This window comes from Lonchura striata, chromosome 2, assembly GCF_046129695.1.
Source record: "Lonchura striata isolate bLonStr1 chromosome 2, bLonStr1.mat, whole genome shotgun sequence".
Classification (NCBI taxonomy): Eukaryota; Metazoa; Chordata; class Aves; order Passeriformes; family Estrildidae; genus Lonchura; species Lonchura striata.
In genome coordinates this window covers 91,912,763-91,984,851 of record NC_134604.1, presented here as the reverse complement: position 1 = coordinate 91,984,851, position 72,089 = coordinate 91,912,763, and the positions used below count along the sequence as shown (strand labels likewise).

At 39.1% G+C, this 72,089-nt stretch overlaps 1 protein-coding gene across 1 annotated transcript; it reads right to left on the bottom strand.

Moving 5' to 3' along the window:
- Positions 1–20,758: 20,758 nt before the first annotated feature.
- TUBGCP3 (tubulin gamma complex component 3) lies at positions 20,759–69,439 on the bottom strand. Its single transcript, XM_021545531.2, has 22 exons — positions 69,188–69,439; positions 58,364–58,471; positions 56,553–56,620; positions 53,946–54,023; positions 53,146–53,363; positions 49,530–49,702; positions 46,708–46,826; positions 43,494–43,619; positions 39,948–40,016; positions 36,244–36,376; positions 34,786–34,952; positions 33,306–33,416; positions 32,804–32,912; positions 28,818–29,007; positions 27,435–27,570; positions 26,585–26,653; positions 25,689–25,824; positions 24,695–24,783; positions 24,429–24,560; positions 23,854–23,994; positions 23,169–23,285; positions 20,759–21,865 (listed from the first exon to the last, which is right to left on the bottom strand). Exons 1-22 carry the CDS (start codon positions 69,261–69,263, stop codon positions 21,707–21,709), a joined length of 2,724 nt encoding a protein of 907 aa, XP_021401206.1. The 5' UTR covers positions 69,264–69,439; the 3' UTR covers positions 20,759–21,706.
- Between the last annotated feature and the right edge of the window lie 2,650 nt (positions 69,440–72,089).

Genomic DNA, 72,089 nt, shown 5'->3' with positions numbered 1-72,089 from the left:
TTGGGGTCAGGCCCCACTGAGGGACTGCAGGACGTGCTGGCAGGTGCCATTTATGACATTTCCTCAGTAACCTGTGAAAGGAGCCAGTCTGACACAGCCGTCCTCAGCCTAAGAGGAAAGTGGATTGGTAGACACTCATTGGGATCCAGAGCACACAGTCCCTCAAAGAGGAGTGATGCTGTGGATCCCCAGAGCTGAGATGCCACATGCACCTCCCCAGCACCAGTGCACACTGCAGCCCAGGCAGAGGGACAGGCAGGAGCAGGAAGGTGCTCACCCTTCCATGGTGCTTCCATTTGTTCCAATGAACAAATTCTGCCTGTTCACCAGCCTGGGCTGCTTGTTTCCAGCTGCTGGTGCCAGCTCTGCTCTGGTTCCTCAGCAGAACAGAGGGAGAAAGCATCTGTGCTTTCCCTCCAGCTGAGAGCCTCTCAAGGACTCTCATCAGCTCACAGGGGCTGGGATTGCTCCTTAGGCTGGGCAGATAATGGGTAACCAGCTTCATACAGGTCTCTCCCCACTACAGCACCAGTGTAATTAGTCAGTGTTCTGCTGGAGGTAAATATTAATTAACTGAGATGAACCTTCTTTTTACCTTAAGATTTCAATTTAATTTTTATTCCTGAATCTGGGATACATGTCATACAAGAATAACACATTAATGCATTAAAATTGAAAATTAGTGTAGACGATGAAAGGATGAGAGGTATAATTAACTTTCAAATAACATACAAGTAGGCAGTATGATAATATGCATAACAAATAATAATAATAATATCACTGCTTAAGGTGTAACCACCTATTTTAACAATGGACACAATTAAGATGATTTCTCAACATGTTTTTGGGAAGTGTCTGTTCATTGCAGCCTTGCCTGAGCCAGCAATGAATGCTCACATGATCTTAAGTGCCAGCATAACCATGCCCTATTTTATGTCGGGATAAAACCTAAGCACAGTGTCCTCCTTCATCCCACCACCTTCACTTTGATATCCCCTGAGACCACAGCTCAGGAAACCAGTTTGAAAGGAAGCCACAGCTTTTGGATGAATAATCTAGTTTTAGGTTCCTGTCCTACTTTAATCAAAAGCTCAGCCTTACTCCTGTGAAATAATATTTTCAGATATGGTGATCTGTGGCACCTCCTCAAGCCCTCAGTAGAAATAGCGTATGTGGAAGTTCTGGATGAAAACACCATTTGCCCAAGCCACATTGTTGTGTTATTTCTAAGCAGAGCTAGAGCAGGGGTGAAGCCCAGCACACACCCCTGCCCCGGCTGCAGGCTGAGGGGCTGAGCTGGGCTCTGGCCTCGCACGGCTACCAGCACACACAGGAAGCCAGAGCAGATCCCATCACTGGGAAGTTAAGCTGGGTCCTTCGTACAACTTCCTAAAATCTTTCTTGCATCCACTTTAGGAGTCCAGTCGTGGCTGAGGTGACATTTTCTGTATGGACTCTTGGTCCCTGTTGACTTTGGTGAGCTCACGTTTTCATGGTGCTCCATTCAGTGAATAGCAGAGTTAAGCAAAACTGAGAAGGCATGTTCTAAAAAGTGGAAACAACTTGTCAATCTTTGATAAGATGGATTTTAGATAACAAAGAGAGAAACCCTCTAATTCAAAGTTCATGTGAGTTAAGATTAGTAAAACATTAAAATGAACAATATTAAGTGTTTTTATAATTTCCAAGTGCTTCACAGGCATGAATTAATTAGCTGTAATATGAGATAAAATATTGGATATCAAAATGTTCCTGGATTTCATTGGGGCACAGATGCCATTAGAAGACAGACCACAGATAAAATAGCTTTCAACTGACCTCATAGAAGCTTCCAGGGCATTCAAGTGTCACATTTATCCCCATAGGGAAGGGAAGGGAAGGGAAGGGAAGGGAAGGGAAGGGAAGGGAAGGGAAGGGAAGGGAAGGGAAGGGAAGGGAAGGGAGAATGGCTTGAAAGCAACAGCTCTTCTGAAGATCTTAACCAATTTTCAGCATTTATTTTCAAGGAGAAAAATGAAAAAAATATTGCAATTGTTTTAAAAAGTGAAGAGGAATAGATGCAGCTAGTATCTCAGGAAACAATGATTCATTAATTAAATTAGGGATCAGAGTTCTTGAAACAGTATGTGAAGAATGAAAAATTGGTCTGATGGATGACATTAAATGTCAGATAATTAGGATCATTTTTGACAGAACAGAGGTTTAGCAAAGAAACCTAAAGTTTATAAAGAATATTGCAGTACTTTCTGGAAATATCTGCATTTCAGTAGATTTTCTTAGTAAAGCAGATGAGGACAGAAATCTGTCAGCAAAGGCAATTTTGAAATTCATACAAATTAATTTTTGAGATTGTTTTAACCTCACTCCATTAAAACACTTCCCATAACAACATACTGTACTTTATCATGCTTGTGCTTTCTTCTCAAAATATTGCCCTTTCATAAATTGCTAGCAAAAACTCATAGTATTGAAGGTTTCTTTCCACTGTGGTCAGAAAATGACTGTATTTGGCCCAAGGCTCTGTACTGGGGCATCCTGACTTCACCTACTGATCCATATCCCCAGATTTCATGTGATCCAGCCAATTCAATACATTTTATTTATTCTGACCAGAATCCAGATCCAGAATCTGATCTGAAATCACTGTGGTAGGGGAAATATCAAGATCCTGTCCTCCACTGAGAAGTTTTAATTAAAAAAAATTTAGTTCAACCTTGAAGAAGTATTCTACACAAGTCTTGAGATGTAAGCACTGGGATCTATCCAGCAATGCTCTCAGTGCACTTTCACAGACTTCCTTGGGCTCAGCACTCACTTCAGATTGGTGTCCCCCTCAAAAGCATACAGTCCCTTTGGGTGAATTCCTCACTTCACCAAAAGTAACAAGAGTTTTCCCACCTCCTTCAGTGAATTCTCCTTTTCATGTGAAAATTAATTGTAGTGTATATGACTCAATGTCCCTAATTTATCAAGATCTCCCTGAATTTTCCATCAGACTTTTAAAACATCTTACCAAATAATTTTAGATGGAAGTTTCTTTTAGTCTTCAGTGCTGGGTATTAAACAAGTGATCTTTTAAATGGTGAAAAAAGTAAGTTAAATGACTGGTAATCATTAAATACTCTAACCACATGTTGCCATGTTAACCATAGGATGTAACACCACTTTTCTTTGTCATACAATGACAAAGAAAATAAATATCCCATATTTATATATTGTGTAAACAAGTTGCACACTCTTGAGTCCACAGACTGCTTCTTCTGTCACCCATGTAGTGTGGATTTTACCTCCAGCAGCACTACAGCTCTCTCCAAGAAGGCGTTGCTGTTTACGAGTATAAATGGGTAATACAAGAAAGGAAATGAATTTTCTGGCCTCAGAGTAGTTGATGGCAGCACTTAATTATTAAATACTGGAGCCTTTGCTTAATTGCATCCTTCCTTGTGCAAGGCAGTATCTGAAATAAGGGCAGAGGAGATGAGCTTTATCCATGTTGCCTTTATCCATGCTGCTAAGCTTCCATGGGTGCTGCAGCCCATCTCCAAATACTCCCTCAGAAAGGTTATGGGCTCCTGGATCTGTTTCTATACAGATTCACTGATACTTCCCTGTTCTTGGCACCACTCCTGGAACTGGCCTGTCCAAGACTGTCTCCACAAAACCCCAGCTAAGGTAGGTTAGCTCCACAGGCAGATTGCTCTGCTAGCACTTCCACCCATGCAGGGTTAGTCCACCACCAGTCTTCTGTGTTTCACTCTTTGCTAGAAGGATGGAGAGGACCATGTGTTTTCATTTCTATATTATGTGTTCCCACATATTTTTAAAAACTTCATGGAAAGCTGATGAAAGATCAAAGGCACCATCTTGTAGCTTGATGCCTTCCAAAAAACCAAGATGGGATACAAATTAGTTCATATAACTTATTGAGAGCAAAATCCAAAACCCATGATTATTACCTGTCTAATTTGCTCTAGTGACACTTTACAAGCCATCCTACAAGACAAAAGTAGAAGGGACAATAGCATAAACTGCACAAAGACAAGAAATAGAAAGTAAAAAAGCCAACAATATATCACAAACAGCTCAGTAAATAATAGTGCAATTTTCCTAGCTAATAGAATGGTTTAACACCTGAATACACTCACATGCCTGATTAAACACTAACAACGTAAACCCATGAAAGAAGATTATAAGTTGTAATATCTCTTTGCAAATAATAGCATATTAGCCACTGTTGCATACTTCTCCAATTACATCCCTTTCATTCTTTTCATCTGGAAAACAGTTCACATTATAATAGTCAGCATCATTTGTGTTTTAAAACAAGCTATTACATTGTATGTGGTGCATATTGCCAAATTGCAGGTCTCTTTCTCCATATATCTAAGGATACTCTCAAAGTTAATAAAATCAGTAATTGGCAAAGCAAGTTATTTTTAACTTGGCCTTCTATGAAAAAAAAAAAAATGTTTAAACTTCAACAAACAAACTTCTTGTCATACTGGACACTTTTCCCCAGCCTTCTTCCCTTTTCTTATCAGAGGTTGCCAGGAGCACGAATTGTACCTAACAGCAGCATGCCCACATTTACCAAAATTCATCAGCCTGCCCACATCCATACAGCTCTGTTTGGCTGCTACTCAGTTGACTTGAAACAAGTGTGGGTGTCTTTAAAAGAAACGTGGAAGGTGAAAACCTCTGGTTTCAGTCACAGCAAACTCAGTTCACCACCTTCTCTAATCGGTCACTTTCATCCCTTCCTATTTTCCACACACGTCCAGCTATGCAATTCACTGTCTCTTCTTGCTTGGATATTCAAACCACTGTAATTTACTGACCTTCAGGCCTCCCTCCTGCTTGAACTACTTAGAAATCCCTGGTTGGTTTGAAAATTCTCCAAGTCAGACAAGAGAAGAAAGCCCCTAGAGATTCAAATGAGTAAAAAACTTTCCAACCCAATGGCAGAACACCGGAAAAGTCCAACACAGTGCACTGTAGCACTGAAGCTTTTTATTGCTGAAGCTTTTAAAGTATGGGATAAATAAAAATTTCTCAGGAACAATTTGGGTATGATCCATTCTGTTATGCACCAGGTGAGACTCCACCACCTGCTGCATTTGCATGATTCCTTTAGAGCATAAAGCTCTGTGGTAAATAAAGCTGGGGCTGGTAATTTCTGTGCTTCAGAGGGTGTTCAAAACGAGGAGGAAAATCAGCCCAGTATTTTTAAAGCATGAGGTTTGAACAGAGGTGATTCTTACTCAGAAAAGTTAGCCTAGAGCGATGTATCTGTTAAGAAAAACTCAGGACAGTAATCTTTTCAGATAATTACTTTCTCTTTTCTTCCTAATTTTTTTTACTTCAGCTGTTGAGGCATATAAAATGGTGGTGATGATTTATTCACTGTCATAAAGGCAAGACTATATTTTAAGATTTTTCCATTATTTTCTAACCTATCAGGTACTGGCTATTTAGTAAGACAGACCAAGGAAATTTTGGACCAATCTTCATAACGGTTACAGCTAATTCTACATTTCCTACCAAGAAAGTTCAAATTGGTTAAAACTTTTCCTTTTGCTTTTTTGACTCCTAGAAGGTTACAATTTGCATGGTCTTTATAGTTAATCTACCCAAAAATATGGGTTTCAGAATAAGGTATTTTTAAACTGCTCCTATGACTGAGTTATAATTAGAAATTATATGACCACTGTTTCTAGCGATCATCTTTCCTAGACACTCTCTTGGGGGGGATTATCCAAAGTTATTCTGATAGCACCCTACACCTCTCTTACCAAAGAGCTCTTAGTGTGCTAAAAAGCTTCATAGGAGTAAGGTCCATTGGAGATAAAGCCAAGGGAAAAAAAAAAAAAAAGAAAATAAGAATAAGGGTAAATGTTGGCAGATACACAAGTGAATTTAGCACATTTTGGTGGCATGAAAAAAGGAATTGAACCTGGCTCTAGCCCACTTCTACCACCGCAACAGGAATGAGGACAACTGCTGAAGGACACAGATTAGCTAGCGTTCCCCCACTCTTATTTTGCATTCCTTTTTTTCTTGTGCAGAACTGTGGGTCCATCTGTATATATACAGTGTTAGAATTGAAAAGCAAGTAAAACAAATTGAACACAAAAAAACCCAACTGAAAAAGTAGGAGAATCTGGTTAATCTCACACCCAGCACATATCTCAAGAGTAACAACAATAGGTAACTGAGACCTGACACTGCCAGAAAGCTCATCTGCCAAAAACTTGTAGGTGTTCTAGATTAGCAGGTTGGGAGGGTCTCTTATTCCTGTTATTACTGAGGTGGACAGAAAGATGAGACATTTATATCCACAGGATGCAATGAAAATAAAAACTTTGCTCCCTGGTCAGCTAAGAACTGTTTTAAGTTTCACATTTCTCTCAAAGGTTCTGGATGAACTTATGTTGACTGTGACCACACTGGCACTTCTCAGGATAAGCACAGACCATATGCAAATGAACAGACATCTGATTTGCTGCAGCAACTGAGGGCTGCAAAAAGGATGTTTCTGAAATATCAGTGTTGGGCTGGAAGGTTCCTCAAAAAGTCAGTTAGTCCATTTCCCATGAACTGCTGTGACATCAAGATTGGACTTCCAGGTGGAAATTGCTCAGGCATATCCATAGCATATAGGAATGAAGTGACAGCAGCAGGAGTTTCAGACCAAGTGACCTACGCCACTCTAGAGCTCAACTCAGCTGTCATCACTATCAGACCGCATTTTGCCAGACCGGTCTTAGAAAATCAACTTCGCTAAATTATTTTAGGAATTTTGGCTTTGTAATTAGGCTAGAATTTTTTTTATGGCAAATTAAGATTCCTAGCAATTTCCACAGGCCAGGCCAGGATAATCATCTGTCCTCTTAGGTACTGCAAGACCAATTTGATGGAAGTCTTCCTTCTTTACCTCTTTCTTGAAGTCCAGAGTACAAAGTCAATCATAGGATTCCACTGTAAGCTTTACCAGTCTTCCTATGTCCTACATTTGATGTTTCTTCTAAAATACTTCTGAAAGAGGATTGTGTCACTGGTTCAGATGAGGCTATTAACCCTGGGAACCCATGGTGCTGACACTTGGAAAGAAAATTTCTCCATGTTTGTACACCAATTTCTTCTTCTTTCATGCAGAGATATGCACTGTGCATTCAAATATTTTCTTTTTTTTTTTCTTTTTCTTTCTTTTTTTTTTTTTTTTTTTTTTTAGTATCAGGTTGTCTCTTCAGTGTACCAAAATCATTCTGAGTTACAAATCTGTCCTCCAAATGTCAAGGCAGTTGATGTAAAGGAGGCTGAGGGAAGACCTCATCACAGTCTACAGCTTCCTCACAAGGGGAAGCAGAGGGGCAGGCATTGATCTCTTCACTCTGGTGACCAGTGAGGGGAGCCAAGGGAATGATTTGAAGCTGAGTCAGGGGACTTTAGGCTGGATATCAGGAAAAGATTCTTCACCAGAGGGTGGTTGTGCATGGGAATGGGCTCCTCAGGGAAGTGGTCACAGCACCAAGCCTGAGAGACTTCAAGTGTTTGGACAACACTTTCAGGTGAATGGTGTGACTCTTGGGGTGTCCTGAGCTGGCTTTCAACACTCCTTGTGGGTCTCCTACAATTCATGATATTCTGTGATACTACTATTCTACAATTGCATCAATATTGGCTGTGAATAAAATAGTTTAAAAAAACACTTAAAAAAAGGTGTTAACAACTTGAGCACAGGAAAGGCTGCAATGTGTATCTGTCTGTATGAAGCACTTCATTGTCACAACCATTATCAGAAAATTCTAGTGTTTTTTTATTTGGACTAATTAGTCAATGACATAGATAAGATGTGTGTTAACAACCTCCACAGGAAAAAAAAAAAAAAATCACCAGGAGGTTGTTAAATAATAGCAGTGGAAAGGTTAAATTGCTCACTCAGGGTAAGTCTGTACCCTACAGGAAATAATTTCCTACACAGGACTAGTAAAACACTGCTGTCTCAAGCACTGGTATTTAAGACCTGTTCAAAGCATATCGTTGTGGTTGTGGCTCAAATAACTCCTGATGTTGCTACTGAAGCTTTCTTCTACCTAAAAATTAACTTTAAGAAATACACCTTCAAGAAGTACACCTTTTTGTTATTGCCTCTCTGCTGCACTCACCTTCACTTGTGCCAGCATTGCTGGCAGCCTGGATAAGCTCCAAGGCAGATGACTGAAATGATCTGCATTGAAAATAAAAAAATAAATGTAAACACACCATCCCTATGATCTTTGTCAGGACTCTGTGGAGAGAACAACAAGAACACTTGTTCCACCACAAATGTAGAAGAAACACAAAGCTACCAAAGTTTGCACTTGAAGCTGAAGCAGGCACTATCTGCACCTGGTACTGGGGGAATAGAAATGCCAGTGAGAAAAATGCTCCCAGCTGGACCCCTAATCATCTTTGGAAAACAATTATATCGAGGCATGGGATCAGAAGGACCAAATACTAACCAAATTGAAAAGTAGTAGTAATTATTCACCTGGAAGACATATTCTAGAGGCATACTTGGGACCCAACCAGAGCATAAGCCTCTACAGAAAAAAGAAGAAAAAGAAAAGAAAAAGAAAAAGAAAAAGAAAAAAAAGAAAAAGAAAAAGAAAAAGAAAAAGAAAAAGAAAAAGAAAAAGAAAAAGAAAAAGAAAAAGAAAAAGAAAAAGAAAAAGAAAAAGAAAAAGAAAAAGAAAAAGAAAAAGAAAAAGAAAAAGAAAAAGAAAAAGAAAAAGAAAAAGAAAAAGAAAAAGAAAAAAGGGGAAAGAGAAAGAGAAGGTGAGAAAGAGCAACATTATGTCTGGAAAAATTGGTCTATGGAGTTACCCTGGGTATGTGTCACAGGAAGAGTCAAGAAGCAGATCCAGGTTGTGTCTGAACTGAACCTCACAAAGTCAGTTCATTAAAACAGGAAGGCTCCTGGCATGTTGGCAACTTCAGCTTTATTCAACTGAATAAATTATTATTAATATTATTTGGTGTTATGACCTAAAAAAACAACTATACATATATATACTTCATGTTCCATAAATACATGGTATACATCCCTACTCTGGAGGCAGATAACCAGGGAAGACAGCAGGGTAAGAGCAAAACCATAAGTAGCCACTGAGGGTTTGAGCACCACTTCAAGCAGCTCAAATCTCTTGAAATGAATGGGGGCGATTGCACACATGGAGATTGTCTTGCACAGAGGAGCGCTGTGGTCCAGCCTACAAACTCTCCCACCAGCGCTGCTCTCTGCAGCCGTTACACGCAGCGTCAGATCCCCGGTGGCAAAGCAGTTGCACAAGTCTCTACGTCCTTTCTGTTCACTTTTTAATAATGTTTTTCTCTAGGCTCCACGTTCTTGCCGCTGTCCAGCCTCCCGCATGCGTGGCGCGGCTGCAGGGATGCGCTCCGGGCGCGTCCCGCCCGCGGCCGGCGTGGGGACACGGGGCAGCCCACGCCGCGCTGGGCGCACGGGTGTGCTACAGCGTGTGCTCGCTGCCCGCCTCACACCGCGTTCCTGCTGTAATTACGGGGAAGGCGTGGGGTGAAAACAGTGCTCGTGTGATGCAGCTGTATCCGCTCTTAATCCTTCATTAATGCCTCATCAAAAGAGTACTGTACTTTCCGTTTGTTTCGTTTGCCGGAGGTCAGCATACTTGGAAGCTATTGTCATACGGCATTGCAGACTTTTTACATATTTCTCTGGTATTGTTCCAAGCCATTGTATACGCAAATGAGTCAATTGGTATGCAGATTGTCTATCATTAAAACCGTTTCAAAATCAGCTTTGTTGTGGGTTTAGCGAGGAGCCTGCATACCCCTCCTGAATGTAATGCGTGATTCTGCACTGGTGGGGTGAGGTGGTTGTGGAACCTCACATGGGACCAGTCCTCGTTTTCATATTGGCAGAACTTGCAGTGCAATCGTGGGAAAACTTCCCTGGGAGAAAGTTTGCGAACTGCAGCCCTCTGCTCGCCTCACCCTCACTTTGCAAACCACACGGGCTGCGTGTTGTTTTATCGGTGTCTGTGCTTTTCCCTCGCCTCCTTCTTTTATTGGGTTGTATTTTACTTCAGTGTGTGGTCCTAAAAGTCTGCAAAACTTTTCCTAGTCTCCTTGGGAGATGTGTCAGCCCCAGAGCTGGTCCTGCCTTTCCAGCAGGCAGCACATCTCTGCAGCTACCAGCACTGCCTGCACCAGCAGCTGCCTTGCTGCCCATGGCACTGAACCCTCCTCATCAGCCCAACACATCCAAACTTCACACACAGGGAAGAGGCTTCTGCTTTGTTCTTACTATTGAATTTCAGCCTTGGAGTGAGAAACGGTGCTTCAGAAAATAAAGGCCACTTGCCTTTTCTATCACCTTGCCAAAGTTATTTAATGTTTTTCCTCTGTTGTTTTTTAGCAGTTATATCAGGAGGTTTAGAAGAACAGAAAATGTAGATATACAATTCTCACCAGAAGTTGAGGAGAGCTGAGTTAGAGACCATCTGTACAAACCCAGTATATACAAGGCTATGGGACCTCATAAGTTGCTGCTAAAAGGGTTTTAAAAGTTGGTTAACCTCAATGCAAAACTGTTTTCTATCATCTTTTAAAAATCATGCAGGTCACAGTGCCAGACAAGTAGGAAAAGTCTAATTTATGACCATCTACCAAAGATCTGGAAAACTACACACCAGTCAAGCTCACACTTTTCCCCAGAGAAGCTATGTGTTGAGCTGTCATGGAAGATATATCCAAGCAAATTAGGGTCAAGAAGGTGACTAAGACAAACCATATTGGATGGCCTTCTAAGATGAAACAACTTGTTTGATAGATGAGGAGAGAGCTGTGAAGAAAACACTACCTTGATTTTAGCAAGGCATTTGACAGCATCTCCTAAAAAATCCTTGTTGACAAGCTGGAAAGTTTTAGTGAGCATGGAATTACAGCAGTTCTTGACTACTGAAACCTATTGTCAACAAGACATATTTTTCAGTCTTGGTTTCCAAAGACCAAACTTAAAATAATAAGCATGAAGAAATTTTCCATTACTTCCAACTCTTTCTTTATTTCAAAGTCAGATACTCATATCAAGATCTATCAATGGTCTTTTTTTCTATCACATCTGAAAAAATCTGTTAAAATCAATGCCCAGTCCAGACTTATTAAAACATTGGCTCCTGGGTGCAGAGAGACCACCTCCCTCACTTGTCAGCATCTGGGGGAGAGATGCCAATCTTTGACATCACTGTTTGTGGCACAGGTGATTGCTAGAGTGTGCCTGGGGATAGTTTTTTAATGTTCATTTGAAGGCAAACTTTAGTTCAGTCTTGATCTACTGCAACTGTATGGACTTGTGTTACTTATTCCAATCAACTCTGGATTTCAAAACAATTTTTGTTTTCTGAGCAGACTGAATACTACACAGTTGTTTAAAAGGGTACTAACAGAAAAAAATATCTTTTGCACAAGTGATTTTTGGTCTTTCCTTTTGTGTTTTAAAGCATTGTTGCATAAAGGAAAATTATAATTTACATTCTGAAAGCACTCCCACCCTGGTGTCAGGTAAATTTGTGCAGATAAAATATTTCCAAACTAACTTCTCAGCCAAGAAAATGGCAGTAAGATGCACATGGGCATGTGATGCTTGACAGTGGCAGGTGTAAAAAGGAGAAGAAAAAACAAGAGCAATCTATGCTTTCTGTTTCATTCCACCCTGACAGGCTTGAGATGAGAGATCTACCCACTGGTTCTCCAGGCATTTTGAACAGGGGGTAGGTATTCCTTTCTCTTGCCCATTTGCAGTGTCTATCTTCCTATGGTTCAGGGGTAAGAACTGGGCTGCCTAGTCCTAAATAGAGGCAATCACTTAGATCACTTAAGCAAGCAGCAGCAGCACCCAAACACATACAGAAGAAGGTCAATTTATGATTGCCAGTTCCAGTACAACAACCAAGCAACTTTGGGGCCCTGGCACAGTGACAGGAACCTCCTTCCCATCATCACCTCTTGCCCGCTGTGATATCACAACTCATTTTCGGTTTTCAGCTGTATTATCCGAGGTGAGTGGTCACCAGAGACACCATTCAAGTAAATGTGGAATATAGTCACCTCCAAGTCCAATTCACCCCAACTGAAACACTAAAGTTACTAATCTTATTTCTGTTTTCACATTCTTTATGCTTGAAATATTCCTTGCATTTTACTGGGCAGAGTAAGTATTTCACAAGGTAAACCCAGTCAAGTCTACATGCCTGCTAGCAAGGGGTACAATTTGGTGATACCTTTTTTGCTACTGAAATCAAGAAAATGTTGATGTTACAGGATTTCCACCCATTCAGAGACACTAACAAAGTGAAAAAGAAAACTCCTGTCAGTGTCAAGACAGATTACCCAAGATTACACAACAATGTCAAACACTGCGCAGGATTATCAGGATTATCAGCAAAGTGAGGTCTTCCCCCTCTAACATACAGATTGAATGATTCCCTCCTGACCCGAGGAACACAAAGGCTGCAGATATGTATGAAAACATCATATTACAGTCTCTGTGGCAGTCTCTGATTTCATACTGGCTGGGGCAGTGTTGGCTTCAACAGTTACTTCAGTCATGGAGAAAACAGCTAATGCCCTCCCCACCCCACATAATTATTAGATGGTTGATATTAACAAATAAGTGCTTGCAGTTACAAGATTCACCACTGAACTTTGGAGTATGGCATTAGCTGGTAACAATAATGAGATCTTTGATGTAATTTTATTTTAATTGGCCTCTTAACTCATATCAGTGAGTATCATAGAATTAAAAAGGATGGAAAAGACCTCTCAGACCATTAGGTCCAACTGTTGTCCTTTTCTGAAATTTTTCTCTTACAAAGGAAGAATATTAATACTGATAACTGCCTAAAAAATAAAATAATCAAAATCAGAAGAACACAGACAAAACTCAGAAATATAAGCAAAAAGAGGGTGTGATTACCATACAAAATACAAATCTCAGCAATAGCTGCAGTCAACTATCCATGACTTCTAGGAGAGAAGTCCTAGGGCAATGGTATGGATTTCATGATTTCTGAAAAGCAGTCTGATCATGAGGCATCCTACACTAACTCAGCACCAAAAGCAAATGATAAAAATACTGGAATTTCTGTAATTCCACTGTACCCCAAAAATCATAAGCAGTTATCACAAATACCTGTAATCCACAGCTGCTGTTCAGAAATGAAAACTGAAAAGACCCACAATGCCTTCCTCACAACAGTGGATTTGGTCATTTACTGGTCATGACACAAATTTAGTACAGCCAAACACGCACTACAGTCAAACAAACTGTCTAGTGCAGTCAAGCAGACCAGCAGTGTAAGTTGCAGGTTCTATAACCCAGATTATTCTGGGCAAAAATTCTGGACACATTATATTGGATTGGGAGGAGGAGAAAGAATGTCTTTGCCTCAACTACAGAATTTGTGATGTCTTGTCAGCAGATTTTTTTTCAAGGGACTGGCAGCCACTTTTGATACCGCTTTTGATTTTGATTTAAAAGGCTTTCTCTTGAGAGTGATATGTCTTAATTGTCCAGAAAGAAAATGACATCATGGCTGAATCTCTTGCCCTGTGTCCAACCCCCTCCTGGGACTGTCTCACTGCCTGAACATCACCTCTTCTCCACAGTTCCATTCCTCTTACAGCAGCAAGTGCAGTGGAAAGGTCTGTGTCCATCCCAGCTGGGAAAGGCAGGTTACCCTGCAGGATGACCCACTGGGAAGCTCTGCTTACACTGCCAGCAGTGTCTGCATGGCACAGGACAAACCTCTCAGTCTGCACCTGCAGGTTTGAAGCCTCCTCCTCATGAGTCAGAGCAGCTTTGCCTGCACGGCCTGGGAGGTGTCTCTACATCCCAGGGGTTCCAGCAAAGTAAGGGGAAAGAAAGTGCAAAAAAAGTCACAGGTGTGGCTCATTTGAGAACAAATTTAAATAATGAATTTCCCACAACTGTAACTACAGTTAATATTAGTACCAAAGCCTTGTGATGGGTTTGCTTGCTAGAGAGATCTGTAAATCACCTGCACTCTGACCTGGAGCCTTCTCCTTGCTTACCCTGCTCAAAAATTAATGTCTTTCTATTGCAAAAGGCAAAACAATTGTTTAAAAGACAACTGCTTTTTACTAAATTTGAACTTGTGAAACATAATATATGGTTATTTCAATTATCTGACATAATGGCTTTTTTGCAAACAAATCCAGAATCATTCCCTCCTCCAATATCTGGATAGAAATATATAAATATATAGCAGGAAAATAAACAAGAAAAGAAAAATAAAGTAGATCTCGATTACTCAAGATATTTTCTAACATCAGTTTTTGAAAATAAACTATAATTCCTTTTGACACCATTGGGGTTTTAATTTTAGTTCCTAGGATATTTCATAAGCAGTAAGGTCACTCCTGATCTGCTTCTACAGTTCACTTCTGTAAAGTAACCAGACCTACTAAATGTCTACTATTTGTAATACCAACCTTGAAAATGAACACAGAAAAAAATCAAAGTACCTAAGGTTGTTATAAATATAGTACTGTACGGAAAATTATCATAACTAAACTTTTTATATAACTTCTTAACAAGAACATTTGGTCTGAATCCAAAACTCCTGGCTATAACCAAAGTGATTTTAAATAGAACAAGTATGTATTAAAAATTATTTATATTTTCTTCTTAAGAAAGGAAATGGTGCTTTCTATAAACAAAAGAACATGTGATTTGTTTGACACAGATACAAGTTACAGTGGAAAAAGCTCAGAAAGCTTCAAACAAAATTGGTACTTTTAAAAGGATGATTTAACAAGTTGATTGGATGAGGTTCAATCAGCCCATAGAGTCTGGTAGTTCTAGAAACATCAGTGTAAAAAGCCCTGCTTGTTTTGCTTCCTGCTGTTGGGTGTCACACATGGGAGAACACGTTGCCGCAGCAGTGGGGACCTCACCCTGAGCCCACTCAAACCCACCCTTGGGGGGACATGCAGCAGCACCAGGCACCCCCAGCACGGGCATTCTGCCAGCTCCAGCCAGCTCCCAGCCATTTCAAACAAAACCTAACTACAGTCTAATTATTGCTAGAAGCTGTCCTAAAATGTGACCTAAGATTTCCCAGGGAGGGAGATGTGCAACATTTTGACCCAGCCAGCAAATTTCTTACAGATTTAAAGCCCGAGTGCCGAAGGCTGGGGTCACCACAGCCTCCAGAAAAGGTCTACCAGTATTTTTTATTGGGGGAACCGCTTACCTTTTCCATTAGACCTCAACATGAAGAAGTGAGTTCCTTTTGACAATGCAGCTGTTCATTTAGTGAGGCCACAGCTTAGCCAGATAGAAAGTCGAATTCCTATTGATAGAAAGGCTACAATATAAATAAAAGTGCACCTCTGTTACAAGTCATAACCTTGTCTTGAAAAAATATAGCACACATCGTTACTTTGTCTGCACTTTGAAACAGAATTCATAATTCATATAAAAACCAAAGTATCCCGGATTATGAGGCCACAGCTGAAAATGCACCATTTGCAATTCTCCACTGTCCTCTAAAGGCTGCTTCAGGAATTTCAGTCTCTGAGTTTGAAAAGCAAACTCTTTGCGGGTCCAAGAAATGCTAGAGGTTTATGAAGAGCTTCCGCTGGAGCTCTGCAAGCCACTGCAAAAGATTGGTCTGGCAAGGGACACAGAGTCACCACGCCTGTGACATGTGTGACACTGCACTGGCAGCATCACTGGCTCTGGCAAGGTATGGGATCAGCAGGATTTCTCTTCTTCTGCATCCTGATGCAGTTCATTTTGCTGGTGAGGTTTGGAAGACCCTCAGCATGGCCCAGTGCTTGCTACAAGTAGTAATGTCCATCCAAATCAGCTTGACAAAACTGAACCAAAAAATTTGGTCTTGTTTGGTTCCTCCCTACTCTATTAAAAGTGATTTTGAGGAGTTCTTTGTTTATAAAGGAAAAAGGTCAAACATAAATAAGCCTGCAATTATATAATGGTCCAGTTAGAAACCTTCTAGTTCCAGCCACAAACAGTTGTAAACTTCTACACAACTTTTTCATGAGTCACTTACAGTATTGCCTTTTTGCAGTCTTAATCAAGGAAGTGGTAACATTTATTATTTTATTTTGCTTCCTGGCTACCATCCAATTTTTTTTTTTTTTTCTAAATTATATCCTGTTCTGTTTTGATGTCTGTTTTGATCTTTTCATTTGAGGAGCTTTCTTTAGATTTCCTGAACATTTTGTCTGTGAAATATTGGAACCTGTGCATGTGTTCTAGCTCTGGGATAAATCTGGATCTGATTCCGGTTTTGTCTTAAACTTTAGTTGTGTTAATAAAGTGGCAATGACTGGAAATTATGCTTTTCTCATTTTTCAAATACCATTTTCACGCCACATTTTATGTTCTCTTTATGCTTCCTGTTCACCACTAAATGGCGCAATTTCACTTCTCTCCATCTGACGGTTCAATCGCTTGTTTTGTATAGAATTTTAGTTTCTTCCTTTTCTACCCATCATAATATGCTGCATATCTTATTTTTACACATCAGGTTGTTAAAGGAAAGCTCCCAGCTGCCTTTTTAGTTACTGTTGCAAGCCTGTGTGTAATTTCCCTCTGTTTGTTTATGTTCTTCAGCAGGTTGGACAAAAGCAAGAGGTAAAATTCAGCACAAATACCCTCTTTTAAGGAGTGAACGCAGTGCCTTCTTAGAAAGCAAGGAAGAAGACTGTTCTTTACTTCCCACTTGGTAATTTTGGAAAAACTTTAAAGGGTGATGAAGTGGCCTTGAGGAGCTTTGGGAATGTTCCCATTGTAGAAATGAGAGGCATCCTAGATGCCTAACTACCTTGTTCTTGTGGCAGGTAACTCAAATGCAAATAATTCATTTTCATCTTCTGTGTCACTGGAAGAATTCATACACGGGGTAATTGCCTTGTGACAACTTTTTCCTATCATGTGTTTTAATATTCAGACTGATGGTAATAATCACTCCAATTGCATTTTCTATACCCAAATGTTTAGCTAATTTAATTGCTGTTCTGATAACTTCTGAAGGAAAACATTTAACATAATTTGCTCCACAAAGAGCTAAAGTGAATTAACTGTGCAGTGATAGAAATTTCACCTTCTACACTCCTCAGATTTTTCTTGGTATGTTTTTCTTTCTCTACTATTTTCTGAGCGTCTCTTTGGCCGCCATTTGATGCCTTTCAGGACTCCTGCTCTCTTCTCTGCCCTTCTCTCCTTTTGTGAATGAATATCCACCAGTTTGTTTTCTTTAACTCTCCTGACCTCTGTGTTCTCTCTGACCCCAGACCCTTCTGGTCAGCTTTGGCTTTTCACTGCACTTGAGTCTCTATTTCCACTCACACGACTCAGGTTTTAGTCCAATGAAGTCATGAAAGAATGTGCAGTACAGGGTTGTCAGAGTGTATTAGCAAAAAGTTAACTTTGGAACAAAAATAAAGACAACAAATACTTTGCTGCTCTTCTGGTGAAAGAAAGTAAGCACCAAGTTAATCCTTATGAGTGATTTTCACACCTTAAGGATTGCATTGCATTGCAATGCACAATCTAACAAAAATAGTTAAAACATTACATCAGGGAGCCTTTTACTTTAGGGAGTCTGAACGGTTCATACCTTAAAGTCATAGTATTCCTTGTCAACATAAAAATAAAATGTTTTAATTATATTTTAAACTTGTCATTCAGCAAGTCCTCAGAATGATACATGTTAAATCAATCACAGCAGAAACTTTTCACTCTGAACAACTGCAGATTAAGAAAGAGTATTTTACTTGTAATTTTTTATTATTATCATCCTTGGTATTGTAAATAATTTTGTTTTGTTAAACAGGGTAAAGCAGATGATGGTTACAATGCCCTTGTAGAAACCAGATAGAACTATTTCCTCTGACTTATGAAACAGCAGGTTCTTGTACCTGGCCCTGCTCTACTTGCCAATATTTGCACATCTCATGCAGCTCTCCCAACTTTTTCCTCTCCAGTTAGAATCTTACTAGAAGCCAAAGTGGCATTTTAGATTTCAAGTAATCAACAGATGATTTTCAAAATTAATGAGGCACTTTGGAGAACTCCCTGAGCACCCTTATGTGAGTGTGAAATACATTCTGTCATCTCTGAGGCTGCTCATTCAGATGAAAATTGAAATGAGTATAAATGTGCACAGCCACAGCTTGTTTCTAAGGTCAGCGTTAGGAAACATTCATGCAAGATCACAGAAAACTACAAAGTCTAGAAGTTTAAAATAAAGCTTCAGTTTTCTGTCCAAATACCTCCCTTTCCCCCAACCATTTATTACCTTGCAATTCAGTCTGTTTTAAAAGTTACATACGTACTTTAAGTGTCCTCAATACTGAGTCACTGTTGGATGTAGCTTACTGGAAGGTATAGCTTCACACTGACCAAAGATAATTGGCCATTCTTGCTAAGAATGCTATTTTAAAAGGTTGAAAAAGTTCTTGTCTAAAACATGAACACCTTACATATGTGACAGGAGGAAGATAAAATCCTACCACAACTAATTTTAACAAAACAAATCACGTAGATTTAAGCTTTTCAAATAAATAATTTGCTCCTGTGCAAGACTGAGAGACTTTGGCATTTGTTCACTGCCTCTGGCATAAGAGGAGAAAATGCTCAAGGCCTTGACTGAATAGAATCACTTAAATAAAACTGGATTATGATTATATTCTGTCCTTGATCTCCTACCCTAAGCTTATAACTAATTCACTGGAAAAGACATTATATCATGAGCTTATGCATGTCCTTGTGGATGCTTCTAAAATACTAAACTGCATCATACTGTACCCTGGTGCAGCCAGGGTACAGTAGAATGTTAGAATGCACACAGGGAGATGAAACTTTCCAGGGTTGTTTTTTTAACTTTTTTCTTCTTCAGAGGTCATATTGGTCAAGGTATTATTTCCCTTCAGTTAGCAGAACAATATCCCTTGTAGTTTAAAAGAAAAAAAAAATATTTTCCAGCTCTTTTCCCTTTAAAGCATTTATAATATTGGTAGCACCACATGGATAGCCCTTCACTAGTATTGCTATGTTGTATTGTATGACACCCTAAGTTGGGTGATAGTTTTGTTCTTGGTTTCTGCATTCCTACTTTTACTGAAGTTTCTCCAAAATTTCTTTTGACCTTGGCAAACCTGAAAAGAAAGGGGCTGAGTGTGCAGGCTTAGTTAACAATGGCCCTGGGACAGAATACAGTGAGCAGGAGCTGGGCTTGTTTCAGCCTGGAAATACAGACACAGAGCTGTATTTGTATTTTCAGACACTAACTCTAAGGAAAAAAACACTGAAATTACCAGTCAGAAGTGTGTATTAAAAAATAAAGAGCATCCTTGTAGAGCAAATGTGTTACAAGTAATTATTCTTTAACATTAACTGCAGTATGTAACTTCAGTATTAAAAAAATCAGAGGTGAAAATCTCTCACATTTCTCCTCAGAATTGTACCTTAAGGGTGCTGCTGCCACCCACTACAAGGAAAGCCACTTGTGCAGTCACAGCAGCAGGAGCCGGTCACTATGTGCATTTGTGTAGAAGTCAATATTGGCCTTTGGGCACAAATGGAATACAGGATCATTTCTCTCCCACTTGTTAAGAATTGTTGACAGAAGTGACATCACAAGAAAAAACGTGTAAATTGAAGTAAATATACCAGCTGCCAGGTTAGAGGATAAGAGACTGATGTCCACCCACAAAGAAGGATGGCAACAATAGCAGGTCCCCACTGCTCCCCTCAGCCTAGCAGTCAGAGCAACTCCTGCAGCAGTGAAGACTTTTTCCAGATCAACAGGTTGCTGTAGAATCACAGCAAAATTATCATTCCCAGCGTGGCCAGTACTGCAAGATTCCTGGGTACTGCTGCATTCATTTTAGGAGCAAAGAGAGTTTAATCTTCCTCTGGAGCTTGTCCTCTAGTTCCAACACTGGTGCTGCCTCTCTGGCCTCTGACTTGTCTAGTGATGTGATCATGCAACATTGCTCAACCCAATGGCCAAAAGAGTGCTTGTGCAGCTAATTTTTTTTTCTAAGTTTTGGCCAAAACACAATCAATCATTGCTGTTCTTCCAGACTTTTCCACAATATGCTCCCACCACACTGGCAAAAATTGAGTTACACCTGCCTATCAATGATCCATGACTTTATGATGCCAAGCTCAACACTTAACAGGTTTCCCTTGGCTCACAAGAGTCCATCCTTGCTCACAGCTGAAATGCTGCCTGCACACTACATCCAGTGACAGCACCTGCACCAGCAGGGCACAGGGTGAGAAGCCTTCCATGTTTTAACAAAAGCAAGGATTCTGAGACTTGCACAACAGGAATCCTGGTGTCCAGAGAGCAAAACACCTAGTCCAGGGCTGCAAGTCAGCACATGGTCCCCATCAGAACTCACTGCCATAATGGGTTACAGCAGCCTTACCTGCATGGCCTGGCAGGTGCCTCTGACTTCCAAGGGTTCCAGCAGAGTAAGGGCAAAAGGCAAAAAAGGCCACAGAGCTGGTTGATCTGAGGGTAATTGTTAATTAAAGAATTTCACACAACTCTCAGTGCAGATAAGACTAGTACCAAAACCCTGCAATGGGAAGGATTATATAAATCAATGCTTCTAATTGGAAGCTTCTCCTTTCTTAACCTGTGAAAAACTTTCAATTTCAAAAGCAACACACTTGTGTGAAAGATAATTGTGGTTTTATTTTTCTAAGCTCGCACTTGTGGAACATAGTAAATGACCTGATATAATGACAACTTTGCAAAAGAAGAATCCCCCTCTCCCCAACATCTGGACAGCAATATATAAATATTTACAATGAAAAAAATAGGAAAGTGGAGAGAATGAAGTCAACATTAGCCAAGTCAGTTTGTTTCTACATCTCTGATATTGAATATTAAGTATTCAAGCTTAACCAACACTTTCTTTCAGTACTGAGGCTTTAACCTAATTTTTAGATCTTATGTGCAACAGGTACATTCCTGACTCTGCTTTTATAGTTTGCTCCTGTACAGCAACCATAGAATTTCCCCACTAAATTTTTATTCCAGGTTTTTAACTTTGAAAACAACAAAAAAATTAAATATAACTTTATGTCTCCTGATACAAAGTTTCTCACACAGTCAAACACATCACAACACTGAAAATCAGCATAATGAAATGCTGTATAGCTTCTTAACAAGGACAATAGGTCTGGGTCCTGATCTGTTGGCTTTAACAAAAGCTCTCTTCAAATAGAACAAGTACATATAGAAAAAATAACCTTCTTATTTTCTTATTAAAAAAGGAAATGGTACTTTCTATAAACAAAAGAACATGTGATTTCTTTGACACAGATATAAGTTACAGTGGAAAAAGCTCAGAAAGCTTCAAATGAAACTGGCATTTATTTAAAAGGATGATTTAACAAGTTGATTGGATGAGGTTCAATCAGCCCATACAGTCTGAAATTCTAGAAACTTCAGTGTAAAAAACCCTGCTTTTTTTGCTTTCTGCTATCCAGTGTGACACAAGCACAGTGTGAGAACACGTTGCCTGCAGCAATGGAGACACCGAACCCGCAGTCTGGCAGCACTGTGTCACCACTGGTGGCCGTGGGCAGCGAGAGGCGCCCCTGGCTGCGGTGTCACATGTGGGAGCTCCGCCTGCCCCGCGTGCCCAGCGACACTCGCAGCCGCGGCTCCCTGGCCTTGTAGTGCTCGTTGAAGTCCAGCCTGAAGCTCAGGAACCGAAGGCTCTCGTCAGAACTGGTTGTCAACAGGACCAAGAACTGCTGGACGATGCCCTGAAGAGGAAAGAAAAACCCAAGAGACAGTTAAAGCATCCCTGGTGTGTTTTAAACAGATATAAGGTGGTGCACAGATGTGGGAAAAGGCAAGCACAAGGGTTCATATCCAACAGTTATGGTGGTTTCATTCTTTCTGCAAAAACCCAGAACTTCATTTTTATTTTTCAAATATCTGCTATGCATGCTAGAGTCTCCAGTGCAAACAGTCTTTTAAAGTGTGTTCCCCACTCCCTGTGCCCCCCTGGCACATTCCATCTGTCTAAAGGCTCCCAGGCTGCAGAGCAGCTGCCTCTGTGTGCCACTGCCTCAGGAGAGCATTAGGTCACTGCTAGCTTCAAACACACACATTTGATGTGGGTTGTACAGCAGCACAGGGCACCCCAGAACAGCAAAGCTTGTGCCCAGGAGGGCAGTCAGTGCTGCAGACCCAATTAGACTGAGCACTTGGAGCTATTTGAGGGGGGATTTGCACTTGGCAGGTGGGAGGTACACTTCTGCATACCATCTTCCCATTTGGCTCTAGCCATGCCACTGCAGGAGCCCAGCAGGACACAGGAAAGGAGAGGACTTTGCCTGGATGAGAAGACTCATTTGAAGAGCTCATTCCTAATCTCCAGTAAATAATACCATGAACATTCCCATAACTAGAGCACTCCATTACTTCCAAAGGTGACCAAAGCTGGCCAGGGAAATCCTGTTTGGAAATCTATAATAGGGCTCAGAATTAATACAGTCCAAGTGAGCAAAACCTACACTGCCAACTTGTAGCAATCTTGCAGAGCACATAAACCACAATTTATTTATAACCTACTTACAACCTACGTCTGAAGACCTAGGCTCATTTTTCTGGGGAATGGTAGATTTAGCATCAGATATAACAAATAAAGACAAAGCCATAATAAATTACTTACAGAAGATAGCCTGAACATGCTCCCCCAAACATCTTATCCACTGCCACCCCGCAGTGAATTTAAAATTAAGCATCAGGCCCTTAATAAGAAACTTTCTGCAGTCTTTAATAGCAATTACTTGCAAAGATTGTGAAGAAAAAAATGGAATGCAGAAGGAATTATTTTTCGCCCTCAGGACACTTCTCCTTTGTTTAGTGAATATAAATGATCACAAAACCTTTGACTAATAAGCAACGGTGAACACAGGCTTGTAAGTACAGAAGGAAAAAAACAAAGACCTAGCTCCACAAACTGCACACACATGAATACAGAAGTTACATCTACTCAATATTTGAGTAATTTCTACATAAAGCTCAGCATATTTTAGAAAAATATAATCCAAGAGGCACCTGGTAAAAGTGAGTGAGTATTCGCAGCTGTGAGCACATTTTAGGTATGGAGTCTTGAAATTCTTTCATCCTCTTGTTCTCTTCTTCCTCTTCTGATGCAGTTACACCCCACTTGCCCTACACAGAAACCAAACAAGTTAAGAGGTGAAGCATCACATGATTCAAGTTGCTAACTGGGCCACCTTCTGCACAGCTACATCAGATTTATAAAAACCAACCATTGCCATAGGAAGACAAACATAGAGCCTCCAATATGGAAACTATCAGCCCCCCTCGGTGGTTGTACAGAGCATAAAAGAAAAAAGAAATCTAAGCAAGGCAAGTCTCGCACCAACAGTGCATGTCAGTTTTGCAGCAAGGAGGTAGACATGGAGCTATGGCATTTTTTGCAAGAGTTCCATTTACTTCATCTAAAAGAGCCCTAAATTTCTCATCCTCCAAAGTCCACTAGATAAATCAACTCAGATTTTGGGGAAGACAGAAATCAAAAACAACACTTAGGTGTTTCGCTTGAACTCACCAGCAACTTCTCATGACTTTTACATCTGTCCCAACTGCATTTTTCATTTTTACTGTGGCATGGAAAACTGTGTAACATTTTAGATACCTCTACATGGCATCTAAAATCCTTCATATATCAAAAGCCTCAATTTGTTTTCACATTCTAGATATATCCTCACTGTACCTCAAGCTCACGCTGTTTTTTCCTCTCTTCAAATTGCAACCTCAGCTGCAGCTCCTCTAGAGCAGCTCTGTACATTGCATCTTGGGCATTCTGGAGCTCAATGATCTGGTCAAAAACTGCTCGAAGCTGGTTGAGAAGTACCTGTGAGACAGGTAACAAAATAATGAAACAGCTGTACAGCACAGCTCTAGCCTTCTCCAGAAAAGGAGCAAAGAAAAAAGTAAAAGGAAAAAATAAGTAAAAGAAAAAAGTCTTTTACACAGCTGGATAGACTGTTCTGCAAAGCCCTATGTCAGTAGTTCCATGATCACACAGCTTCTCAGGATGAAAAAGAACTGGTCCACACTATAGCAAGTTTTATTATCAACACGTGTCATTTGCTGATAATGGGCAGTACATATCAACACGTGTCATTTGCTGATAATGGGCAGTACGTACTGAACCTACCATTATAAAATCTTTTATCAGAGAAAAAAATTACTTTTCCCTTTACTCACACAATGTTAAAGAAGGTTGTTCCTGACATATATGCCAAGATCATAAAGTTAAAATTACATGCAAAGGAGACGACTTACCCTGGAATCACTATCCAGCAGGCACCGAGCTATGATTGTGTCCAGAAAAACTTCATGAGCTGCAATGATGTGATCCAAGTCCTGTGCTTGTTGGACTTTGTTCCAGAGCTCATCCCATGAACATTCAAGCACCTGCAGCAATGATACAGGATTGGGCTGTTTCGATTTGCTAGATGACAAGCTCTTTGAACTTTAAGAACACAACACATACAGAATATTGCACGTGCTTCATTTTCTAAGTAACTAACTGGGTGAGTAGAGTATACCTCAAATGTAATGTAATACTGCATTTGATGAATGAAATGGACCATTTCTGATGCCAAAACGTGACACTGATGCAATACGCCAGAAAGCTCTGTAAAAAAATTCAAAGAGATGGCATGTTAAAGACTGCAAGGACAAGCACAGCCAACAAATCAGCTTGATAAACTCTTTTCACCATACTGAACACTTCATAACACAGCCACTAATCTTAGAGGGTAGCAGCAGTGACCTTCTGAGGCCAGGTGTCCTCTCCCACCCACCAAAAGTTCTTAATTATAAAATAATACATTTGTAAGTATTACTATGCCATAAAGAAGTGTAACTCTCAATAGTTACTTTTTACTGAAAGACATGTAGATAAGATAGCCATGCAGAAAAAAATTCAAGAGTGAGCCAGTACAGATGCTCACAAATATGGCTATATTCTCTAGCTGAGAAATAGGATCAGTAAGTCCTGGTCCATAAAACATAAACCAGAACCACTAAATCTCAGAGCTTTCCTATTTCTTCTCAAACATCTTTCATCTTCTGTTCTTAGCTAAACAAAAGCAGAGGGAATAAGTGAAGGTAAAACTAGTAAATTCAGAACTGTGCATGCATGAGACTAAATAGTTAACAGACAGCATAAGAAAAAGGGAGACATACGGTACAAACAAGAAGGAATCAAGGAAGATGAATACAAAAGCATGGAAGAGTTACAGTCTCACAACCAGGCCAGCATAAAGATACTTACAGTAATGCAACTTTCCAAGACAGGGATCAAGGATTAAGTAAAACAACAAATAGGAAACTTCTATTTACAATTATATTATTTTACCTTCATCATCCCAACCATCATCTACCATTAAACAGCCAGTCAAGAGGAGCACCAAAGCGCAAAATTAATCTCATCTCATTCATCAGACACCTTTTTCCCCTCTTAACACACAGTTTAAAATAAGATGCAGTCATCTGTATCCATTTTAGAAGCATGTCATCCATCTGGACACCTCTCACCTGGCATACTTTTCAAAAGCTTTGCATTGCACATGTGCCCTTTCCATATATCAGTAAGAATATACTCCATCCTCTTTGCTCTCCAAAGGAAATTAAATACTCTTAGATAGTGGCTCATGCACTCACGTGTAAATACCTACAAAACAAAGAAAATATCGGTACAAATTAAAAGACATGCCACATGTCTTGAAGTACCAAGAACCTCTTCACAGTTTTCATCTTATCTGATCCATGCAGTTTATTGATAAATACTGTAAAAAAAAAGTTTCCAGGAAATCCCAGAGCTTTTGGAAAGATCCGCCCTTGAGGACTGAACAGGGCACAGCTGGAAGTGTAAGAAGGAGTGAACAAAACCAAGCCTAAGCCTGTTTTGAAACTGCACAAGAAAATACCTTCTGCTGGTCAGACTCACAGTTTGTTCTGCTTAAAAAAAAACAGTTCTTTAAAAGTTCTTTGTAAAGGCTAAATACATTTGGATAAACAATTCAACTACCTATCAAATGCCATTTAGACAGCACAAATAAGTTCTCAAAAAATGCATTCTTTAGTTCCTTTCAAATTTTCCCAAATTAGTATCTACAGACTAGTAATCATCAAGGAATAGGAGCACTCAATTTCTTAAGTACTTGCTAAAAAATGTGCATGAAGAAGTGAATTACTGATTTTCAGTAATGATTGTTTTACATGTAGCTTTTAAGCACTCACACTAACTGGTAAGAATTGAGATTTTTGCTTAACTGTTGATACAGTGGGTACATCCTAGATGCAGGAAAAAAAAAAATAAAAAAATCTCCGATTTCACACTCCAGAACAAAAAAAGGTTACTTCAATAAAAAACCTTAGCAATTTAATTCGGAATCCAAAACACATTCAGAGCCAGCAGTGTATGACGTTACCGTTGCTATTGGCCCATCAACATGATAGTCCAAGCTGAAGACATCCCATCCAGTGTCCCCAGGAGATACCTGTATTAAAAAGACATGGTACTGTCAGTGTATAATCGGAGCATCCTAAAGCTGAAGACGAGCATGACTTGCTTACTCTTTCATTCTGAAGGGCCTATGAGCAAACAAGCATCCACATCAACAAATTATACAGGAGTTTCTTGTTGAAAGTAGCAGATTAGGCAAAAATCTATCAAACCATTTGATACAAGGGTGAGACTGATCTCACATAAATACTGATGTTTGCAACATCAGTTTCCCCACTGAGCCTAGTAAGGGAAAATAACAATAAGGATAAATTTCTTTGGCATTTGAAATAGATTTATTTCAGATGCTACAGTTCATCACTGAAGTCTCACCTCAGGGACTGAAGCTTTCAAAATAACTCAAGTTTCTTACCACAGGCCTCTTCCATGAAATGTGCTTTCATTGCTTCTCATTTTTGAACAAGAGGTAAGAAGGAGGCACACACCCCAGCCTGCCCCAATTCTTGTAAGAGTAACCACATTAAGAGCTGTTTGGAGAACCTCAAACCAGCATCAATTTCTATTAGGCCCCAAATACTCAGCCTTGTATTGTCAATGGCTGTAAACCCATATCTTGGAAAAAAATAGGCAATAGGCAGGGAAGGCAAAAAGAAGGTGACTTATTAAATGACCTTTATATTACTCAAAGTAAACTTCAGTGAAAAGGAAGGGAGGAAACGCACTCACATATGCAAATTTTGTTTCATATAGATGTCTGCATATATACACACAAACAAAGGCATTTTTCAGATCAGAGTCACCATGATGCAACAGACCTCCAGAAGGCGAACATCCAATCGCTTGAGAATCTCAGGATTATCAAACTGGGCATTCGTGGCCCTCACCGCCGTTTCCAGGATTCCAGTTAGATTATGCTGATATAAGGTTGTGGCTGGTCGTGCAAGCTCTGGCCTGGTGGTTATGAAACAGTCACAGCATATCACTGAAATACTCTGCAGCAGCAATTCAGTAGTAACTGCAGTACACAGCAAAACCCTTATCTAACCGGCACTCAAAACTATTACTCTTTCAGACTTAATCATGAAGATAATCAGTGAGCAAAATATTGCACAGAGTATGGGCAGAGTATGTCTATTCATATGCAGCTACACTCCTGAATATTAGCATAAGGAGCAACTTAATCCTCATTTAATGCCAGTAATTTGAAGTTACTGGACTGTTAGTTTAGCTAGTCTATAATTTTGAGTTGCATTCAGTTTTTAAATGAGGAAGATTACATCATTAGTACATCAAGCCAATAATTTCACTTCAAATTTGAGAAACTTACTGATAGCCATCTCAGGTCTCAGAAGAGCTGGCAGGAACACAGAAACCCACCCCCTCTATGTAACTTCAAATTTCTAAAGAGTTGCAACATGCAACTCTTGTAATATCTTTCTGTCCCTCAGGATCAGTACTGGAAAACTTCTCACTCCTACCTCAAACGTAATACTAACTCCACAAATGAACCTCACTCAGCTTAATAGTATAAAGTGTGGTCATATACTGTTGATTTTGATATACAAACAAGTTAATGAAAGCTTTATTACAAAGTCTGCCTTCTGGATCAAGCAAAAGCTTTGCAAGCCAATGCTTCTCATTGAAGAAGTTTCATCAGTAGCACCAGCATGTAAAAGTGAACCTGCAAATACTCTTTTAAGAACTGGTTTCAGCAGTTGTGGGTGCACCTGAGTTCTTGAAACAGAAGCCAGTGAGGAACCAAATAGATTTTTTAAATTGCATTGAAGGGTTTTGACACAATGCTTTAGTCCAAACACCTCCAAAATACAGAGGCCTAATAATTCCAGCCAAGCTAATCAGTAGCATCAAGAGCAGAATGTTTTTGCTTAAACTTGCTGACAGGACCAAGAGAAGTGCCAACATCCTTGAGGCTGTCACAGGGCCAACATCTGTATTAGTATAACTTCTCAAGATTTTGTCAAATGGTACTGTATGTACTGCTTATCAAAAAGGAAGAACAAGTTTTAATCCTCAGGGTGAAAGAAATTAAATCCAAAATATAATTTAAAAGATATTACTCAAAAATTTATTTGAACAAGGTACTTAGAGGGTCCTATTCAAAAAGCAAAACAGTTTTTGTGCTGATCTTGTACAGAATCATCAGAAATCCAACATAATTACCCTTCCTATTGTCTTACTTGAGCAAGTCCATTAAATGTCTGATGAAGTCTCCTTGACCAAGTAATAAGTAGCGCCTCATGGCCTGCATGTGTTCCAGCAAATTGTATTTCTTATTGAGGACATCCAGCAGGTATTTGCTAGTTTCAAAATAAGCTGCATCAATTTTCTCTTGAAATGCGTTTTCCAGATCTGTGAACAAATCAGCAGCTAAAAGAAAATAAAAATTAAAATTAAATTAGTTTTCAAAAACTGAAGCAAACAAGCTTTGGAGTTAAAACTCACAAACAGAAAAGCTGCCATTTATTCTGATCCACTGTGTTATACATTTGCCATAGCCAAAGTGAAAGCAAGTCTAAAGCAGCCGACACTTCAACAATAGTACTTTTAATCTGTGCCCAGATTGCACTTGCCAGTAGCAGCTCATATTATGTATATAAAAAGTTGGGGATTTTCAAGCTTGCTGAAATACTGCAGTTTACAAATAAAATAATTAATCGAGTTCTAAAAGCCCAGAATTAGGAAAAACCTTTGATGGGCAGAATCTAAATCAAAAGGCACTTCTAAAGGTGCGGGGAAAAATAAATCAAAGAATCAGACAGTTAAAACACTCAAGAGAAGAGAGTTTCCAAAGATAAGAGAATGACAGGAAAGGGAATATGCTGGAGTTACCTGGGTGACAACCAGCAACCTGACATTTTCTCTCCATCTTTCATGCATGGTAGTTTGGGGACAGAAAGCAGGAAGCAGTAGAAAGTAGCAGGAAGCTTATTTCACCGTTTTCTACAACTACAAGCTCATCAAGAAAGGGACTCCAGTAAAACTGTTATGAGATAGGAAGAACTGTGGCCTCTTCAGGCAACACGGAGCAATACTCCAAATACTGCATTGACAACTACCCTAAGATTCATACCTTCTTCAGCATTAAAGGATATACTCCCACTTTAACTACTCAATTAATAAAATGCTTATGAATAGAAGAAATAAGCAGTGGCTCTAACAAAGAAGTCACTCTTTAAGAAGGGAAGCCTAAATGTCTGGTTCACTGACATTCCTGGAAGTTTCCAAACTATCATTCAGTAACCAGTGAAACTCTCCATAAGACACAAAAAGTGCAAGAGATGTCAAAAGAGAAAACACTTTTATAATGCACTGCTGTGTTTAAAAACCCTAGACTAGAGAAATAGTACTTAGTCAAGTAGCACATATTGACCTTAAGGATTTGAGAATTAATACAGCCTGCCTTTCCTCAAGATGCTGTAAGCCTTACAGGTAAAATAAGAGCGGGAACAAGACAAGCCAGAAAGAGTTACTAGCTGATCTCCTCAGCCCCTAGACACAGAGGCTGGGCCTAGCACTGGCTCAAGGCACAAGCAAAACCAGCAGGCAACTCCCTGACTTGTCTATGGCCAGCCCACTGTGTCAGGCATGTTGGTCCAGTCTCCACTCAGGCAGGGGTGTGTGTGTCTAAGCAGCAGCTCTCAGACACACAGACCAGTCTCAACTTCCTACTATCTCAAGCAGAAAAAGCAGCCTTTCCACGCTCCTTGGTACTGATTCTCTTGCCTTGAAGGAAATGACCTGGCCACAGCCCTTCACCTCCAACTGGTAAGTCAAGTGGACACCTGTAGCTGTAATGCACCACCTCTGCATACACACACAGCCCCCAGCACAGGCAAAACACAGCATTCCTGTCTGACAGGCAAAACTGCTAAAAAGGTTGTTTACATCAACAAACACAAGGCCTAAGCAAACGTTTTGAAAACTGTGCAAAATGATCTCAGAACAATGAAAAGCCAGAGGTGGCTAAAGAAAGACTAACAGCAGACTAAAAGCACTGACAGGCAGGTCCATGAGCTGCTACTGAATATAGTGTCATTCCTGATCCAGAAGTCCCCAAACTACAGACAACTACATGTTGGAGCTGAGGCCACTTTATCGGCCCTTTCTACTGTTCCTCTCTCCCAGGTGCTACAATTCCCTGCCGGGCAAGATGACCAACTTGTACACAGTTACATCAGACTTCTTGTTGTCATGTTTAGACAGTTTTCCACACCACAATTATTTCAGCATCAAAAGGAAACCGGGGAAAGATTATAGTTAAGGTTCTAATGCAAATGAAAGAAATAAATAATACAGCCAAACCCATGAAATGCTCAGATTTAAAATGAGAAAAAGCATCCAAAACTCAGGCTGGCATCCTAGCTTTCCATGATCTTAATAATAAGTAATTATCTAAAGGGACTTTCAGGATACTGTTAGATGGCACAAACAATCACAAAAGGAAGCATTTCCAACATCCCTGACATACAATGTTCTTTCAGGATGAAATGGGTAAAATGCCTTAAACACAAATGCAGCTTCCTGCAGAATGACAGCAATGCAATACCATGAGGTATTTAGGCTGACAACTGTATGCTCAGCATGCCTTCACCACACTGCAGATAGAGAAACATATTTCTAAAACTACACTTCTAACTCCAACAGTTATTCTCAGCACTTAAGATAATGTAGGTGTGCTTTGAAGCCTCTCATCCCTCATATAATAGAAAAGATGTATTTGTGGTGATCTTCCATTCAATCAAGGAGCGAGAGAAACAAGTGCAAATTTAAAGAAATATTGGAAAAGCATTGCCATAAATGCTGTATAAAGTAGTGACGGTAGTGCAGTCGAAGAATGTTTTTTTCTTTTTTACAGGAGTAGCTGGCAAGATGATTGTTCAAATGCATTTACAGCCCTTATTCACTTAACCCTGACCCCTTTCTGCACTTTAAGCTTATCTCTGACTAAGCAAGCACTGAACACTGTACAAAATTCACATTATTAGAAGACATACTCTTCCAGATATTTATCACTAGAACATTTTTCATGGAGGTACTCATGCTAGAAGTCTACACTATTAAGAGTTAATATTAAAACTAATCCAAGGTTATTTGGAGGTGAAAAAAACCCCAACAAATCTAAACCAAACAACCTCATATACCCAAGCTTTAAAGTTGTATGTAAGCAATATTATGTTATAAAATGTTAAAAAGTATGTTTTCTGAAAACAAGAATTTGACAGAAAAATATTTAGATTAGCATCAGAAAACTTATTCCAGTGAGCTATATCTCAACAGTTAAGACTTTATATCCTTGGTATATTAAACAAGTTATCAAAAGAAGTTACAGTAGCAAAATACAACTTCCACCAGAAGGCAGCAATCTGTTCTTTCTCTGAGGTAGCAGCATCCTACATATTCTTTGCTTAGTATTTTGACATAAAGTCTCCTTGGTTTAGATGTTTATTATTTGCTACCTTTCATCAGAACAATGTTGAATTCATTGCAACAAATATGCCACCAAAGAATAACCACAAATGGTATAGAAGTTCCCATTCATTAAAACTGAGATCTATTCTAAATAAAACAAAATCATCTGAAGGAATTTAACAGTTAAGTTTTGGTTCCATGTTCATCAACTGGCAATCCCATTTGTAAGTAATCTTCAAAAAGAATTTCACTAACCTTCCACATACTTCATTTTGACATATTGATATAGCACACTGACAGAACGGCTAGAAAGGCTTCTGTTCTTACTGCTTATTCTATTACTTACAAGTGATCACTTTTATTTTTCAACCACAAAATTAACTCAGTATAATGGAATTGTATGATGGAGTGTATTTGATGAGAAGTCAAACATACTAAATTCTTATTGCAGCACTCAAGAATATCCCTGCTCCCACCCCAGCCGAAGCAGCTAAAGGCAAACTTTTTTGAATGGTTTCATTCTAAATTAAGTACATTAACAATCATCCAGCAAACCTATCAAATTGAGAAAATTATACACATGCATCAACATACATCTTTTGTAAAAAACAAGTATCCATTAAATTATCTATACTTTAGGACAGATGGGATTTTTGTACTCCTTTCCATCCTACCATCCAGCTTACAGTCTAAACCACATATAGTAGGGAAGGTCAGTTCAAAAGGGAGATACTGAACAATATTAATACTGTACCATCTTTTGAAGACTCCGTAGATTTTGCAACAGCAATCATCTTTGTGGATGGAGTTTGATCATGACAAACTTGATGCAAGAAATTTATGGATTTTCCTATTAAAAGAACCTGAACAAAACCAGGATTTTTTAAAAAGTGATTTGTTTATAAGAAAAAAAAAAAACAAACAAGGCAGCCATCCACAACCACCAAGACAACATGACATTTTGTCATCTTTCTGTGCTCTTAGTTTCACAACCCCTACCACAGCAATCCAGAATAGCAATGCTAACATGAAAAGTTTTTAAACACAAACTTCTTTTCCTCCTACCTGAGATATCCTCAAAGTTTAACATTTAGAGAATAGAAGGGAAAACAGTCCTACAGCCTTCATCAGTAAACAATTCTAAAATTCCAGAGAAGATTATTTTTTGTTAAATTTTGCCTTTATTTTCTCAATAGAAATCTAAATAGTAGCACAGGGCAAAAAAATAATCAGAAGATGAACTTTTAGATTCATACCTTTTTTGATTGCTCCATTGTAATAAAAGATGGGATCATTGATTTCCTCAAAGTGTATTTGTCATGCCACAACCGATCAGTTTTAACTGTAGGATCTGAAGCTACAAAAAACTGAAGATTGAAATAAATATTTAAATAAAAAGATTAATGTAATCTCTAACCTATAGTTTCACCTATTATTCCTCCTATTTTACAGATGCAGAGAAAAAAAAAAAAAGCACAACCCCCAAAAAAATTTGCAATTGATACGGTGATCAAATGTTACAGTCTCTCAACTCCTCATAAGAGAATCCCCTCATTTGTAAAATACTAAAACTACTTTATTAGTTTTGTTAAAGTGAAGTTTGGATGGATTATATCCTCCTTATATATTTTTAAACAATATACCCATTTTCTGGACACAAACTTTTTTCACTGACTCCAAACACCATTTTTCCCAAGAATGGCTGATTGCCTTTATTCAAAACTGTCTACCATATTAAAATTTTAGTTATCAGGACAACATCCAACAATAATTTCCAATATTAAGAAGACTCTTTCCAGTGCACATGCAGAGGTTAGAGCTAACAAACTACATAAAATCCAAAAAAGACAGAACCTCATATCTGGGGAGCAACTGGGAAAAAAAAGTGTATTTTACACTCCTAAAAAAAATTCATATACATTTTACACAGTTCTGACCTTAAAGATCAGCTGTCACTGTCACTCAAATTTTGACCAAAAGAAGGACATTCCAAGAAAACAGATAGCATATCTGACTCTCGAGTAAAATTACTCAGATTTGTCTCAGAAGCATTCAACTAATTTTTAAAAAATTATTCTTTGGCTTGTAACAAAAAAAAAAAAAAATCTAATCACTTTAAAAAGATTGTACTGATATGAGAAAGGAGAGCATTGAGAATTTAGAAAAACATACAAAATATTTCCAAGAAGAAAAAGGACAATTACTGGAACATGATGTTACAGAAGTTACAACAAATAACTTTTCTATTTTGGAACAAATAACTTTTCTATTCTGGAACTATAAACCTCTTCTAACCAGTTTGACAGACTGAACTCATTTATTGAAGATAACAGTATGCAGACAGAAAAATATTCTGAGCTTCATTCCAAATACAAGGCTTGCATTCTGAAGTTACAAAGAACTCAGCATATATTTCTGTTGTCACAGTAAACAAGAAAAGATATAGAGGAATTTTTTTGTCTTCAGAAACAAGGACATACTGTCAGTACACCATTCTGACTCCACTAACCAGACCTAGCATATGAGTAGTTGAAGACAATACATTGCAACATGCAGATACCAAATCAATGAAGAATTCATGAAGAGAGTGGTATTTCAGGTTGTCATTGTATGTATTGCTTACTCATGTTACACATTTTCATCTCACTCTACTTTTCAAATTCTCCTCTAAGTTTTCCATAGATTATCACACCACAATGCAAAAAGATGAAGTATTTACTGTAGCATATACGTTACCTCATGGTATGTATCCTCCAGCTCTCCATCATAAATCCAGCGATAAAGGAAGTTCAGTACAGGATGGGATACTAGGCCAAGAATGTGCTGAACCAGAGATCTCATGTAGGGATCTCCTGTTTTCGTATAGGCATGAACTGCTGAGGCTAGTTCACCACCTTTTCTCCCTGTATGAAGAAAGGGAGAGGAACAGAAACATTTGAAGGAAAACTGAATGCCCCCCATTTAATTTTAGCAGCCATTAATGTGTCAACATTGAGCTTGCTAAACAGCAATTCTAAAATGTAGCAAAAGTTTTTTTTTTTTGCTAACAGGGAATTCCTAGGTTTTAAGGCATTAATTATTAATCTCACTAAAGCATTAAGCAGAGTTCTCTGTCTACTTTATGGCAGCTTAGAGGAATGCAAAATTTGAGGCATCAGATCACACACAGAAGTTGATATTACACTTCCAGAGAAGCATTAAAGGAGCCTTAGAATGTTTTCCTTCTCTCCTGGTACTTGACACTCTCAGATATTCTGTGTGCATACAGGAACACAAACACAGTTTTCATGTTTCTTGGTTATAGTTGCCCTCATAACCCCATTAGGGAATATCTCCTGTCTTCTTGAAATTGAAAAGTAAGAGGCTGTCAAAAAAAAATGCTGAAAAATATACCAAATATTTGGTTTTGCTGCTATGCTCCACAGCCTACTGCCTCCTTGCAGCAGAGGCCATGCAACTCAAAATTTTCATGAATGTCTTAAAAGTAAAGCCCATTAAAAAAAAATTTGCTACCAATTCCAGTAATTAAGACAAAGCAAGGATTGTAGGCTTTTGGCTACAGATGCTTTTTCTAAAAAGAAAACCCAAAGGGCTACAATCTCATAAATCTGAAGTACCATCAGAGAGAAGCATCAGTTGCTGGTCAGCTTAGCCAGCTACTGGGCAAATTTCTGATAAATTCCAACATGACTCTCCTCAGCATCTTCTTGTGGATTGCTACCAAAATCACAATATTTGCAGATTTGCAAAGTTTTGTTGTTTCACATGAGTCTGAAGTCAAGTTACTAATGCCTCCTCTATGTCATCATATATAGAGAACTTGCATAATACTCATACATAGTGAAGAAACTAATTCAACCATTTCATAACATATTAGTAGAGCCTTTTCAGTGTACCATTCTCTGAAAAATTATTTAAGTAACTGAAAATAACATAAAAAGTGCATGCTTAAAACTGAATTTTTGAGCACATTCTAGTTTTAAAAAGTAACAAGTCTGAATGTATCAACACAGCACTATAATTTGTCATGCCATTTTAAAGTAAAAGAGGGAGAATTTGAACTACCTACTTGAAATTTTCTAAGAGAAAAATAGTCTAAACAAGCACTAATATTATTGACACCCATCTCTAGCATGCACAACAGCCCAAAGTTATATAACATCCCCAGAAATATTAAACTAATGTGCAACAGACCTTGACAGTGATCAACAAGTGCTGCAAGGGTCTTTAACCTTATTTTGGGGTCATATGTCCAGACTAGAAGACGACGAAGTGTTAAACTGCTCTCAAGTCCCAAATTGACACCCTGATCATCTTCCAGTTGTAACTGATGAAGTTAGAAACACAAAGACATGTCAAAGAACTGAGGCAGAACTCAGGCTTCATAATTTGTTCCAAAGTCAGATTTTTAATAATACTCTTGAAATACCCAGTGTTACGTATTCTCTCATCAAATCACTGGGCCAAAACCTGAGAGTCAATTTTTAGTAGAAACAAACTTGAGCACAGGTAAAAGAACAGAGACAAGCATAAGCAATGAGGTAGACAAAGCACAAAGACCAAGAAAGTTAAAGACAGCAAGGTAATAGTCCTGAAAAGAGAGAAGAGCAAAGGAAAAGAGAAGAGATCCTGAAAGACAGACTCAAGAAAGAGTAAAGAAAAACATCTAAGGGATAGGCAGACTGCGGGAGGTAAACTTTTTATTACTGCACTTGCAGTTTATTTTAGTTCAATATGTGATAAATTCTGTTCAATGCCTTCCTCCAGAAGCCATCAGAACTTAAATTAACCTTATAGTAAGACTAAGGAATTGCTACATTGAAAAAAAAACACCAAACTTCAAAAGCTACAGTAAAAAAACTCTATCATAATGTGACTATCATGAATCTTCCAACACCATGGAAAATAAAAGCTAAGTATTTGATCCAAGGTGCAAATGTAAATCTTATACAAGTCGGATGGAATAAGCAGGATGAGAACACAAGAATACAGAAGCAAGTTCCTGGAGCAGTTCAAGTAGGCAGTCTCAAAGAAAATATTCTGTTTCTGGTATATTACAAGCAAATCACTCTGTGCTTTCTCATCTAGCACCTTCTTTTAGCCAAATGCAACATGTTAATTTAAGGCTAGTGTCATCCACAGTAAGTTCAGCCTTAGAGCCAGTTAAATTAATTTGCTTCCAAATGCTCCTGGGTCCATGTCTGGGATTTTTCTTTGGTGTTTTTGGAAATCAGCAATGATAAGAGAGATACATGAGCCACTCTTTGACTTTAGGGAAGACATGGTACATCTTCATCATGGAACTGCATTTTAACTGGGCTGACATTGTGAAAACAGCCTGCAAGAAAAAGACCAGAGATGCTTATGGAATAGGAGACAGTATGCTCAGGATTACACACTCTAGTGCAGAAACATGCTCAGAAGAATCACTGAACACATAATAAAATGTTACAAAGAGAGTACAGAATGCTTTGACAAGATTCTTGTTGTTCTATGCCTATACTGCTCTCTAGAACTGCAGTTAACAGCTGGCCGCCTGTACAATTTCCTGAACAGCACATACACTCAATTTCAAGTTAATTTTCTGTTTTCAAGAAGCTAAAAGGTACAGGTTTTTTGCCCATTCCGCAGTGTGACCTTCAAGCCCTTCCACCTTTCAAGACACAAAAGAATCTCTCCTCCACTGCTCGATCTCCGTCCTTTCTTTCATGTCTTTGGGAAAGAAAGCTGCCAGGAGCTTCTGAAAATCCAAATGTAACATGACTCTGGGAACCCTTTCAGTTAGGTACTGAGGGACCTAGATTCCCCAGAAACTCCAGTCTCTGCTGCAGCAAAGCAATGCCAAGATTGCATTGACTTTTCCCTATGAAAATGCATTTAATCAACATGCTTAATGCACTCATGAACTCTAACACTGAAGATTAATCTGGCAAGGAGTGTGAAGAGCAACAATAAGAACACCAATAAAACTAAGACTGAGAAAAATGTGTGCCCAGCTACTGAATGATGCTACATGAGGGGTGACAAAAATTGGAAAATGCTGAGGTACTTAATGCCTTTTTTGCCTTGGTATTTCAGTGAGATTTGTTGCTGGGATACCACACATCAAGATAAGAAGAGAAGTCTGGAACAAGGAAGACCGAGTTCAGAAGGATCAGGCTAGGGTACACCAAACAAATGGGACATGCTTAAGTCTATGGGACCTGATGGGATACACCAACAAGTGTTGAGGGGAGCTGGCCAATGTCACTGCAAGGCCACTCTCCATTATTTCTGCTACACAGCAATTAGAGGCGGTTTTTGACAACCCTGAGAAAGCAAATGTCGTGCCTTTCTTCAGGAGAAGCCATAAAACTACACACCAGTGAGACTCCATTCCTTGGGATAGCAACTAACACTGGAAAACCATTTCCAAGCTTATGGAGGACAAAAAGCTTTCTCAGGAAAAAAAGACCAGGGGAAGTAGAAGGAAATAGGAATATTTGTGATGATGGAGTCTGTCTTCCTAAGAAAGTGTTAAGCATCCTGAGACCCTGTTTGCCAGGAGCAGCTGGACATCTGCCTGCTGAAGGAAAGAAGTGAATGAATTCCCTACTTCGCTTTGCTTGCACGCACAGCTTTTGCTTCCCCTTCTAAACTCACTAAGTTGATTGACTTGCCTTTTTGTCTTCCTTCTATTTTCTCCCTGTTCCTTAAGAGACAGGGGGGAGCAAGAGGCCGGATGGGTGCCTGGCTGCTGCCCAGGGTCAACCACCACAAAGGCAAATGCAGTTTGAAAATAAATAACCCCAGAACTTTTGCTTTCTCCATACAGGCTTTCACTCCCACCCTGCAACATCCCTCCTTTTGCAAGGTTTGATGGGGCAGGAAAGGTAGACAAAACTGCATCTTAAAGTAGTCACTTATTTTCATGGTCAAGAAGTTTTAGAAGTTAGAGAAGAAAAATCAAAGCATCAACAAACCAAGAGAGAAAACACATTTTGGACAGAGCAAGAAGTAATTACAAAAGGAATAACTGGATAATAGCTAGGAAAAACAAGCAAAAAATATATATAACAATATTCCAAAAGTCAAGAACATTCAAGAACTGCAAGTTGATTTGAATGATTTGAAAACATTAACAGATGATTTGAAAACATTAACAAAAGCCTATGACAAACTATAAAGATTTTATTGAAGTTAGAATTTTAAGAGGCAGTATAATTTAGCTTTAGGTCAATTCTCAGAATAATTTTTTCACCATTACAAGTAATGAGCCCTTTGAAAACTCCTTTTAAAAAAAGGCAAGTAGAAGAATGCTTATTTTATTTTAGAGACAGCATCTAGATGCACATATCTACAAACATTTGTGGAAAAATAGCAAGATTATCAGCACTGACTTGGTCTATATGTTACAGGAAAACAGTAAAACATTGAAACATCTGCAGAACAAATGTCTTTACTGTCAGAAAACAAAGGGACAAGAAAAATGTACAAACCGCCCCACACAGAAAGAAGTTGTAACTGTTATTACTAGCTGCTAAATCATGCACTGCTGGAAATATGAACTGGTTTTTTCTCCACTCAAGGATGTGTGACATTGTTTGGGATTTGAACGACAAAGATTTTATGCAAGGTGAAACTGACAAAAAGGATGCAAAACAGGGACAAACTTAGAAATACACATTGTATTCTTTGCTTATGTAACACATCAAATACCAGTGAATTCTTAAGAGAAAAATATTCAAAGGCACATACATTTAAAGAGCAAGAAATGTACAGAGAATTGTGTTCACTGTCAACAGAAATTGCTGTACATCCTTTACATTCCACCAGAATAGGTAGGTATTATCTTTCTAGGAGATATTTAGATAACATAGAACAAAATAGTGATGCTGAATATGCACCACTTAACTTACCTGAGAATGTAAAACAGACAGAAGTCGGTAGTATTCTTTAAGTTCCTGATGTAAGGCTGCACAAAAACTCTGTAAGAGAAAGAGAAGAAAAAAAAAAGAAAAAAAAAGGAAAAGTAATCAGGAGAAATCTTTCTGATTTAATTCTATCACCACACTTCCAACCTAGTCAGAAATTTCCTGAAGGGAATCTTTCTACAAGTTTCAGTATAAAAGCCAATTCTCGGAGAAATGGCCAAAGTGTAAGTACTTCCCTAGGAGCTCCACATACCTTTTCCAGGAATTTATACACATTACTAAGTGACCTTGATTCTTGCTACCTTAACTCTATCAACATATTAAACTATGACAAATGTAACTCCTCAAGTAGATATATCATCTCAGTAATGGCAACAATAATTAGCACAGGGATGTACAAATTAAAACATGACCCATTTGAAGATTTTTTTAAATAATCATGTAAGATGCAGTATGCAGTGAAGTAACAGAGTTCAAATTTCAGGAAGGCCTCTAACAAAAGAACACAAAAGTCAGGCATTATATTTACAGTATATTATATTTACAGTATAGACTGTATGACATGAACAAGAAAACAATGCTCAAAAAAATCTCCCACTAAGTGCTGCCAGATCAAGTACTCTAAAATTTTGACCTTTTATCAATTCACAGTTATATATGACTCTTCACTCGACATGGAAGAAATGAACAACATGAAGTCTATCTTCAGAAATCTGTAAAATGTGCAGAAGTTAATTCAGGATGTAACTAAAGCAAAAACTCTCCTTTGCAAAACAGTTCTAAGCACAGCTACTTTAGGTTGTTTAAAAACCAAGATAAATTTTAGAAACAATTCCTGAAACAATACTGGTTTAGTCATAAATATTTTCCACAGTTTATGGTTTGGAGGAGGCCTTGCTTTACTTATGTAATGGTCTTAACCTAACATACACACTAAAAAAATGCCTGCAACACATTTTTCAAAACAGAACTAAAAATATGGCTCATTAATTTGGGAATAAGTGAAAAAAACTTTAAAACCCCCCAAAAGGTGCCCTAAGTTTTTTATTTGTTTGGTTTCTTGGGAGAATACTCTCAGGCACACACAAAAATTCTTCAGAACTTTCTAACCAATTCTTAGCTAATGAATTTGATGTCTATTTTGATGAATTTTTTAAATGGGAAATTTCCCAGGAGTTTCCCTTCAAGACCTTTAAAAATTACAGTCAAAAGAATTTGGAAAAAGGAAAACATCATAGAAAGAACTCAAGAACTTAAAATATTTATTCACTAGAGTATGTAAAACGCAGAAATAATTTCTAGAAGCACAAAGAAAATAAATCTTCTTTCCTGCTAAGCAGCTAAGAAGCCTAGAAAAAAAGAGTCATTAATCTTACCATTGTATCTTTTTTAAGGAGAGGAGGTTCCTTTCTTTAACTCAATATTGTAAATTACAAAGAAATTTGACATTCATTTTATTCCAGAGGGTACTGAAGGGCAAAAAGAAATCCTTTTATGTGTAACTCCACTTTTCATTTCTTCTCACTTGCTTCTCCAGGGAATTTTTGAACCTATTAAAGTGACACTTGCCAAGGTAGAGGGCAGAGCAGAGCCTCTAAGAAAACAATCCAAAGGCACTTTTCTGCTCAAAAAGAATAGTAATCACTGACTTTAATGATTTAGTAGCCAAAAGGATTTAGACTCCAACTGATCACAAATTTTTCAGAGAAGCTTTACAAATTAAAATTTACATCCAGTACCAATTCCCGTATCACAAACCAGAGACATTTGCCTCCCAAACTGTTACAGAAAAACTGGACATTACCCTAGAATTCTGATTTGGTCTGCTGCAAAAGAGAATTGAGGAAGAAAACAGAATGCTTCAAGAGAAAAAAATTAAAATGCTCATTAACTCAATTGGATCTAAATGGGCAAAATACCAAAGTACAAGCTAAAAATATAGTTAACTGCTAATTATTCTTATTTTCTGAGGATAAAGTAAAACTTAGAATTAATCAGCAAAGGTAGGAAAATATAAAGTGTAATACATTGTTATGTCTACTTCTAATGCCAATACCTGACATTTCGTGTGGTAAAACCAGTCACCAGAAACATAATAAAAGAGGTGACAGACACCTTATTCTACACCTGGTTTAAACAGGAGTTTACACAATCGTATTTTCAGAACATTAAGTGAAAGATGTTTTATATCAATATATACTGTCGTGCTAAATCCCTTAATGCAGTGTGCAGCACCTGAAATTCTCCGCTATAAAAGCTATGCCGAGCATGAAGGCATACTCTTTGTGCCCAGATACTAACAGTACGAGCAGAATATAAATTTGTATTTGTACACTTATGTCTTAGAAATATATACAAGTGCTTGCCTCAAGCAAAATGAGCAGCATTAGCTATGCAGATTCAGGTAACTTAACTGCACAGCCTTCTGCACAGGATATGAAACCTGCATACAGAAGCCAAGATACTGCACATTTAAATTCACTGAAGAATTAAAGTTCTCCCCTTTCTCTCCCTTTAAACTTGAAGATTAAAGCCAGAGTCTGTAAAAATAATCACAAGCAGAAAGCTGCTAAAGAATAAAACTTCACCCAGATATAAGGGGGAGAGTCCAAAGAAAATGCATACACACTAGCACTGCCATATAAAACATGGAAATCACCACTGGATCAGTAAAAAAATAATTATATGTAACTAGAAGGGTAACTTAGAATAATAGACAGAATGGAACAGAATAAAACATTAGAAAAGTAGGAAGCACTACAGTGTCTCTACTGACCTCTTAAGAAAAATTAGATTGAAGGGAGAAGCACTTCAATTTCTTGGCAGATTAGGAAGGATGTTATGGCTAGAGGCAAGGATAACATTTCTGTCGACTCAGAAGGGATAATATCCAGTTTTACAGAGGGAGCAAGTGAGAGGAAACAGGAATGTCTTAGCAGTAAATGTGGTTTTGGGTATTACAGCAGCATTGAAGTTACTGTAGACTATAAATCATGATGATGAAACCTATGAAAACAAAAATTAATATTCTTTTGATGCTGTATTCAAAAGAAAGGGCAGAAGATAATGGACTACTTGCATTTTATGTAAGCTAGTGTAGTATGAACACATGATCATCAATAATAGCTAACAAAAATGTCTCCTACACAGGTCACTAACAACTGAATTTGTGATTAATTACCTCAGGGATGACATCATCCTATTTAAGAAATATTTTTGTTTATGACATACATGAATAATTTTTAAGTATTAGGTTTTTTTTTAAAATTGAGATTAAGAAAAGGAATTTATGAGCGTTTCCAGCTACAAATTACAGGGGCAAATCCCTAAGACCAGAAAGGACAAATGCCTTTTCCTTGCCTTCTAACTATGACCCATATCAAATGCAGCATCCACAAAAGGAGTAAATCAAATGATGAATGATTCAAACTCCAAAGTTTATGCATCATTCTAGCATTGCATTTATTCAGTAGTTTCTTAGCCAAATAAGAACAAATATTGTAGTTAGACTGTTTTATCTAGCTGACTCACCTGTCCCACTAGTCCAAATGCACGATCCAAACTCCTCTGGTCTGTATATTTTCTTATTTTGTTATGTAGCCACCCCAACTCTGCAAGTCTACTTGTAGTATCTCGGAGGGACTTGGATAAGCTTACCTATAAAGTTAACAGAAACAATTCTGCAATTAAGTCAAATCTGCCTTATACCACCAATACTGGTTCCTTTCTTTTTAAAAAGCCAGTTTCAGAAACAGTTAATTTTACATTCTACAGTACAGATACTACAAAAGAGTAGGTAACCAAGTAATTAGCATTATATTTATACACACGTGCTTGAAAAGGCAGCAGCAACAAACTATTAGCAACTTTGAGACCTTCTCTTTTGGAAATCTTAATGTAACAGTATTCATATGCTCTTTTTACATTAGGAAATTACGGAAATAACAAAATAGTCTTCAGAAAAAATGAAGAAATCTGCATTTTCATGTTGCAATATCGGACTCTATGCTATCCTGACAATCAGCAAGGCTGAAAATATGAGAGTTGTAGCAGAGGTGTTAATTACTGAAACTAATGAAAAAGCTTTGACAAAATAATTAGTAATTGCTACATGTGAAACCTTCAATAGAAAACAAATTACCCAATGCCTGACTAGGCATCAGGAACACAAACTTGTGGAACCCAATTTCCAAGATTAAATCCAGATTTTATAAGTTATTTAATCATATGTCCTGAACTCTTCTAGTCTGTTTCTGATTTTCTTCTAGTATCTCACTCACCTTGCAAGCCTGCCTTAGTCCCAATACCCTATTTAGCTACCACTACTGTTTTTATATGAATCAGCACATTTGTTGCTCTAAATTATCAACAGATAAGACACTTCCTACTTGAGATTTTCTTCTCCCACATTTCACCATATTATTCAGGAGCACTACCATCAAGCATTCAAAACGTCATTGAATAAAAAACCCCAAACAATCTGACTGATAACAGACCACAAGACAGAGACTGACTTCCGCCTACAGCAACTGGGCTTATCCCACCTCTACAAGAAATTTTAACTTTGACAGCCAGCTGGAACAGTCGAAACCAAAGCAAAGAATTGTTCCAAGAAGTTAAGCTGCCAAAGAAGTAGAAATCAATTCCCTTCATTAAACCTTTTAGTTAACAGTACAGGCATTCTCCAAGATAACAATTAGTGTCAGAGTGTGTTATCCACGCCAGTGTGGGCTTGAAACAGGCTGCAGCATTTGGTTGTAAGACCACAGTTCAGTCCCTAGCCCTCTTGCTTACCCACAGAGGTACAGCTTTAACTTCTTGAACAACTTCTGTAGGGTAAATTCCAGCACAAACAAGTATAATTGGACACAGAAACCCTGCCCACAGCTAAAACCAAAGAGATGACATAAGGACTATTTAAAATTCTGCAAGTACAGAGTACTTGGCAAACATCGAGCACAACACACATCTGCTGGAATTAAATGAGGAACATGCAAAATTGGCTTGATGTTACTACATTTGTATGTCTTAGATCAAATCAGAAGCTGCTATCTTATGCAGTGCTGAATGTGACCACCAGACCTAATATTAACACTAAGATTAGGAAACATTTCAGCAAGAATAGCACCTTAGAAATGTGTTTATTTCTGGAAAAAAAACCCAACCGCCCAGGCTGTGTACAATGAGATGGTCATCTGAGGGAGAACTACATGCTTTGACTATTTTGCCTAATGTGCAGTCAATACAGGTAGAGGAGGTATAATCTTGGTCCTCCTTGTCAGAAGTTCCAGCTGCAGCTCTAGTGGGTCAGACAATCCCATCTTCACCGGGTCCGGTAACTCAGACCAAGTGCAAGTAAGGAAGAATGGAAGATAACCGACTTCACAAAAATAACCAAAGACAGTTCTCAGGCAAAGATTATTCAGCTGGCTTGTGGTCAGTAATTAAATTCCCTGAATTACAAATTCCAAGTAAAACAGCTTCTGACCTCAAACCAGCCTATTGGATATGAAAGCTATACAGAAAACTAATGAAACCCATTGCCAATTTTGTAGTCACTAAGTTTTCTTCACATTCCTCTCAAAAAATATATTACGCTACCCTTCTTTTTCCATATATAAACTCATATATGGAATATAATTTACTCGGTGAAGGTGCTGAGGAATTACAAACTTTGCATCATCTACAGGTGGATGTTTATTAGCAATCTGTCAATTAATAAGATTTAACAGGATTTAAGTGTTTCCATTTATCCCTCCATTAAACAGTTGTAAATGTCATTGTAAAGTAATGGTGAACAACTACAACATTTCACTTTTTGCTACTATTATGAAGCAAAAAAAGGAAACGAGCTCAGGTATCAACATTAAGACCTGTCTTCCATGCTCTTGGCACAAGAAAAGTCCCAAAAGTAATTTCCCCACCATTTAAAGACTATGTAATATTGTCATAGTCAAGTTTTTAATATAAGTAATAGTTGAAAGTGTTGTCTTTCCATCTGAACAAGAATATGAAACCAGTTAGCAGAAACTGGACTCTGAAGCTGTACTGTCTAAATGCTGAATGTGAAGATGCTAAAGCAACTTGCACCAGTTTTTGTTCTTTGGTCAGCTGACCCAATCACACAATCACCCAATCACCACCTTAAAGCGAAGTCTCTCAGGCATCTCTTCTATTCTTTTGTCCCCCATTTGATGTCTTCATTCCAATTCACATCTAACCTTTCTTCAGTTCTACCACCAGTCCTTTCTTTTCTAGGTCATCTGCATCTAGTCACTTCTAACTGTAACCAAGCCCATAACATCAAGTGGCTAGCATCCATTCCATATCTCAAGCTATTTAATTTAATAATAATGCAATAAAATGCCTACATCTGTTTTATGTTAATTCTTATATACTGGAGAGGATAAATGTTGACAGAAGTCTTCAAAGCCATAATTTACAAGTCCTTCTACTTGATTAAAAGTTGGGAGGCTATTCACATCTTGTGAAATGCTACATTTTGGTTCTTACATCTAATCTACCCAAGTGATTTTCAACTACTACTGTTGAAACTACTCTGCTGTATTAACATAAGAACCCCCAAAAACAAAACAAACAAAACCAGCACAAAATAAAACAAAACAGCTGGTAGAAGGAATACAGACATGTAATAATGTTTTAACTTTTTTAAACATTTCTCATGGCTATTTTTCCTCTATATACTTCTCTGCTCACATATGAAATACAAGCCAGCATACAGTACCTTTCCCTCCACTTTATAGCAATTTTCAGAATTGCACATTTTGATGTTTTTGCCATCTATTCCCTGGAAGACATATAAAACATCTCTTACAAGATTTGCTTCCGTTATTTCAACAGAACCTAGAAAAGAAAAAAAAAAAACAAAAAAAAAGTGTTTAGACTTGATGAGACAGTAGATTTTGATTACAACTTTGAAGAGCTATTTAGATGCATAGCCAAAAAAACCCCAAAACTATAAAACCTATGCTGTGATTGTAACTGCTAAAGAACTATTTTAGGTCCCCTTAGTCTGACAGGAAAGCCCAAGGTAGCATTAAAGGCAGGCAAAGGCAACCTGTGGTTCTCTCAGAGCAGTCAGCTTGTATGGCACAGGGCATGTCTTATTTTAACTGTCACGGTGGCCAGTTCCTAAACTTGTTATCTCTTCTGATGCACCAATGCAAGTTTTAAGGCAAGCACCACAGTAACTTTATCTTCTTTAAACAAACAGTTGAAGTTGTTAAATAGACTTACAGAATAACCTCTTCTACATTCACCTAGAAAAAGAACAGTTAATCCAAAAGGAAGAACTGCTTGTTTCATAAAGGCTTTCAATTACATATGCCACTGCTCAGTGAGAAAACTGATCAAACGAGACTACATAACAGCTATGGAGCTAGAAAATATTTAAGTGTAAAGTTTGCTTCTGGTTCTTACATCTAGTCAGAGGTTAGACTGTGTTAGAGATGTAAGGTATTTATAAATTTAAAGGGAAGATAAGATCAAAAAAGGCATTGTGTAGGCCATTGAAACTATCCCCATCTTTTCTGGGCAAACCATCACCATTTGCTTTTGTAAATTCATTTACGATTTCATGAATTAAACATTTTTAACAACCACTAACCAGAAATTGAGATGCTACAACATGATTCTCTCAATTCAGACAGTACTCTTACTCTTGTCAGTTTGCCTCCCCAACAATCCACTTTCCCAGAAAAAAAAAAAAAAAAAAAAAAAAATTCTACTCTTATTTCAGTATAAGTAGTCTTCACTTTAAGATACCATTTAAAATTCAGTCTCCTCCCCATAACAATAAGATGTGCATGACTGTAGGTTGTCCTTCTTAGTGAAATGTAGTGAAGTAGTGAGTCAAGTGCACATTTCTTTAATTGATAAATAATACAAGTATTAACATCAGCCATACAATGTGCCTTTTTATCTGTGTATGGATGTAATAGTAAGAAAACTTCAAAATAAAAGCAAGCAACTTTAGAAGAAAAAAATTAGAGGAATTTAATATTCATAGAAATGTATCATCTTGACAATAGATTTCTATATTCTGAATGCGCAGTCCTACTTCTATTTCTACACCAGCAAGTGACTACATTTAAGACAACTGTCAGTCCTTATATCCATCCCACATAGGAACCAAAGTCACAGCTGCTGGCTGACTCAACAGTACAAGTATTGCTTTTTATAGAAATCAGTATAATAAATTAAGAGGTAGTGCTAGATTTTGTTTTTCTATTTCTTTTTCCTATGCTTTTTGCTACTAATTTTTCTACTTTTTTTCTTTTTTTCTATTTCTGTATATATTAAATTTACCATATATATAAAACACATATTCACATTACATAGATACACACAGACATCTTGCATATAACAATCTTGTTAATTAGGTTCTAAATGCCAACTATTGCCCTCAGATACACCAGTACAACTCTGATCTATAAGCCACTGTTTTGTACACTGCTACTCAAAGATGCAGAGGCTGGCAGACAGGCTATATTTTAGTTCCTTAATAGCCACACTTACTTGTATGGAAGTAAAAAACAAACCACCACAAACAAAAGTCTGCATCTCTTATCTTCCTTTGTCAGAGAGTAACGGTGCTATGGTATGACAACATCTACCATGAGCTCACTTATTCAGAACTTACTTCCTTTTACAGTAAGAGCTGCCTCAGAGATCACCTGTTAAAGAATTCCTTTTTAGTTGCACTTGTGTAAATTCAGACTAGATCTAGACATCAGCTTCAAGTTTATAGGCACTTAATCATGGACATAAATCAGCAATATTAGGAATTTAGGAAGAAATTCTTTACTGTGAGGGCAGATGAGGCACTGCAAAGGTTGCCCAGAGAAGCTGTAATATTAGTATTTGTAAATACACATCGTGGAAGTGGTCAAGGATAGACTGGATGGCTCTCTGAGCAACCTGGTCTAGTGAAGGTGTCCCTGACCACAGCAGGAGAGTTGGAACAAGATGATCTTTAACTCAAACCATTCTGTGATTTCATGAGTCTATATTTATATATTTTTTATTTTATTGACAATATTTTATGTCACTTGTTCTAAATATAACCACTGTAAACAGTATGCTAATCTAAAGAAAAACAGGTTTAAGAGCTCTGTATTCCAGTTCACATTTCCAAGTTCTGAAAGACACAGAACCACAAACAGATGAGTATTTCAAAAAGTTATGTTTACTCAGCTCTCTTTCTGACTCTAAAAACAGTAGCATCTTCTGATCATTGCTCACATGTCACAATCACTTAGCTATGACAAACACTGGAATGAACTCAGTCTTTTAAGAGGACCAGATCACAATCCAACTAACCAGTGCAAAAAAACCCTGATAACCAGCAAAAGAGACTGTGGTCAAATACACTAGTCTTGCCTATTTGCTTCTATTAAGTACATATATCCTTCTATTAAGCACATTCCAGAAAAACACTCTTCAAAAAATCAACATGCCATGATTCCAAAATAATTTAAAAGATAATGGAAGATATAGATAACAACCATAAAAAACATTATCTTCAACAAATATATCTTTGCTCACCACTTGTATCCCCTTCTCGCCTAGACCTTGGCACACCACGAGAGACAGCATTTGGAAAGCCTTTTGAGGTAGTGCTTTGTAAGGAAGGCTGGCCTGCAGTTAAAGTCCATGCAAGACGTGAACCTAGCTGCTGACGGAGGCAATCTCCAACACCCGGAGCTTGATAGGATTGTCTAAAAGGATAAAAGGAAGAAGCACCTTTAAAAACTTTCATTCTATACTCATCACATGGTGCGGAGTGATGCAAATTTTGAAAGATGCCCCAAGATTTTTGTAGATGTTTTGTTGGAGGGAAGGAGGTAGTGGTGGTTTAATTAAGAAACCTTAGAAAAAGGTAGAGAACACAAAAGCAATTAATTTTCCTGCAAGCCTACACTTGCAAAAAAACCCCCAACCTGTAGAAAAGGGAAGTGTAAGTTTGACATACATGATTTCATATCAAAGATTAACTTTGATGAAACGTGCAACTATACTGAAATAGGTTAAAAGTGAAGGTGCTATAAAAACAATAAACATAATAATAGAAAAAACTAAACATTTAAGTTTTGTTATTAGCTGAAGTGTAACTACACATGTCAAAGAACTACAGGTAAATAGAGAAAGAGACGAAAGTTCACTTTCCAGCTACTCTACTCTTTCACATAGTTTGTATCAAGTGCCTGAAGATGTAACCAAGGAAGGACTATCCAGGAAAGTTCCAATTTCACTTCCTTTCAAACTTGCCAACTCTTTTCATGAAGAAAGTCTTAGCCGTGAGAAAAATGTCACATTGGCCAAGCTCCAGTTATCTAGGACCTCCCTGGTTAGCCAGGAGTGATTAAATGATGGACCTCATCTTGGTGAGCTCTTCCACCAGCTCCCTCACCACTCTAGGACAAATCCCACCCAGTCGCACACATCTGTGAGCATCGAAGTGGGTCAACAGGTCAGTAACTTCTCCCTCCTAAATTACAGTGGATCCATTCTGCTCCCTGTCTACATCTACCAGCTCAGGAGGCCACCTATCCTGAGAACAACCAGTCTCAGTGCTGAAGACTGAGCTCTGCTGTGTTTAGCATTAGTAAGGCCTGAGAGCACAACACTGAATTTTGGCTGTTCAGAGAAATGTAAGTCTAGAAAAAAGAAAAACAGGTACAAAGAGAAGTTCAGGAGGAATGAAGCTCACAAAACACTTTAATTTGGGTAGCTCAGCTCACAGACTACAGGACTAAAGAGCACAGTGAAATTGCAATAAAATGGAACAGTATGAGCAGGTCAGCACAAGAAAATGTCAGAAAGAGGGTAGGTTCTGCCAGTATTTTTAAACAAGCAGATAAAATAACCTCACTGACATATCTTTCTATATTGTATCAGGATTATATAATGATTGAGGCTAGAAGTGACCTCTGGATAACACTTCATACAAGCCTTTTGATCAAAGCAGATCAATAGAGAAGGTTAGCTGGTACATTGCTCAAGTCATATTTTTAATATTTTCAAGCATAGAGCCTACACAACCTCTCTGGACAACCCATTTCAGTGTTTCACAATATGCCCCCACCCTCAAACACACATCCCCATCTTATTGCTAGAAGTTTTTTTTTTTCCCCTTTTGATTAACTGTGATTCACAACTCATATTTTGCCAGTTACCACTTGTTCTTTCCCTGACCCAAAGCAGTCTAGCTCAGTCTTCTTATGCCCCTTGTCATACCATTACACAGGTAAGATCCCATGACTTTTCTTCTCCAGGCTGAACAACTCCAGGTCTCTCACTCAGCTTCCCCTCATGTGCCAGATGCTTCAACCCCTCAATGGTTTTGGGCTTCTTTCTCCAGACTCCTCCTTCCAGCCTACCTATATATTTTCTTTATACTAGAACTGGACCAGTGTTTCAGATGTGCTCTCATCGGTACTGAGCAGTGAGTTTTATTTGCCTCACCCTCCTGGTGATGTCCTTCTTAACACAACCCTGGAGGTTCTCAGCCTTCTTCACCATACATTGCACATTCATGTTCAACTTGGTGTCTACCAGGAATCCCAGGACATTTTTAGCAAAGCTGCTTTTCAATCACTCAGCATACAGTATGTACTGGTGCATGGATTTATTCCTTCCCAGGAACAGGACTTGGAACTTCAGCAGGCTCCTGTAAGCCTGTTTCTGGAGCCCAGTGAGCTCTCTCTGAGAAGCAGGTTAATGACCTCCTTTAACAACCACTCCTCCCAGCTTTGTATCATCTGCAAAGTTGCCAAAGATTCACTCTGCCATCAGATGGGATGAAGGATGCAGCTTCTGGTTAAACCATTAGGGACTTTTTGCAACTGATTATAATCTTTTTGAGTCTAGCGGGTTCAGTTCACCTCATCTAGTCCATATTTTATTAAGTCTGTTAATAAGGTTGTCACAGGTAGATAACATTAAAAGTCTTAATAAGCAACAATTACTGCTTTCCCCTTGTTCATCAAGTCAGTCATCTCATCACAGAAGGCTGTAAGACTGGTCAAGTATGCCTTTCTGAAACCTGTGCTGACTACTCCTAGTCCCCCCGCTTCTTGTCCATCACACGTCTGGACATGCTTTCCAGAGCAACAAAGACTTTCCCAAGGGTCTCAGTGTCCTGAGCTGACTTTACCAACACAAAGACAAAGCAAGCACAAAGCACCTCAACTTTTTCTGTATCCGTCACCTAAGTCCATGTCCCTTGAACAAGAGGCCATGTTTTCTCTAGCCTTCCTTTACTGCTTATGTAGTTGCAGAAATATCTGCTGTTTCCCTTCAAGGACCTTGAAAGATGAAGCTCTAGGTCAGTTTAGGATTTCACTGCAGTCACTCTGGATGCTCCTTTGCACCTGGCCCTGCTTTCATCTTTTGCACACTTTTTTTATATCTAAGTTTTGTCAGAAACAACTTGCTTCTCCATGCAGGTCCCCTGTCACTTTTAATTCCTCCTTGCTCATTTCTTATTTAAGCTTGCAGGAGGTGATCCTTGAGTATCAACCAGCATTCTAGTCCAGCATTGAACCAGATGATCATTGTAGCTCTCTTCAAACAAAATTATCCTATTCTGTTCTTTCCTTAATCACTCTTTCCTCCAGGGGAGCTTCTCAAGAGATCTTTCTAAGAAGATCCCAGAAGAGTCCCAAGTCTCCTACCCTGAAGTCCAGAGATTAAATACTGCTTTTTACCATGCTTCCACTTCCAGAATCCTGAACTACATCATCTTATCACTACTGCAGTACTTGTAGTTGTAAAGCCTATTAATAACAATAAAATCCAGTTTTGTCAGGACTAATTAATTCCATAATATGAATTTAATAACTCATGTCAAATACACTCAACTAAAAAAATATGTCTTCAACTCAAAAGAAAAAGCTTTGGTCCTTTCTGAAAGTGCATCTTGTGATTTTGTGTTTGTTTCACAACTCTTGGGGGTGGGAAGGATAATCAGGAGACAAGAAGATAGTGATTAAAAATGGACACATTTGGACAGCCATTTATGACTTCATATGGTCATATGCCAGCACAAACTCTGTTTCTCTGCACCTAAAGTGGAATTCCCAATGGCATACAAAAGCAGAGGGTGGAGGAAAGAAAAAAGACAAGTCTTCTCCAAACCCATTTGTAAGTTGAAATTTACCCTGGAATGAGTGACTGTGGAGTAGGAGTCGGCCCATTTAGGGCATACAGGCTGATGCTGCTTATCCCACTGCTCCCCATGCTGCAGGAACTCTGGGCAGACTGAGCACTGCGGTCTTGGTAATTCAATGGAAGGGTCTGAGGCCTGGCATAGTAATAAGGGGTTGAGTGAGCATCCCGTGGCAATGCTTGAGCAAAAAGTGTGGCATAACTTGACACCTGAAAAGAAAAGGATTTTAAAAGAGAGAAATAATTAAAAAAAAAAAGTGGAAATTGCTTTAAGCCACATCTTCAGTTAATAGGAGTGTAATATCAAGAACACAAGAAATATCTGAAGACCATATTTATGCAGAGAAAAATTTCTTGATGCAATTATCATGACAAAAAAGTGCCTTACAGTGAGCAGCAGTATTTTAGCAAGACAATTTCTTTTTACCTGCAAATTGTCATTAGGAATAGCTGCAAAAAGCATTTTGGTGTCAGCAGTACTGCAACTGCATTCTGCTTTCCCTACTCCATTTAAAATTCATTATCACATGAGCAGACATCACACTACCAAGCAGACTTAACTTCAGTTGCACGTGTGGGAAGCTCATATCTTTACATTTATGTAGTATAAGAAAACTACACCAAATATTACAGATACTTAACAAGAGTTTTCTTCCTTTCAGCCTCACACACAGACATTATGAAAATAACCTTGAGCTATTGGTTAAGTCTGGATAAGGATTCCTGAAGACATCTAAAATAAGTGAAACACATTTATTATTTCTCAGAAGCAACAAAAGACTCCTCACCTACCTTGTTAGACTGTTTTCGTGGATCTTCACTAAGGCTAAGCAGGAGGTAGAGTACTGACCATTTGTTTTTCAGAATGCCCTTCAAAGAAAGATGAAAACAAAAACATAAATAAGTTCAACTCTTGATAAGAACAAAATTCTTCTTAATTATCCAACTTCCTAATACATATGCATACAAATAAACTTGCCAGAGAAATAAGACTAACTCAGAGACACATTCCTGAATAAACTGGGAATGTGCAGTGCAGCCTCTGTATTATTAATTTTATTTTTTTTCCACTGTGTTCAAATTATGAATTCTCACCTGCTCTGAGATCAGCAAGCAGGCTCAATTTAAAATTCATAGCTACTAAGAATGAGGTTTATATAGAGTTGAACTGTTACAAGCATTCCCACACACTCTCACCACTTAAAACATCTCAGATGCAGCTATTAATTTAACCCAAATGTGAAAAAGGAAAACTCTTTGTGAAGTTTGAAGCAAGGAACTGTCTTTTCTCCTTTTTCCCCTCCACTCTCCTTTACAGGGACGCTCGAAAATGAGTGTTTTGATTTCTATTTCTTTAAAGACAATTTAACAGAGCTACCAAAATTTTAATCACTTAAGATAGAGGCACTTAATAGGAAACCTGAGGAATACACAATATAGTCTTTAGCAAACAGACACACACAGACTTTTAGAATAAGACTGTCTGCAGTTTAAGATCTCGGCAGGAAGCTGTACAATGTCAGCTGAAGCCCAAGCTGCAGAGTACTTTAAAAGGAAAGCAAGTACTACAATGATTTCTTTTAAATATGCATGTTCCTAGATATGTTACTCCATAGTTCTGTGACACTAACACTTGCACCTGAATTTACCAGGGGCATAGAACCTTACAATGGACATTAAGCTAAGTCAAAGAAACTTATACAAATTCCCAGACAGTGTTGATCAGCCTATGATCTGCAATACCAAGCAATGTCGAATATAAAGCAAATTTGAGTCCTATCAAGATTCAACACAGACTCCATCCCTGATGGAGTCTGTGAAGCGACATAATTTACCAAAGCTCTACATTTTTATATAGAAGGACACATTCTATATTATGTAGAGCACAATTTTATTATCTTCTGCTTTGATCTCAAGAACAGGCAAAAAGTAGAGGTACTGCATATGCTGCAAGTAACTAATACAGCAACTGATAAACAAGTGGTGAAGAAGGAGCAGCAGCTGCTTCTTCTACTGGCCAGGATAGAATAAATTCAAGTGCTCCAAGAAGCATGGTTTGCTCAACTGGCAGGCTGCCACAAAAAAAACCACTGACCCCCTTTCCTGTTTGGAGTAATAGATGAAACAAAGTTAAAACAAATTCACACATGCTTTTTTTCCCCCTCCCAATTGCTTTCAAGAGAAAGCTCAGAAGAGCCTCATTGATTCAGAAAACATATATCCTTTTAAGCCCTTCCCTGTGCTCATAGGAAAAAGAAATGATTGTACACCATTAGTAATAAACCTAACAGCAGATTGAATAATAATTGGTTGTGTGAATTTTAAAGAAGTCATTATACTATTTCACATACACAAGATACTAGCAGAGAAAAAAAAAATGTTAGAAGAATCTTAAATGTTTGAGGAAGCAATAAAATACCAGGAGATAGCTTGCATTACATTCAGAAGAATAAGCAAATATATAACACAGGCAAGGCATTTTGTTCCGAAGATTAGTCATCATGCTCTGCATCACTTTGCTTGCCAAATGGCAATGCAGTACATAAGCTACAGACATGTGTTACACAAAGTCTGTATTAAGAGCTGTCTGCAAATCAGTGTTCTGCTGCACAAACCAGTGCAATTAATACACAAACCCACAGGATACTGAAACCAGGACAACTTTCTCAGTAACAAGCTCCAAACACTAACAAAGTAAAGGGTAAGTCAGGGATGGAAGAGGGAAGGAGGAGAACCAAGTTCTAACTAGTCATACTCCCCACGGAATACTGTTTTTGTAATCTTAATGTTAGCATTATACTGTTAAACTCAGGTTTTCCACACACTAACATCTTTTGTCAGAATATTGGCATGCAGTGCTCTTTGATTAACACTGGTGTTAGAGCCATCCAAGTCAGCAAACTTTTAAATTTCAACATTAAAAGACCTGGAGCACTTAAAAATTCAGATGCATGAGAGTATTACATTAGTAAAATCAATACACTGCAAGGCATTTCTGTAAAATAAATGAGAAAATTCATCAGTTTTACATATAAAAGAATCTACTTTTATAGAGTTCCTTTCTTCATATGAAGTATCTCTTCATATAACTTGACTCAAATAGTAAAAACATAGCTAGGGTTGAGAGGCATCTCTAGAAGTTGTCTGGTCCAAAGCCCCTGTTTAAAGCCAGGTCATCTACAGCAGGTTGCCCATGACAGTGTCCAGTCAGGTTCTGATTTGTCCCTAAGGGTAAAGACTCCACAACTTTCCTAGGCAAGCTGTTTGAATATTTAACCAACCTCCCAGAAAAAATATTGTTCATGACCTGAGCACTCTCCAAAACAACTCTAACATCAGAAGGATGCTTACTTATGAGTGCTTTCAGTTTATTTACTCTTTACACATTTATTAAACTACCTGTGAACCGAGTTTTCTGTAGAGTTCTGAAAACAAAGCAGCATCTGCTTCCCTTCTTTGTCGCACAACTATAAAAAAAAGATTAAAAATTAGAAAGAAGTGAAGAAGTGTAACAGTCATGTCTTAGCATATACTTGTGGTAAATTATAAAATGCAACCAAGAAAGCTTCATGATGCTGGACTGTTTCATTTTATTTACTTAAACACTGTTTTCATCTTATCTGCATTCCAGCCCTGAGAACTCTTGCAATGCAAGTGATTCAATTTAACTACCTGCTTTTCTTAATTCAATCAAAATATACATTTTTTTGTCCTGGTAAAGTCTAGTCTAGTCATTCAGTATATTTAGGGACCCAAGGGACTGAAAACACAAGTAAAGCAGATAATCATTAAAGAAGGTATAAAAACTACATATAATTACTCCAAGACTAGAGTGTAATTGTTTCTATTTTTTGCAATAAAATCAAGGAAAAAAGTAGTAATGCCATTAGCTGCAAGTCAGGCAGAATTCCACAGTCACACAACTTTCATGTATTACAAAAGTAACAGTCACAAATCAATGCCAGTTACAGAAGTACCTTCTCAGAGGAGACACAGCTTCCAACTAAGATTTCTTAAAAAGCTATGTTGCATCAGAAAGAGCCACGTTAAAAGAAAATCAAGGCAATAAAGACATCTGAAGAAACTTCAGTGTTAAGAAAAATAGCTATTAAGTATTAGAAATTTTAATTAGCATCAAATGTCCCTGGTAAGTACACTTCGCCAAGCAAGTCATTATTTGTGTAGTATCTCCAAAATAAATGTAAAGTTGTAAGGACATATATCCAGATGAAGTTGGGGAGGAAGATGAGGGAGACAGTGCTGTGCTGTCTACAAAGTAGCCAAAGCATGGTAGAAAGTATATATTGTAGATTTCAGCGTTTTGGAGTTGTAGCTAGAGGAATTCTAATGGGCTTATTTGTCTATCAGCAAATCACAGAAGCTCTGCATTAGCAAAAAATACACATGGACCTTAAACCAGTTATAACCACTAATGTCAGTTATCCTAATTCAATCTCTGAATATTCAAAGCTCAAATATGAAGATTTAATATCATTAGCACAATTCAAATAATTGTTTCTGGACATGCTACTGTGCAGCAGATTTGATGAAAGCAATATTTGGCTTTTCAAGAAGAATTCATCGCATCCCCTTTGGATACACACAGTGCAACACTTGACTCAGAGCAGCAGAGAGCACAATGGAATGGAAATGCAATATCCCTTACAAAGTCATGGTCTGCGATTTTGTTTTTAAGAACGTGGTTGCAGAAAACTTGTGGAGAAACTGAAGGCGAGTCAGGTAAGTCACAAACCATTCCATCAATTCCCAGGATAGTAATTTAGCAAGTTTCACGCAGGTGCTCATGAAGTTAATTGTGCCAATGTGCAATATTCCTGAAGTACACATCTCAAAAATATGAGTCTTTTACTCTTCTAAGAAGAACTATGAATTCATAATTTCCAAGTACTATTAAGGTGAATGGAGTGCAGTATTAATTACTCTTTGCCTTCATAGTGGCTAAGACACAAAGCAGCAAAGAAAGTGTAAGCTGAGTATTCAGAAAAATCTGAGCAGTGAATACAAATAGCCACTCAGGAATATTTACCAGGAAATTAATGGCATTTACATCATGAGATTTTCAGGAAGAAAACATTAATAATAGATTAGATAACAATCCGTGAAGTACAGTTGTCCCCTTTTTGGAGAAATAACCTGATTAACTTCAAAAAGAATTTTGTGTTTTTAAGAAAGGAACAAAATGCACTTACGTTCTTTCTTGATTTTCTCCGCTACAAGAAATTCATCACGCTCAACAGTGGGAGCAAAATTGCTTCCAATAACTCTCACTGCATACTGAAACTGTTGGGCTACATCAGCTGAAAGAAAAAGAAAACTCTTTCAATTAAGTAGAGTGTTACAGTTCTATTAAAAATAATTTTAAAAAAAGACATGAGATTACATTGCTATGTCTGAAACAGCAAAAATGTACCTGACTTAGACCTGATAACGCACTGCAATTCTTAGGCACACTTCTAACCAGAGGGCAGTAAAGTCCAGTTTATCCAGTTTAGCGTAGTATTAATGTGATATTTCAAACACAACTCACCTGTACACACTGCACAAATAACTGCACCAAAATTTGTGAATAAGCCCTTCCTATTCTGAGCTGAAACAGACACTTAGGTCTACTCAGTTAGTAGAGAGCTTAACCACTTAACTGGCTCTTCCCCTCCCCTCTGCATGGACAGAAATACTGTGGGACCTGCCACACAGTCACACAGTTCACCTCACACACCACAGCAACACACTCATGTTCCCTACCTACACATGGATCTTCACTCAGATACCCACAACAGTGGTTTTACCAGTTTGCATCTTGGGTTTAGATTTGGTTTTGTTTAAAACAGTTTGAATGGTTTCACCCTTTGGTTCAAAGCCAGCTCAGAGACATCAGCATCACATCCCAATACATAATGTGCATACTAACACAGAGGTCACAAATCAATGATCTCCTTCCACTGTTTCTTCCTAATGCAATATTCTGGTTTTAATCTTGTTGAACAGCACTGTTTTAGTGCAAGTATCTTGCTTTTCAGGAAAACTAACAGTCTGGTAACACCATGATAGGGCCAGGTTAGTATTAATGCTTCTCTAGCACAGTCATATCCCCATTTATTGACGTGAAAATCAAACAATAAGCCTACAGACATGTCAAGTGCCCTTATAAAAGGTCGGGCATATTTTTATTCCTTATTTAGAAACAACTGCTATAGCACAAGGAAAAAGGTACATAAGAAAATATCCAAGTGTGCTTGACACATATTTGAATCTTTTTACTTTGGGAAAGAAACCCATCTAAGTAATTCTGCATATTGTCTGTATATAACAATTATGTGTGCAAATGCATCACATCCTTTTGTGTTTTATTTAGCCACTTGAGCAGTCAGCTCTCAGGGAAAACCGCCAAGTAATGCAGCAAAGAGTGCTGGTCAGGACAAGTATGTACAAAAGGAACAGAAAACTGAAATAAGGTAAAGGACCATAAGAAGAAGACACATTTTAAGTGTTTATCATCTCTTAAAATAACTAATATTTGCAACTGGAAAAAAAATTGTCTTGGAGATACTAGGAGTTGAATATTGATTAAATATATTAAAATCTTCAAAAATTTATGGAAAGAAGTTTGAAATGTGAAAATCACAATGTGATAGATTGTGTTTGAATGCCCTACATTCTTCTTGAATGTCCATTTTATACTATCTTGTACTATAAATATCATCCACAGGTCCAACTCCACCAGAATACAGCTGTAGAACAGCAAGCATTAACCAATTCACACAATCAGGAAAACAAATATTGCTCAGACAAAATCACTAACATTTAATACTGGCCTACAGAAGGAGCAAGAGTATTGTATTGTCAGAGAAGAAAATGCTACTATCACTGTAAGGTAATAAATCTCTATGACAAATGCCTCCTCTACTGTTAGACTAAGCAACCTTTTAACTGCAAAATGGTTTTAAAATATCAATATAAACATTTAATTGTCCAGCTACCTATGAATTAGGTGTGAAGAGCCCAGTATGAAGAAGCTTTTCTGTGTAATTCTTAAGTTTAATGCATGTCATAACAGAACTCAAGATTTCAAAAAGTATTCTGCATGGTCAATTAAATTAAAGTCAAATACTGGCACAAAGTTATCCCAAACAGTACATGTTCCATTAATTCCTCAACTGCGTACTTGGCAGCAGATAGGAAAGGGACAAGCTTTTCCTGTAATGGGGAAGTTTTAAGGAAGATCTATTCCCTCCTGTAACAGCCTTCGATTTCAACATCAACCATAATAAGACTAAAGCACTGTTAAAGCACTGAAATTGAGTATAGCCTTTTCCATATGCCCTAACAAGGCATCTGAGAAAGATCTCTGGTTTAAAGACTACAATTCCATCCAACAAATCCTGCTTTTTAAATCTACTGCACTACTGAAAACAAGGAAAAAGTTATCTGCTCTTTATACATTGCTTATTTGCACCAGCAATTCAACTGCTCTGTAGCAAGACTGGTTTTCTATTTTATTTAATTCAGATTTTTATTATTTACTCATATCAAATCCAGCTTCTCTTTTACAAACAAAATTCCCTGCTGTGGCTGTTTCTTCAGCAGATTATTTCTCATTAATTCATAAAATAACTTCAGTACCTGAACTGATTAAACATAACTACAGATGTGTCAGTACAATGCAAATTCACACAGTTTTTAACTAACATCTAATTGCTTCCCTCCTCAAAGAATCATCATTATGACAGCAGACATACTTAAAATATACAGCCATCTATCTATTTGAACATCCTTCATCAGAAAATGATTACAGCATGACTCTGTTACATAACAGCAAGCTCAATATATCTGATGCAACTGTCTGAAACCAAAAGGGGTAAAACAACAGTGATCATGACTTGATTTCCAGAGGTCTGATCAGAGCAGAGAATGCAGACAGAGACAGCCACTTCTCCTCAGACTATATCCCTTAAGTAATACACACACAATTAATGACACTGATAGGCAGCCACACAGATGAACAGAGAACTGGCACTTGTGAATCACAAGGAAAAAAATGAAATTTTAAAACTGTCTCCTTTGAACAAAGCAACCCATCAATCCTTCAAAGATCTATACTCCACACAGCTATTCAAATTTTCCTACACACAATACAGTATTAGAATTGAACTACTTCGAAAGCCACATAACAGCACTTTAAAGCTGAAGAAAACACAAGCACATGAAAAAAATACAAAGAAGCAATGCATAGAAAGACTCTGGTTGTAAAGACAGCAAGGAGAAATAGGACTGAAGATAAAATTTAAAGGAAAAGTTCAAGATACAAAGAGATAATTAGCCAATTATTACTTGTAAAAAGGCAGTATTTCAGAGGATGTGCTGAAATTCAGCAAGACTTTTGCTATAAAGAAGCTTCTGACATTACCTATAATTTTAGGGAAGTGAACTGAAATTCACTTTATACACTTAATACTTTTTTTAAATAATATTGGTTATTGGTCAATTAAGTTTCCAAAAGAGGGCAGCGGGAAGTCCTGAAAAACCTAAGTAGTAATTGAAACTGTTTTTCCAAATCATTGTGAGAAAATAATTTCCTGAAAATAAGACATTTAGTTATTTAAATACATCTATAAACAATTTCTAAACTATGGGACCATGCTAAAGAAAGTTTAGCTAAACTAGTTTCTTTCATTCTTGAAAGACTTCAAAGATTAGCAAACCCTCCATTCAGCTGTTCATCATCCCAGACAACCATTTTCTTTAAACACAAACACAAAATTATTGTAAAACATTACACTTTAAACTCTTGCTGTAGATATGGTGCTGACCAGGGAAAAAATATTGCTGTAAACTACTTCAGATACAGATGCTGCCAAAAACACATATTGAAGGGAAAAAAACCCAAGCAATAAACTTCTTTCCTATAACAAAGTGTTTGCAAAATGCCTCACGTGCTGTTGTTGTCTAATTAAGATGGGAAGGAAAGCTGTAAAACTTTTCACCTTCTCATATATACCATGAGTACATATGATGTTTGCCAAGACGGTAATGCTGCTGTATCTCCTCTGTTTTACTCATATCAAATGTTCTACATTACTATGAAGTATTATCTGGGGAAAAAGGCAACTGCATGAATATGGCATATAATGGTGAACTAGAAGAATAATCTCAAATTCCATTAGCACTACTACTTTGGTCTTGAGGAGAATCTATATGCACTGTGAGCAAAACTGCTTGTTCCTATAAAAAACACTGAGTTTGAAATATGCAATTCTAGGCCCAGCCTGGTTATGACATGCCAAGTGCTGCACTGGGTTGAGGCAATCCCAGACACAACTGCAGACTGGCAGAACCTATTGAGAGCAGCCCTGCAGAGAAGGACTTGGGAGTTCTCATGGATGAAAAGCTGGACATGAGGCAGCAATGTGTGCTTGCAGCCCAGAAGTCTGATATGCATCTTGGGTTGCATCAAAAGAAAGGTGGCCAGGAGGTCAAGGGAGGCAATTCTCTCCTTTACTGTGGCCTCATGAGACCCCACCTGCAGTGCTGCATCCAGCTCCAGGGTGCCCAGCACAAAAAGACTTGGACCTGTTAAGAGCAGGTCCACATGAGGCCACAAAGATGGTCAAAGGACTGGAGCACTTCTGTGAAGCCAGGCTGAGAGAGCTGGGGTTGTTCAGCCTGGAGAAAGCTCTGTGCAGAGACCGTATTGTGGCTTTCCAGTACTTAAAGGGGGTTATAAAAAAGAAAGCAACTTCTTACATAGGCAGATAGTAATAGAACAAGGAAGAGAAATGATTAAAAAAAAAAAGGAGACGTTTAGACACCATGCTAGGTAGAATTTCTTTACAGTGAGGATAGTGAGACACTACAGCAGATTGCCAAGAGAAGTTGTGGATATCCTATCCTGGAAGTGCTCAAGGCCATGCTGGATGGGTTTTGAGCAATATGGTATAGTGGAAGGTGTCCTATCCCATGGCAGCAGGGTTGGAACTAGATGACCTTTAGGGTACCTTCCAAGTGAAGTCTTTCTGTGAAGTATTTGATGTAAAATTAATTTTTTTCACAGTCTTCTAATTTAGACAACTATCTTAAACTTCTGCTGATGAAAGCTTTTAGTTGAAGCATTTTAAATTTATTGTTAATTAACTGTTTTTAGTCTCCAGACCCTTTTCCCACAAAGGAAAATAAATCACCATAAGCACAAAATAAAGCCCAAGCCACACACACTCCCATATCTTTCCTTACTTAAAAGTTGTCTACAAACTTTGATGCACAGCACAGGAAACATGACTATTTTTTAATTCTGTTAATATGGCTGGCTCTTGTTGCCTTGCTAGTAAACAGATTTATTAGAGTACTGCCCCCCTGGACTATCAACAACTCTCATAATCTTTTCAGAACTTTCTCTCACTGTGAATTTTTGCCTCTTCTGTCAACTCCCATCTGCTCTGTTATTAATATAGGTAAAACTCCCTCCTTACCACCTTTAGAATGAACTCTACGCTTTTCCCCCAACACGTAATTTTAACATCTACTCCAATAATCCAGAGTTTAAAATACTGCAATCAAACAGCAATAACAAAACTTCCACTGACACTCTGGAGATTAAATTGAGGCCACAGTATGGACTTCAGGTAGCAAACTGCTCCCCAAAGACTAAAATACTACTTTACTTTCTAGAGCATGCACAACTCCAACAGTACTTCGGCACACAAAAATCTTCTTAGCTTTCAAACTCAAATAGATTTAGCTTGAATATTTACAGCAATTCCATTTGTTTCCATTGTAGGCACTAAGAGTTCTTAGAGTTTTAAGATTACCAAGAGGTTTGTGAAAGACAGCTAAGAACAAGAAGTTCTTTGCCAGAAGGACTAAAATCACTGTCTGAAAAGAGGCGTGCAAGCCTGTATAACTGCTGAAGCAATTCAGCAGCTCTGTAGCAAGACTGGTTTTCTATTTTATTTAATTCAGATTTTCATTATTTGCTCATATCAAGTCCAGCTTCTCTTTTACAAACAAAATTCCCTGCTGTGGCTGTTTCTTCATCAGATAATTTCCCATGAATTCGTAAAATAACTTCAGTACCTAAAGTGATTAAGCATAACTAAATACAGATATGTATTTACATATATGTAAATCTATATTTACATACATTACAGATATGTATAAACACAGGGGAGGAAAATAAAATTATAGAAATTACTGCACAGGTAAGCAAGCTCCCTGCAAGGTCAGGTGTAAGTGTAAAAGTGAGTGGAGAGCCTGGAAAAACACAGAAGATAATATAAAGCCAGTGCAGTAATTCTTAAGACACTATGAGAACATGAGGAAGAGAGAGGTCAGCAGCAGGGGCAGAGACCCCAGACTAATAACAGTGGGTGACTGCAGACACACAGTACCATGCAAAGCTTTACACCCCTCTGTGAGGACTGGCTAGAGCACAGCAACAAAAGGTCTTCAAACACTAGTTTTAGGGAAAGAAAATTTCAGGTAGATAATTTAAAAGAAAAACAAACAACTAAACAGTTCTTCCACATAACTCAGTAGACCTTGTAATGAACTTCTCAGAGCCAGAGCTGTTTGCAAAAAAATGAATCCCAGTAACTAGGCCTTTGCAGCTGACTGGTTCTGGAAATGAAGCAAGCCCTCTACTTAGGGGATGATCCCAAAAGGGGGAAGAGAGAGAAGATGGCTCCACCACTAAGAGCCTGAAGTTACAGTCCATCAAACCACAAATTCACTTCAACATAAATCTTTAACTAGCAGAGAAGGTGGAAGCCTTCTAAGGCCATCAAAGGCAAAAGCAAAAAATTCCTTGATGAGGGTTTATGGAAGGGTTCAGGCAGGGGATTGCACAAAGTAGACTTGGAAGGAGAATAATACCACCTTAGCCTTAAGTGAACAATTATCACACAGACATTATATAAAGAGAACCCTTCATCTGCTCCTCTGGCTGTAGCTTCCTCACAAACATATCAATATACAAGTGCTGAGAAGGAACAAAGGGAGAACAAAAATTCTCAAGTAGAAACTCAGGGAATGCACAGACAGGAACAACCATTAAATCACCAAACATTAATTCCTTTCTTATTTACCAATTAAATTTCACTCAATTTCATCAGTACCTTGTACTTCACATTCACAGCAAGTTAACTACACAAATGATTTAAGATGGATGGTTTCAGCTTCTTGTTTTGAATTGTTAGGAAAGATCTATCTCTGCTAAATTTAAAGATCTCTTAACTGTCTAAGGTTTTTGCCCCTGAACTCTGTAGGAGTACTTGAACAGCATAAATTACTTTCCAAAGACTACACTGGTAACACTTGTAAAGTTTGCTTCAAAAAAGAGGATGTGTCTATAGAAAACAGCCTAACTTGACCAGGAGCAAAGAAGCTGCACACAGACCACTAACCACACACTAATACCTTACTTTGAACTCATCCTGTGCTAAAAGGAACAAGAATCACAAGCCTAAAAAACAGCGAGATGCTGAACAGCTTGTGGGTTCCTTACCGCCTTCAGATACTGCATCTTCCTCAACACAGAGGATGCTAGTGCTAACAGAATTACTTCATTGTCTTTTATGTATTCCTTGGACATAGATTATCAGGAGGTGGGAAAAAAACCACCACACACACCTTTCATGACTAAGACTTTCACAGAATTTTTAATTTATCAGTCTCTATGCATTTGAAGTCCACAACTGAGCTAACATACATACTACAGTTGACTGCTTCAAGGAAAATCCTATCTCAGAAGGGTGAGGTTTCAGCACTAGCATCCTTCTTAACACAGGAATGAAGAGCATGGTAAGAACAGGCTTCCCATCTGTCACATGCATTAAAACATGGGTGATAAATGTGGCAGACAACCCACTTTTTTTCAGCTGTCACTTCAAAGAAGTCCTCATATAATCCTCAAGTGCGCAGACGAGCAGGCTACAGGTTGAACACTGAAAGCTCCTGTGATTTTGGCCGAAATTTCCACTTTCATTAGTCAAACACAGAAAGGATTGTAGCTACAGTACCAGAATCCCAACACACATAAACAGGTTCAACATTTTAAAAAACATAAATACCCAATTCTCTTGCATGTTTTTGTACATACTGCATGTAAATAAAATTATTATTCCAGTCAGGAGATACAGAGAGGTATCAACACTATGACTTCAAAAAAAAAACTAGATCCTAAGTTGTTAAAAGTGAGCCATCTCACCTGAATACTCATACTTCAGTTGATACTCAGAAGTTTCTACTTCTGCTCTCATGCTCTGTTTAACTTTTTAAAGTATCACAGACCTAGATAACACTAAGAAACAAGCTTAGATTGAGTTTAGATTAGACTCCAAATCTAAGAAAAGAGTAATGAAGAAAACAGGACTAGACATTATAGAAATAATGGCCTTGAAAAGACATCCACTAAAGCAATATAATCTATTTTCCTTTTTTTTTTTTTTAATTTGTTTTTGGAAATAGACCTAGTAATTAGCACAATAATTTGAGATTTCTGGTAGCAAATGTTTGAAATACTCTTAAACAAGAACATATATTAATTGTATCAGAAAAAAGTTTCTGAAAAATGTTAAAGGCAAGAAAGAGCTTTAAAAAAAAAAGCTAGAAGAGCACCTTAGAACTGTAGTCTGATGTAAAGTATCCTTTAAAATACAGTTAAAACACCTGCTAAAAGAAAGATGTGGTTACAGAAGAACACAAGAGGCATTAAACCATTAAGAAACTACTGCTGATTTGGTGGACATGGAAAACTAGAAATTTGCCACATTCTGATAAAATCTTATAACAGGAATTCCTGATACAGAAATACTATAGATTCTGGGGAAAAAAATACTGTCTTGCAGAAGACTTAAAAATGCAATGGAGAAGGAAAAGATTTTGAAAAACAAAACATAGCAATCAACAGCTATTGATATTAGAATTATTCACGTTGAAAAAGACCCTTAATATCGTAGAGTTACACAGAGTGTTTTCTGTGAAGGAGTCCCCTACTCAACAGGTCAGTGAAGACAAAGTTTCCAATTTCCTACCAACTTTACCAAGGTTCTCAGATGAATCACAAGATGGTTTGGACTGGATGGGACTTTCAAAGACCATCTAGTCCACTTTCCCTGACATGGGTAGGGACATCTTTCACTTGATCAGGTTGCTCAAAGCCCCATTCAATCTGGCCTTGAACATTTCCAAGGATGGGATTCACAAAGCCTCTGGGCAACCTGTTCCAGTGCCTCACAACCCCAACTGTAAAAACTTTATTCTCTGTGTCCAATCTAAACATACCCTATAACTGTTTAAAGCCATTGCCCCTTGTTCTGTCACTTTAGGCCTTGGTTAAACATGTCTTTCTTATAAGCCCTCTCTAAGCACCGCAAGGCCACAGTGACATCTCTGAGCAGAGCCTTCTCCAGGATCAACAGCCCGAACTCTCTCAGATCTGCTTTGTAGGAGAGGTTCTCCATTCCTCTCACCACTTCCATGGCACTCCTCTGGACCTGCTCTAATACATCTACATCCTTTCAGAACTGGGGGCCCCAGAGCTGAATACAGTACTGCAGATGGGGTTTCACAAAAGCAGAGCAGTGAGGGGAGGATCACTGCTCTCTACCTGCTGTCCATGCTTCTTTTTAAGGAGCTCAGAATATGCTGACCAGGATACACATTACTGCCTCATGTCCAATTTTTCATCCACTCCCCACATCCTTCCCTGCAGGACTGCCCTCAATCCACTTATTCCCCATTCTCAACAGATATTGGGGATTGCCTCAACTCACGGGCATAAGCTTGAGGTTTACACAGGTGTGCTCCTCAAGGCTGTCAAGGTCTTTCTGCATGGCACTACCTTCCCTCAGCACATCACCTGCACTGCTCAGCTTGGTGTCATGTGCAAACCTTCCAAAGGCACTCTCAAGCCCACTGTCTATGTTATTAATAAGATATTGATCATGATTAATCCCAATACAGACCTCTGAGGGACACCACTTGCTACTGATCTTCATTCCGACATTGACACAGTGACTACAACTCCTTGGATGTGGCCATGCTACCAGTTTCAGTTCCTCATTCACTAAACAGTTCATCCATTAAGCCTATAGCTCTCCAACTGAGAGATAACGACGGGGTGTGAGACCATGCCATGCTGTCTGCAACAGATGGGAACAAAGTCTGAGAAACAGACAATATATGTATCTGCATCTTGTTACACACTTTCTAGAGTCCTAAACTAGCAATAATCCACATGTAGGCCATGTTCAAGTAATTTATTACAACAGGTAATGCTCAAAAGTCTTAGTTACTGTCCTGGAAATATCTAAAGGGATTTTTCAGAAGAAAGGGGCATGGAGAGAGAAAAGAATAAGAGACCTGATGGACACTACTAATAAGGGAGAAAGCCATCTCTCATACAAGAAAAAAGATGCAATAAAAGCTTCTGCATGAGTTTATCTAGCGAGCCACGCTGATAAACAGAGCAATTTAAAAAGAAGACTCCGCAGATGCACGCCTTCCTTTCCACCCCTCCGACTGCTTACTAAAAACAGTCTTCGCCTTAACTGCAAGGGAGAAACTTAGGCAAACAGACAAGAGATTCATTGCCCTGCGGGAGACTCACAGCAGCATCAAGACACGAGGACCTGTAGCGGACCTGGCGCACGTCTATGGCTCCTCTCGAGCAGGCACCGGCGGGAGGCGGAGGTTCCTCAACCCGAACACGGAGCCCCCTTTCGCCCAAACCCCCGGCACGGGTGCCCCGCTCCCCGAGGAGGACAGCGCCTTCAGCAGCCGGCCAAAGGCTCCGGGGGAGCCGGAGGAGGGCACGGAGCCGTCTCCAGCCGCCTCCCGCCGCAGGGCTCCGGCTCGCAGGGCCGCTGCCGTGCCCGGCCCCTCGGCATTTCCCGGGCTGTCACCCCCGGGCCGGGAGGTGACGCTCCCTGCCGAGGGGCCCGGCACCTCTCCAGCCCTGCCGGGGCAGCCCCCGCGGGCTCCGAGCGCTGCCGCCGGGCGATGGCGGGGGACGCCGTTACCTTCGCTCTTGCCCAGGATGCGGCAGCAGAGGCTCTGCAGCAGAACGTTGGGGGATTTTTGGTCCGGAGTCGCCATCGCCGCGCGGGATGCAGGAGCGGCGGCAGGGCCGGAGCAGGGCGGGTTGGCGGAGGGAAGGAGGGGCCGGGACGCGCGGCGGCAGCGCAGGGACCGGGCGGCACCTCCCGCTCCCGCCTAGGGCGCCATTTTCACGGGACCCGCCGAAAGCCGCAGCCGCGGCCGCACGCCCACAATGCCCCGCGCGGCGGTTCCGGGGCGGGCCCGCGCCGCCTCCGCGCCTGGGCGCCGGCCCGGGTGCCGGCAGCCGCCCGCCCTCACAGCGCGCGGTCTGCGGCGCGGTCTGCGGCGGGGCCGGCGTGCCGGCGTGCCCGAGTGCCGGCGTGCCCGAGTGCCGGCGTGCCGGAGTGCCGGAGTGCCGGCGTGCCGGAGTGCCCGAGTGCCGGAGTGCCCGAGTGCCGGCGTGCCCGAGTGCCGGCGTGCCCGAGTGCCGGAGTGCCGGAGTGCCCCAGTGCCGGCGTGCCCGAGTGCCGGCGTGCCCGAGTGCCGGCGTGCCGGAGTGCCCGAGTGCCGGAGTGCCCGAGTGCCGGAGTGCCCGAGTGCCGGAGTGCCCGAGTGCCCGAGTGCCGGAGTGCCCGAGTGCCGGAGTGCCCGAGTGCCCGAGTGCCGGAGTGCCGGAGTGCCCGAGTGCCGGCGTGCCCGAGTGCCGGAGTGCCCGAGTGCCCGAGTGCCGGAGTGCCCGAGTGCCCGAGTGCCGGAGTGCCCGAGTGCCGGCGTGCCCGAGTGCCCGAGTGCCGGAGTGCCCGAGTGCCGGAGTGCCCGAGTGCCCGAGTGCCGGAGTGCCCGAGTGCCGGAGTGCCCGAGTGCCCGAGTGCCCGAGTGCCGGAGTGCCGGAGTGCCGGCGTGCCCGAGTGCCGGAGTGCCCGAGTGCCGGAGTGCCCGAGTGCCCGAGTGCCGGAGTGCCCGAGTGCCGGAGTGCCCGAGTGCCGGCCTTCTCCGGCCACCGCGGGCAGGAGCGAAAAGCCTTGATGGTGGGCTGCCAGAGGCCTTCGGATGTGGGGTTGCGGAACGTAGACACGGATGCAGAGTAGTCCTCTTGCCAAAAGAGGTTCTTTAACCCGGTGTGCTAGAGGCTAATACACACAGAGTCGAGGTATTTGATTTATTTACAGTTCTGCACTGAAAGGGGTCCTGGGTAGCAAATTCGCAAAGCCCAACCATCAAAAGCTTTTTTTACTATCATCCTAACTATCAAAATATTTTACTATTTATCCATTTTAGTAAACAAAGGAATTAATGTTTCTTGGCTACAAGTTACGTAGTTCTGTTCTTAATTAGTATTCTATATTCTATATTCATGGTTCCATTGCTTCTCATCCTTATTAGTCCACATTTTCAGTCTTCTTTTGAGAGTCGGTGGCTGTGAGTCAGGGGTCACAATCTCGTCCTGCCAGAATTACCTTTTACCCAGTCGGAGCTGATTTCAGCACAGTTGCTGAGTTTGCTTTGTTATTTACTTCTTGATCTTGGAAGTTCTGCTAGATGTCCTTGTGACATCTCAATTCTGCATTCTTTGTGTGCACCGTCAGTGGTATATTCTTCTTCCCAAGTTTGGTTAACCTCCCCCGGGTCTGAGGTCATTGAAACATATCGAGCCCTAACCTTAACAAAGCAATTCTTCCAACAACTAATTTGTCTTTCTAACACCTGGACATTGCTTACAGCTTCTTAGTTGCTCTCTGTTTCACAGATTAAATCTCCTTTTCTTGTTGTTGTTTAGGCTTGAAAGTATACAAAGATCAAACAGCAGAGAACACCCTTTCTTCAGAAATATTTACATATTCCACATTTTGCAACAATCCCACAATAGCCATAAGTGCTACATACAGACATCCTCACAAACATAACATAAAAGCGCTGAAAAGGAACATAGCCAGGGAAAAGAAAAATTCTAAAGTATAAACTGAGGGAATGACAGGAACAACCATTAGATTGTTGAAACTCAATTCTTTTTTGTTATTTACCCATTAAATTTTGCCCAATTACATCACTACCTTATATTTTACATTCAAAGCCGGCTAACTACACAAATGGTTTAAGATGAAGATATTCACCTTGTTACGAATTTTTACTAGAGATTTCCCAACTAAATTTGAAGATCTCACAGGTATCTAAGGGTTTTGCCCCCACACTCCATAGAAGTAATTGAACATGGTGAATGAATTACTTATGGGCAGGGCAGGTTCACTTACTCCCCCCAGAGAACAGGCTGGGGTGGCTGCATTTCTGTGATTTGCTGCCTTGGGGATCGAGGCTCATTTGTGGCTTTTCCACACAAAGTAATTACAAATCAGGGTGGGTCTGGAAAAATGTGTGAGGATCCTAGACCCACGTGTCCATGTCCTGCTGTGCTGTGCAGCTGGGTGTCCTCAGTCCCTGTGGAGGGCCTGGGCTCTGCCTGCTGGGCAGCACTGGGACCAGGGACAGCACGCTCACAGCTGGTCTGCTCTGCTCCCTGTGACCTGCTCCTCAGGCTTGTCACCCCTAGCACAGACACTGATGTTACCAGGTGTCTGAGTTCTATCTCTTCAGTAAATTCATGCTGTGTCCAGCCCAAAAGGCATACTTAGGAAGTAATTATTACCCTTGTGCTGCTGGAATCCTGTGTAACCTGTGACTGGAAATGCTGCAGCAGCAGCAGCCAGGTGGGCTTGGTGCACTGCTGGCTGTGAAATCATTCCTGCTGTGCAACGCGTGGCTTTCTGACAGCTCCCCTTGGCTTCACTGTTTCCATAGCCACAATTTTGTGTGTATGCTTTCTGCAGGCATGTAGACATGGCCTTTCATTATGGGAACATTACAGATGTAAACATCAGCTCATTGCTA

Bases quoted from the DNA above. Each gene is read 5' to 3' on its own strand.
- TUBGCP3 (XM_021545531.2), bottom strand. From the start codon at position 69,263: ATGGCGACTCCGGACCAAAAATCCCCCAACGTTCTGCTGCAGAGCCTC. The intron at 33,417-34,785 runs GTAACGTATATG...TTCAATCTTCAG, and splicing joins TGGAGGATACATACCATGAG to TTTTTTGTAGCTTCAGATCC. The intron at 23,995-24,428 runs GTAAGTCGTCTC...CCTGTCTCACAG, and splicing joins TGCTGGATAGTGATTCCAGG to GTACTTCTCAACCAGCTTCG.